The sequence below is a fragment of the Gadus chalcogrammus genome, chromosome 17 (genome assembly GCF_026213295.1).
Source record: "Gadus chalcogrammus isolate NIFS_2021 chromosome 17, NIFS_Gcha_1.0, whole genome shotgun sequence".
Lineage (NCBI taxonomy): Eukaryota > Metazoa > Chordata > Actinopteri > Gadiformes > Gadidae > Gadus > Gadus chalcogrammus.
In genome coordinates, this window is record NC_079428.1 from 13,062,935 (window position 1) to 13,134,247 (window position 71,313).

At 45.1% G+C, this 71,313-nt stretch overlaps 5 protein-coding genes across 7 annotated transcripts in view; 3 read left to right on the plus strand and 2 right to left on the minus strand.

Annotated features, from left to right (window-relative positions):
* Positions 1–7,065: 7,065 nt before the first annotated feature.
* On the minus strand, positions 7,066–16,054 carry LOC130370511 (arf-GAP with coiled-coil, ANK repeat and PH domain-containing protein 1-like). Its single transcript, XM_056576254.1, has 5 exons — positions 15,980–16,054; positions 9,034–9,245; positions 8,675–8,784; positions 7,384–7,494; positions 7,066–7,255 (listed from the first exon to the last, which is right to left on the minus strand). Exons 2-5 carry the CDS (start codon positions 9,121–9,123, stop codon positions 7,066–7,068), a joined length of 501 nt encoding a protein of 166 aa, XP_056432229.1. The 5' UTR covers positions 9,124–9,245; positions 15,980–16,054.
* Positions 16,055–17,214: 1,160 nt separating this feature from the next.
* LOC130406828 (uncharacterized) lies at positions 17,215–42,754 on the minus strand. The gene is made up of 6 exons (XM_056612487.1): positions 42,540–42,754; positions 18,329–18,459; positions 18,174–18,239; positions 18,002–18,096; positions 17,581–17,893; positions 17,215–17,495 (listed from the first exon to the last, which is right to left on the minus strand). The coding sequence occupies exons 4-6, from the start codon at positions 18,029–18,031 to the stop codon at positions 17,224–17,226; spliced, it is 615 nt and encodes a 204-aa protein (XP_056468462.1). The 5' UTR covers positions 18,032–18,096; positions 18,174–18,239; positions 18,329–18,459; positions 42,540–42,754; the 3' UTR covers positions 17,215–17,223.
* On the plus strand, positions 30,115–39,702 carry LOC130406829 (arginine/serine-rich coiled-coil protein 2-like). Of its 2 annotated transcripts, none has more exons than XM_056612488.1 (3): positions 30,115–30,167; positions 30,616–30,680; positions 38,677–39,702. In XM_056612488.1, the coding sequence occupies exons 2-3, from the start codon at positions 30,646–30,648 to the stop codon at positions 39,038–39,040; spliced, it is 399 nt and encodes a 132-aa protein (XP_056468463.1). In that variant the 5' UTR covers positions 30,115–30,167; positions 30,616–30,645; the 3' UTR covers positions 39,041–39,702. The 2 variants fall into 2 exon arrangements, with proteins under 2 accessions (XP_056468463.1, XP_056468464.1); XM_056612489.1 differs by having other exon boundaries at positions 30,118–30,151.
* A 12,882-nt stretch (positions 42,755–55,636) lies between the features above and the next one.
* Positions 55,637–71,313, plus strand: part of LOC130406824 (GTPase IMAP family member 9-like) — a 175,915-nt gene continuing 160,238 nt past the window's right edge. Inside the window, exons 1-2 of the mRNA XM_056612479.1 lie at positions 55,637–55,951; positions 63,197–66,942. Coding sequence (XP_056468454.1) covers positions 55,942–55,951; positions 63,197–63,987 — 801 coding nt within the window. The 5' untranslated portion in view covers positions 55,637–55,941 and the 3' untranslated portion in view covers positions 63,988–66,942. The remainder of the gene's footprint in view (positions 55,952–63,196; positions 66,943–71,313) is intronic.
* Positions 67,375–71,313, plus strand: part of LOC130406821 (uncharacterized) — a 4,018-nt gene continuing 79 nt past the window's right edge. Inside the window, exons 1-3 of one of the 2 annotated variants that reach the window (XM_056612474.1) lie at positions 67,375–68,139; positions 68,797–69,390; positions 69,522–71,313. The exon at positions 69,522–71,313 is cut by the window's right edge and continues 79 nt beyond it. In XM_056612474.1, coding sequence (XP_056468449.1) covers positions 67,786–68,139; positions 68,797–69,390; positions 69,522–69,719 — 1,146 coding nt within the window. In that variant the 5' untranslated portion in view covers positions 67,375–67,785 and the 3' untranslated portion in view covers positions 69,720–71,313. The remainder of the gene's footprint in view (positions 68,140–68,796; positions 69,391–69,521) is intronic. The other variant, XM_056612475.1, reaches the window with a different exon arrangement.

Below are 71,313 nucleotides of genomic sequence, written 5' to 3' on the forward strand. Positions count from 1 at the left end.
CGCAAGACTCCGACCCTCACTCTCAGACTCAGTCACTGAAAGACTCATCCACTGCTTCATCTCCACCCGTCTGGACTATTGTAATTCCATCCTCACAGGTCTCCCCTCCAAAACCATGGACCGACTGCAATATGTTCAGAACTCAGCTGCCAGGGTTTTAACTGGCACTAAGCCCTGGCAGCACATCACCCCCATCCTGATGCAACTCCACTGGTTACCTGTTAAGTCCCGGATCAAGTTTAAAATCCTCCTACTCACCTACAAGTCCCTGCATGCTCTGGCCCCCCGTTACCTCTCTGACCTCCTCCATCCCTACACCCCCCTGCGGTCCCTCAGGTCCTCTGCTAAGGACCAGCTGGAAACCCCCCGCACCAGACTCAAGACCTTTGGGGACAGGGCCTTCTGCGCCTCTGCCCCCACTCTGTGGAATCTGCTCCCCCTCCATATCCGCTGTGCCACTTCAGTGGAGTCCTTCAAAAAGCTCCTGAAGGCACACCTCTTCTTAGAGGCCTATGGCCTTTAACCTGCCCCCCCCCCCCTGTGTACACCTCTTGTTAAGCGACCTTGGGTACCTTGAAAGGCGCTATATAAATTGAATTTATTATTATTATTTATTATTATTATTATTATTATTATTATTATTATCCATAAAGTAGCATGCCATGGGACCTTTAATGGCCAGGTAATTTTCGGCTTTCAATACAGCCATCTCCCCTCTCAGAGAAGCTGCTAGGTCGGACATTTTCTCCTCAAGTTAATTGCATATTTCGGCTTTTTACCTGGGAGAGCTAAGAGTAGACAGATAGACAGACCGACGGAATTCTGAGTTTCCACTTGAGTCTTTAAAGAGCTCATGTCATGCCCCCAGGTGTGGGTGTGATTAGCTGGTGCAAGCCTTTTGGCACAGGGAAGGAATGTTTTTCATAGTAACACAAGTGGGCGCGTCCACCTAGATATATAAAGGATAGATGAGCAACATTTGCTACAGTCACAAGGGTTAGGCTGGTATAGACTGATCTATCTTGTGATGTCACTATGGAAATGGAAATTATTTCCATGTCATTATGGAAATAATTCCTTCCCTGTTCCAAACGGCTAGTACCAGCTAATCACACCCACACCTGGTGGCATGACATAAGCCCTTTTTAAAGTGTCAATGGCCGGGTCATTTTCGTCTTTCAATACAGCCATTTCCCCTCTCAGAGAAGCAGCTAGGTCGGAAATTTTCTCCTCGAATTTATTGGGTATTTCAGCTTTTACCCGGGAGAGCTCAGAGTACACAGACAGACAGACAGATCAACAGACTTTATATTAGGCCAAACATATTGCTGGCAGTGGCAGGGCCAGTTTCAACCCCTGCAACTTGAAAATGGTTCATACAGTTTACTGTAATATGCTGTGACACCCAAATTTCCTGTTGAGGATTAATAAGGAACATCAATCTTGAATGACGAAAGATTCCTTCCGGCATCTTGTGTTTGTATCTCAGGTTCCCCAACCTGTCGAAGACATGCTACATGAACGCTGTCCTGCAGAGCCTGTTGAGCCTTAACCTCTTCCATGACCTCCAACAAATGTCCTTGAGCCAGACCCTGTGTGGTTCTTGCGGATCACATCATTGTGCCTTGAAGACACTGCCCAGGTTAGACACACTGACCACATAATGAACTGATCCATTGACACATTGCTTGGATATTCTGGATAGAGTTATTTTAAATAAATTAACCAAACCAGTTTCACCATCTTAACACATCAACTGACAGTATAACACAGTCTTTTTTTTTTTTCAAAAAAATCCTATACCTTAACACCCCTCCGTCTCCGTCAACAACAAAAATATCTTTAATCTTTTCCTCTTTATGCTCCACTTCCCCCAGTGTCTTTATCTTCCATCTGAACCGGATTGAAAAAGACGAAAATGGCATAAAAGGGAAGTTGAATCATCCAGTGGTTCTTTGCAGAGAACTGGATCTTTCCGGTCTCCTGCCTGCCACACAGGTAAACATCTACATAGATTACATTTAACATTTATTGTGCATGTCATTCATGTTCATGTACATGAGGTTTAAGGACTACAAATATGGCCACTTTGCCATTTTCGCTAAGGCAATGACAGACCAAAGGTTTACCTGGGTAAATTAGAACATTAAGGCGTGGCTTATTTACAAGTCCGCCCACTTCCAATATAAACTTTTCTTACCGGTGTTCGAGAGATGCTTCTTGAACCACCTCCAGAACATAAGCTTGTTTACCTTGTCTTTGTTGTCATAAACCACTTGTTGAATACTTACCACTCTCCGAGTCATACCTAGCCCGAGACGACCATACCACAAAGGATCAAATTCGTTTTTCACCAAATTACATACGTTACATCGTCCGTGAACATGTTTGCTGCTGAGTCGTCTCAGATCAATAGTTGTGAAGACAACAACACCCATGGACCCACGCTGCTACAAGACGTTATCAAACCAAGACTTCTATTTATTTTCCTCATCTCCTTTTGATGAAGACAAGAGCGTACCCAAATACATATTTCAACTTTAACTTTAACTAAAATAAAATAAATGAATTTCTCTTTTCTCTTTAACATCTTGACACAACAGTCTCAACCATAAATCTCAACTCAACCAAAATTGAAAAAGCTCTCACTATTACCTGGCTTGAAGATATAGCATTTTTGTTGCTCTTACAACGTCACCGTCCTACCAAAAAGCGTCCCATATGCGGGGCGCTACTCTGGCCACGAGAGGCCGCTCGTGTGCAGAGTTAGGCTGCCATCTGGCGGCGTAATCAAATCCAACAGCTGACATGAACCATGAACCACCGGAAGCAAGCAACCTCGAAACGGACTAAAAGGAACATGCATTGCATTTTATTTGTTCGTCTGATAAACAGTACGTAATTTGTGTCTCTGAGGCATAGGCGACAGTAAAAAAAATAAAAAAGACAGAATAAAATAAATCAATAGGCTACCAAAAACACATTGTTAGAAGGCATTGTTTTGGTTGGTGTATCCAGGCCGTAGCTATGGCAAGTCATTCCAGACCTGTCATACATATCAAAGGCTGCTTTTCCACTTTGCTGGGACAGTCTCTTCGCAGCAGCTGACCTATGACTCAACGTGTGTGTGTGTGTGTGTGTGTGTGTGTGTGTGTGTGTGTGTGTGTGTGTGTGTGTGTGTGTGTGTGTGTGTGTGTGTGTGTTCGCTCTAGGATTTTGGATCGGCGCTGCGTCGCTTCAGCTTTTCTGGGTTGTTCGACGCCATGTGCGAGAAGTCCCGGAAGATGTCTTGGTACGTCGCGTCCCCTGTGGACCACAGGAGAGGGAGAGGAGAGGATGAGGAGGGGTGGGTGGGAGTGAGGGCTGATATCTCAACATTAAAGGTGACATATTATACCACCAGGTGTGAGTTTGAAGTGAGATTAGCCGTTACAAGCCGTTTTGGAAAATCTGCCTCTTCTGACATAACAAGTGGGCGTGTCCACCTGGATGTGAGCTGGAAAGATCAGTCTACCAGCCTACCCAGTGCACTGTAGCAAGCGTTGCTCATCTATCCGCCATGCTTCTAGGTCAGGGATGGGCAACAGTTTTATTCCAAGGGCCACAGTTACTTTGGCAAGGTCAACGCAGGGCCACACTTTAGACGATTGCAATTAAACATGGTGACACGATTAAATGGTACAAATTAATTCAATGCAAATTATGTATCAGGCTACTTTACAGTTGCCTCGACTTTGCCAGTCTATTTCAAGGCCTGACATTTATTTTTTGATAGGCCTATCTGACCTTGGCTACTCTAAGGTTACAATAACTGGATTTGCTTTCAAGGATTCATTTAGGCTGCTACACGACCCTGCATATTGTTCAACTGTCATTCATACCAGCTGTAACTCTTCAAGATAGATAACTATTAACAAAACTGCAAATGTATGTCTGCAGGATACATTAACATACAGACTTCAGGCAATCTTTTTGAGGCTATAGGGAGACCTTCATCACTGAATGAAAATTACATGCCTATCCAGCTGATTTCAGTTGTGACTATTCTTTTTTTGTCATTTTTTCAACTTCATCACACTTATGTTAGCTTGAGGGATGAGCAACATGGAATTCAACTTCTCTTTTTTGCTGCACTCATTTTGAAAAAAAAATTATCCAGTGAGCCATTGCCACAATGATTGACAGCGCCCCCCCCCCCCCGTCAGAAGTGCCCGGCATCAACTTGAAATTCAAGGAACGAAAAATAGCCCATAATGTAATGTCATACAAAATTGCGTGAGATACATTTTGTTTCAATTAAGTAGGCCTATCATAATGTTAGAAATATTTCCAGAAATGCTCTTTTTGTTCATTTTAAATATTCTGCGCTTAATTTTGATTGGGTAAAGCTATGTAGGCGGCCGCAGTGTGCGTTCAATCATAAGTTGTGTCCACAATCGCTGGAATTGAAAGCAATTCTGTTATGCGTGGTCGCCTGAATTTGATAGAAGCTTGTGACCGCCATGTTTCTCTTCTGCCAATTCATTCTCAACCGCACTCTTTACTTGTTGTGGAAGTACCAGATATGTCAGAGAAACCGACGCGGTCGTATAGGATTGATAATATCATCCGGAGGCGGACATAGCTTTTGGCCGTGTTCTATCAAATACTCTCATCTAGAAACCGCCGGCCCCCGGAGCTGAGCTCCTGCCGGACTTCAGCTCCGGCACCGGAGTCCGGCAGGGTCCTCACAGCCAGGGTCTCCTCCATGTCGCAGATCAGTCTCGACTTCAGGGAGTCAAACCCAGCGACATCGGTTGGATTGATTTTAATAGCAGGATCACGGGTCGGATAATGGCAGAGTGCCTTTCCTCCAAATTGCGAGCGCATCGCGGGGGCCGGATTGAAGCACTATGCGGGCCGGATTTGGCCCGCATAGTATGATCCCCATGTCTGATCTAGGTGGAATCGACCACCTATGTTGTCAGAAGAGGCAGACTTTCGAAACGGCTTGTAACGGCTAATCACACTCACACCTGGTGGTATAATATGTCACCCTTAAGAAAACACCCCGGCCCGAGGTCAAGCCCGGGTCACACCATGGTCACAGTGCTGCCTCTTAAGTGGCCGAATCCAATTCTATTGAACAGCAACCGCCTCGTCGCGGAATGTGAATCGGAATCACAAGCGGTGCAAGCGCGTCCATATGGGATCCTGATGGGGAGGCTACGCCTTCCTGATCTCGGTGCCACGGGAACGCCATTTGCAAAACGCAAGAGTTGGGACGAATGGATCGGACCGGGGCCAAGAAAACATCTGCACTGCGTGGGCGACGGGAAGGGAAAGGAACGCTCGTGAATACGCACAGACTCAACCAAAAGAACCGAGGTGAGACGGATGAGAGACTTCGACCATGTGATGCTCATGGTTCTGATGACACCGATTTTTGCTCGTTTTGTTCGTCCATTAATAACAAAACATGAACTCCTTCTCCCGTAACTAAAAGCACAGCTGTTCCCTGAAGGGCCACAGTTTCACGTGTCCCTTTCTGGGAATACATCCGCCTTCGTGCCATCTTGGTTCAGCTAGCGTTCAGAACCAAGATGGCACCAAGATGGCCATTAGGAGACGAGCCCGTATTGCTGACTTGACTAAAGGTCTGCAGCACTTTAGCGGCAAAGCAAAAAGGAAATAAACAATCGACACAACCAAACAAAGACGCACAGAAATGTAACGCATGCACACAACGTTGACATGCACATGCAACATTACCTCTTTGGGTACAGCAGGGGGCGCAATGCACAAGCGCTTGAGACCAGTCGGACATCTCAGCGGACAGTGGGACAAAGGCACAACGGGTGCAAGGACACACACACACACACACACACACACACACACACACACACACACACACACACACACACACACACACACACACACACACACACACACACACACACACACACACACACAATTAAAAAGCACAGCGACATGGTCCACTGACCAGCAGTAGGGAACATGTGTTCTTCTGAGACCAGACAAAAGCGAACACATTGTCGTTGTTTACCCAACGACAGAAATACTTTGTCCGAGTCAGGCACCTTCTTCAGCTCTGCACTGCTGTTTATGCATCACACATGCGTACATGCACACACACGCACAAAAAACAAACAAAAACAATTAATACAGGGCCACAATGGAAGAATGGATGTATAGCAAGGCAAGGAGAAGTTCATATGATACAACTCTGTTCAATACCAAACTAAAACGGAAGCCCTTCGCTTTGTTAAAAAACTTCAAAACAACAGAAACAAAGAGGCAGTGCTCAGCATGGTAAACAAATACAAACTGATTGATTGGTAATAGGTCCAATGGATCAACTACTAACAACCCAATCAGCTATTCACAGAATAGCGTTTTAAAGACAAATACGACAGCTTTTGTCATCCCAGTCATGGACACCATCATGGTCATCATCATCATCATCACGAAGGACTGACTGAGACCTTGTGCTAAAGATCACCAGGCATTAAGAAGAGGAATAAAATGTAAAAGCACCTTTAAAAAGCCATTCAAAACCCACTGAACAAAAATAAACTCTACTCTTATCTGAAAATTCTATTCTGTTTGTTCTTTCTGTGCAAACATTAAATATTGCGCCTTGTATATTATACAATGTACCCTTTATCTCTCTCCCTCCCTCTCTTTCATGGCTTCTACAAAACTTTGTTTGAGTGCTCATAGCTCAGGAGAAAGGCCTGCCGATTCCCTTGCAAATGTTGCATGGAAAAAGTAACATAAAAAACACCCCAAACAGAACATAATCGTACATTCATTCAATCTGGATCTGGATGCACCCTAACATCTTCCAAGCTAAAGACCAGCTCTGTAGTAGCTCTCGCTCACATTCACAGCACTTTCAGTTTGTAACGCGACACACTTGCACAAACGACACTCGTTTCTCACTCACGACAGACAACTGTACAACAACAACATTGCACCCTTTCCCTTCTGAGAACTTTAAAGTGTGGCGGCCGTCGCGGAGGCCGTTTGGGATTCAAAAACAGTCCTATAGTGGCCCCCCCATCAGTCGGCGCCCCCCAGAGCCCACCCGCTGATATGGTTCTTCAGGGCCTGCAGGTTCCGCCTGGTTGTCCCCGCCACGTGTCCCGCCCCCCCCCCAGAGCCCCCCCAGCCCTGCTCCCTGGAGTGACCTGATTGGCCGAACCCTCCCTCCGTCTCCCGCATCTCCTTGTACATCTTGGCGATGCGCAGCCTGCGGGGGGGGGGGGGGGAGAGGTACAGGACTCGGTTACAGCCTCACATATCAATGCTGTTACTCTGCGTCATTTGTCCTTTCAATGGGTCCCCGTGGTTTATAAAAGGGGTTCCCTCAGGACTCACAGGGTGACGATGTCGGCGTTGGCGTTCTCCACGGCGATGCCGATGGGGTCCTTCTGGTACTTGTCCTTGGCATTGTAGTCGGCGCCCCTCTTCAGGAACAGACACACCAGCCTGCCGGGGCGACACGCAGGGGTCAAAGGTCGCTCTTTGGGTTTGTGTGGGTGTACAAAAAAGAAAATGACCTTAAAAGATCTTGAATTGAGGTTGGAAATATGAATGCTTACCGTCCACCACCCACCTGAAAGAAATATCTACGTTGACAAGGCAATCTCGAAGAACGCCGAAGAGGTTCATGTAAATCACTGTCAGCTGAGTCAGTATCTATTAGCCAAATTGCACTTGCATTGGCAGTATTATGAATGTAATGAACTTGGTGTTGGGGGTGAAATTCCTGCCATGCATGCAAATCACAAGGATCTAGTGACGTGTTTTCCATCAGTTAGCAGTGGCTGTTCCGCCCTCATTTGTGTGTGTGTGTGTGTAGCAATGGACTGTTTTCTTCCCATAGGTGTCACAAAAAAGAACGAAACAGAGATCTTTGAGATTGCCACATTTATTTTCTGTCTGAGAAAATAAATGTTTACAAAGCTCTGTTCTTCATTATCTTCTTCATTTTTTGAGAAGTTGATTTTTAGCCTTGAAAAGAGACCAATTATCCTAGCTAGATGAGTAGGGTGTGGTTTCACTTCGTGTTTTCAGCTTTGATTATTAAGTGTGTTGTCGTTGTTTACAAAACAGTTTGTCGATTTAGCCTATGGCATCTAATTCTACTGTCTGTCTTCAATCCTGTGGGAAGAACGTAAATGGCTTTTTCCTGCAGTTTCTAAACTTACAATAAACATATATGCTCCCAAGAACTACTGAGCAATGAAACCCTAAATAATTACCGTAACATTAAACATTGTCATATATATAATTAAAATAAAAAAATAAATCAAATCCATTGTGTATTCTACTGCAATACTTAGTAATCTTATCTCAAACGGCGGTTCTAGCCTGAAGGTAAATTCTTGCTGACTTACGGGGGGTTTAAATGTGGGCTCACCTTGAGCTTGGAAAGCCAGTCTGTCGAGTGCTTACACGTGTTTGTCTTCATGGGTATCAATATATGAAAGTGTATTTGCTTTAATGTGTATTTCTATCCGTAGAATACGTCTGGTACGTCACATCACAGCTACACATGCATGTCTCTGTAAAAAGTACTGTATATCACAATAAGAAAAGCTATCTGTGTGTGTGTGTGTGTGTGTGTGTGTGTGTGTGTGTGTGTGTGTGTGTGTGTGTGTGTTACCCGGTGTGGCCCAGCACGGTGGCGTGGTGCAGGGGTCCTCTGCCGTGGGCGTCGGCCTGGTTGACACTCGCTCCGTTCTGCAGCAGGAACTCACACGCCGCCAGGGAGTTCTGGGGAGACGGGGCCGGTGAGCACGGGGCCAGTGGAGGTTTAGACATACACACATCACACTCACACACACTCGTATCACACACACACACACTCACACTCATTCATATTAACACACACAAACTCATATTCACACATTCATATAAACAAACACACACTCGTATTCCCGCCCACATACTCTTGTTCACTCACACTCATCAACTAACCCCCCTACACACACACACACACACACACACACACACCCCCCTCACCGCGGTCACGGCCTGCAGCAGGGGGCTGCGGGAGTCTTTGGCGGCGTTCAGCCAGTTGACGTCGGCGCCGTGGGCCAGGGCGTCCGCCATCACCAGGAAGTTGGGCCGGCCCGCCGAGCGGTACAGCAGAGCCCCGGGGTGCAGAGTGCTGAGGTCCTCCTCCTCCTCATCCTCCTCCTCCTCATCCTGCTGCTGCTGCTGGCCTTCCTCAGCTGATGATGGAGGAGGAGGAGGAGGAGGAGGAGGAGGAGGAGGAGGAGGAGGAGGAAATGAGGAGGATGGAGGAAGGAGGAGGAGAACAAGGAGGAAGGAGGAGGCGGTGGAGGAAGAAGAGCAGGAGCAAGAGAAGGAGGAAGGGATGGTGGTGGAGAACAAGGAGGAAGAGAAGGTGGTGCAGCAGAAGGAGGAGCAGGAGCAAGAGGAGGAGGAGGAAGGAGGAGGTGGTGGAGGTAGAAGAGGAAGAGGAGGTTGTAGTAGTGTAGATCATCTGTTGCACCTCATTGTTTATATATTTGTTGAAATACCTGTTGTTTTTTTATGAACACTTTAATACCACTTTTGTGTGTTTCTGTAGTCCTTAGATCAACCTCCCGATGCCATACAAAGTTAAATGTTAATTTGAGGAGGAGGGGTGGAGGAGGAGAGGGGGAGAGGAGGAGGTGGAGAGGATAGGGGGAGGAGGAGGAGGTGGGGGAGGAGGGGGAGAGGAGGAGGAGGAGGAGAGGATAGGGGGAGGAGGAGGAGGGGGAGAGGAGGAGGAGGAGAGGGGGGAGGAGGGGGAGAGGAGGAGGAGGAGAGGGGGGAGGACGAGGCAGAAGAGGAGGAGGAGGAGAGGGAGAGAGGAGGAGGTGGAGAAGGGGGTTGAAAGGGGGAGGAGAGGGGGAGAGGAAGAAGAGGAGGAGGAGGCTAATAACTTCTATACGCTCACCTATGACATCACATGAACCTAGCTGGTGTGTCCTCGCATGAACCGTGAGTTGTCCTCAAGTTAACTCTAGCTGAACCTTACATGATTATAAAAAGCAATACTTGCTTGTTTTAATCATAACGAGTAAGTTTAAAGTATAAAAAATAAATAAACTTCTAAGAAATGGCTATTAATTATATAAGACAATGTCCTGTCTATGAGAGAAAGTGCACCTCTTCACCAGGAGGTTGGCAGGAAATCACACAAACGGCATTTAGCCTGCTATTCAATGCCTTACAAATGTCAATGTTAATTTGTCTCCATTTCATTTGTCACGGTACACGGCACACACTTGATAACAAACCACTATGACTGTGAATTGATCCACAGATAAGACTGCAGAGAGGGTGTGTTCATGCAAAGACACACACACGTTTAGAGTCAATTCTTTTTGAGGCATTGTACCTTTTTGAGGTACGTGTTGAGGATGGCAGCTTCCTCATGCGTTACACTCGGAGAGAAATAGTTGGGACGGAGACGATGAACTCTTTAACCCTTGGGCATGGTTTATTTTTCTCATTAGCACTTATACATCTTCACGCTCAGCCGAGCTCATAAAGCATCTTCCAAATGTGCATCAGGTGACGGACCCTCATTAACCCTTGGAGACAGCCTGGCTGGTACATTTTTCACTCACAGGACAATCATCTATGACCTCATAAGGAAACTGTTACAAGATAGCATTAGCAATCAACGTAGTAGGCTACTACTCTATTATGCATTGGCAAAGAAAATGCAAGTGTCAACATTTATAAAAAATAAATAAACTTCTTAGAAAAGGCTATTAATTATATAAGGCAATGTCCTTTCTATGAGAGGAAGTGCCCCTCTTCGCCAGGAGGTGGCAGGAAATCACACAGACGGCATTTACTATCATGGAGAAAGAATATTTGCACCATGCATCTCTGCTCATCTGGTAAAAAGCTCGTCTTGGATGTATACTTAGGCTACCTGCCAGCCTGAAAGCCTCCACCAGACAGAAGAGGGGAAAGGGCACAAGGAAAAGGGTGGCTTCCTCTACTGTCATGCCAAAGAACTAGAGGGACTTCATTCTATGTGATGACAACCAAAGTGAATTGTTCACATTACTCACACATGAAGTGATTAACCTTCCTCTAGCAGAAGGCAAGGAACTATTGGCCAAAGGCAAGGGGGAGAGGAGGAGGAGGAGGAGACTGGGAGTAGGGGGAGGAGGAGAGGAGAATTGGAGGAGGAGGAGGAGAGGGGGAGAGGAGGAGGAGCAGGAGGAGAGGAGGGGTAGGAGAGGGAAGAGGGGGAGGAGGAGGGGGAGGAGGAGGGGGAGGAGAGGAGGAGCGGAGGAGGTGGAGAGGAAGAGAGGGAGAGGAGGAGGGGGGAGGGGGAGAGGGGGGGAGGAGGAGAGGGTGAGATGGGGAGAGGTGGGGTAATTTGGCAGTGGCCAACTTCTATACGCTCCCTTATGACATCACATGAACCTAGCTGGTGTGTCCTCGCATGAACCGTGAGTTGTCCTCAAGTAAACTCTAGCTGAGCCGTGAGTTGGCAATATCGTGAGAGAAAGTGTACCTCTTCACAAAGAGGTGGCAGGAAATCACACAGACGGCATTTAGCCTACTATTAAACCAGTGGGTTTGTCTCCATGTGTGTCTGCCTCTTTCAGTTTTTTACTGTATTTAAATTATATGCAATGAAAAATATGGATAATTGGTCCAAGCAGATAGGGAAGACCCCTGCCAGAATCCCTTGCAACATCCTGAACACTGCAACCTCCCCCGTAGTCGACTCGCTACAATGGTTTCTTTTGTTTTCTTCCGGTAAACAAGTTCATAAGGCCCGATTTTATCTGCAACGTAGCCTACTGCTCCTGCTCAGGACCGGATTAACAGGACCGTTATTTAGGGTTAGTTTGTTAGGTACATTTGTGCGTGTGTCTCTCTCTTACATGGGCGGGCGGGCGGGCGGGAAGGCGGGCGGGCGGGCGGGCAGTCTCTCTCTCTCTCCCCCTCCCTCTCCCTCTCCCTCTCCCTCTCCCTCTCCCTCTCCCTCTCTCTCTCCCTCTCTCTCTCTCTCTCTCTCTCTCTCTCTCTCTCTCTCTCTCTCTCCGACAGTAAGCCATCAATATTTCTGTCTTTCTTTCTCTGTGTGTGTGTTCATAAAAACACAATACATACACAACATACATGTGTGATGTGTGATCACGCTGATCAAGGTAACTTGCTGCCCACCTCTGGTAAAATAAAGGGGGAGATCCGGGTCGATTGAAACACGGGACGATTGAAACACAGCGATTTCCTCAAAAACAACGCAAGGCTTTCACGTCCCACCGTTCAAATGTTATCCCCCAAACCTGTTTTCAAGAGCGCCAACTAAAATCCTTCTTGCGGTCGTTCTTTTGTAATAAATAGTTGTGTTTTTTGTTTCATGCCATAATAATATGAATATACAACAGATGAATTGGTACTTAAACCTGTGTTAAAGTGTGCAATGTCAGAGTTTTGAAGTTTAGAGGTAAAAAAGGTTTAAGTGTCAGTAGTCGCTGTCGGGACGATTGAAACACTTGTTTCAAACGCAACAGGAGTCATGTTATCCGGTTGACATGGTAGTTTTTGTTTAAAATAAATAAAAGGATGTTCAACTGTGTATCCCTAAACATGAGACAGGGAAATAAGTAAATTTAATGTACATTTAGTCGTTCACAATAAGAAAGGTGGGTTTTAATCGAAATGTGCATCTTGTCAATTAGGCCTACGCACAATTACGCACGGGCCAGAAATATATTTTAACCTATTTATATTATGCGGAATTATATGACATTTTTGCAATGACGAGTACACTACTTTGTTGTCCAATATATTGCATAAAAACAAGAGTAAGTTCAATAGTTTATTTTTTAAATATGGTGTTTCATTCGTCCCGCATGTGTGTTTCAAACATCCCGACTAGCGGGACGTTTGAAACAGATGTCAACTTACTTTCAAAGTAAAAAAAACAGCTCGATCATCCAACACATGTATTCAATTACACTTGTAACTAAGATAAGACACATGTGAGTTGTTGATCACATGTTGAAATTATTTGTATTATGTGTGTAAAAAAAAACATATTCAGTATTCAGACAAATTCGTGCAATTAAAACAACAGCAAGAACAGCAAGTGAACTGATGTCAGTGGCGTGTGTGTGTGTGTGTGTGTGTGTGTGTGTGTGTGTGTGTGTGTGTGTGTGTGTGTGTGTGTGTGTGTGTGTGTGTGTGTGTGTGTGTGTGTGTGTGTGTGTGTGTGTGTGTGACAGACAAATTCATGAATGAATTCAATCATGTTTTAATTAAACCAGAGGGCAAAAGGCCATACACTGTTACCACACTGTTGTCTATGACTGGAGGAATGTCTTCACTTAATTTTAAAACACAATTGCTTATACAGCCACATAACTTTTAACCTGCATTGCACAAACATATTCATAGTGCCATTAATACAACAAGAACAGCATAGATCAGTGAACTGATGTCAGTGGTGTGCGTGTGTGTGTGTGTGTGTGTGTGTGTGTGTGTGTGTGTGTGTGTGTGTGTGTGTGTGTGTGTGTGTGTGTGTGTGTGTGTGTGTGTGTGTGTGTGTGTGTGTGTGTGTGTACAAAAGAGAAGTGAAGAGAATGGTATCTGATGAAACATTCCATTCCTTTCCACTGATGCGTCTTTGCAGTGTGGATCGCGGCACACCCCATGCTCGTGATAAGAGGTGCACAGCACACTGTTACGGTTGCGGATTGACGCCCCGCCCTCATGGGGTAAAATCCTCAGTTACACGATGCTTATGCAAATGATCATGTGTTTTCCCCGCGTGTGATTTGTTGACCATTAGTTAATTGTGTTCATTTTGATGTGCCTTTCCCCGGACGTGATTGGCTGCTGCACCGGAGGGCCGTGGATCCGAGAAGATAAACACGGGCGAGCTCAACATTCACGGCAGCTGGCCTTGGATATGCAGATTGCCATATTGGGTCTTGGAATGATTATTCGTTGTTTGATTGAGGCTCTAGATTGCTACACGGGAACTGGGCCAGAGTGTTTACTGGGACAGAAGCCCACCTATGTGGGATTCTGCCACTATTCCAACTACAAAACACAGCATTAATGAAAACAGTATTTTTAACCCTACATGATTAAACTAACCCAACTCCCGAAGTACCAGCCCACACATACAACACTTCCAGGGCCATATTCATTAAACTTTTTGGACTAATGACAAACGGGTCCGTCTATGTTATCCTCATCCACTTGCATAAGGACCGCACCCGCCCCGACCTGGCTAGCGTCCACCTGAATTTAAAATGGTTGGTCAAGCCGAGGCGCAGCCAGGACGGGCGCCGTGCTCAACAGTAGCTTGGCATTTTCAAATGCTGCTTCGCAGTCAGCAGACCATACATAAACTGGAAATTGTTGCAGCCCCTTCTCCCTTCCGACCAACTCTTTACCATACCGACCAACTCTTTACCATACCAACCAACTCTTTACCATACCAACCAACTATTTACCATACCGACCAACTCTTTACCATACCAACCAATTCTTTACCATACCAACCAACTCTTTACCATACCAACCAACTCATCTCCAAACCAACCAACTCATCTCCAAGCCAACCAACTCATCTCCATACCAACCAACACATCCCCATACAGCAGCTGTTCAAACGTCAGAGGATTGTTATCTAAAACTTGACTGGTTTCCAATGCAAAGAGCAGCCCCGCATCTACCTGAAACCCCCTTGCCCTAACTATTTCCAAGTCTAGTCTTCTGTGTGCCCACATGCAATTGAGTTGCCGAAGCAACCCCAGCGCGTTCGACACACGAAAAACAACAAACAAAAATAAAAAGGCAAAGAAACAAACGGCGTTAAGCGCCCTTCAGCTGCGCAGGGGTTCACGATAGCTCGGTAGGTCTAACCTACCATCCCCCACCCAGTTACCAAGTACACCTGTTCCCCCCCCCCCAATCAAGCGCTGCCTGCACAGCACGGTCTCCTTGACTTTTTAGATTAGACTTTAGATTTTATTGTCCCCAAGGGGAAATTTTTCTTCACTTCACAGTACATTGCATATGTGGGCCGCACGCCGACAGACAATAAACAGAAACAAATAAACATCTACACAGATCTGCATAAACATCTACACAGAGTAGGACTGGGGGTGATTTATCTTGGCCTTTTATTGAGTGCTGCTATGGCTGCAGGCACCAGGCTTTTGCCGTAGCGAGCCCTCCTGCACAACAGGGACCTATACCTGCGTGCAGAGGGCATGACAGTGAAGTGGCAGTTGAGTGGGTGTGTGTTGTCCTGTGCTATTACGGATGCAATGCTTGAGATGGCCTTTATATTGAGCTCTGAGAGTGTGGGTGTGGGGAGACCAATTAATTTGGCAGCTATATTTGTGACACGTATAAGTTTGGCCCGGTTTTTGACAGTAAGCATGTTAAAGAAGCAGGTGGAACAGTAGAGCAGAATGGGTTGGACAATACTTTGATATAACAGAAGGAGGAGATGGGGGGCAACATAGAGTCCTTTGAGTTTGCGGATGGCATACAGTCTTTGGTGGCTCCTTTTTTGAATGCCCGTTGTGTGCTGGTAGAAATTGAGTTTATTGTCCAGAGTGAGTCCAAGGTATTTAAAGCTGTCAACTGTTTCTACTGTGTCATTGTTGATGAGAGTGGGGGGCTGGGGAGATGGGTTACCTATTGTTATTTATTTTGTTTTGGCTACATTGAGATGGAGGAAGTTATGTGAGCACCATTGGGTGAATTGAGTGACAGTGTTGTGGTAAACTGATACAGAGTTATTGTCTGATAGGAGGGCGAGAATGGCAGTGTCATCAGAGTATTTGAGGAAGGTGTTGGTGTGGGAGGGGCTGGTGCAGTCGTTGGTGTACAGGGTGTAGAGGAAAGGGCTAAGCACGTAGCCCTGAGGGGCTCCTGTGTTGGAGATGAGTGAGGGTGATGTGGTTGTGCCTACCCGAACAGCTTGCCGTCTGTCACTGAGGAAGTTGTGCAGGAGATGGATCAGGATGGGTGGAGTGTTGAAGTGGTGAAGCTTCTGGATGAGCAGGTGTCTCTGGATGGTGTTGAAGGCGGAGCTGAAGTCCACGAATAGAATTTGCAGCCACAACACCTGCAAAGATGCAAGAACCCAAATGGCCTCTCTCCTCCACAGCAAACCAACATACAAAATCTCGGCCAAATCTAATCACAAGGCTGCCGAACAAAACACCAAAACAATCTCACCTAAATGCATGAATCAAAATGGCCAAACCAATTCCAATCAACCCAACCAACCAACCAACCAATGCGTGGGTCTCCCCAATTCAGATAACCGAGCTGCGCAGGTACTTTACACCTGCCAGCAAGAATCTTTAATTTCAATTGAGCACTGCACATCCACACTATTCCCACTACAATAGCCAATAGTGGGAATCAAAATGACAAACTGCTACATACCAATTTCCAGGTTCCAAAATCCCGGACGAGCCCCCATATGTAACATGCTTGGCTCTGGCATGAACATAAACTGGGGAGGCCACACGCAGGGTCAAGGAATAACAATTAATTATTAAATAAGATTGAACAGAAACTAAGGTAAAGTTAATGGGACGTGATGTAAGTCAGTAATATGTGATGTAACCAAAAGTGTGGTGTGTGAGATCAGTGGTGGTGTGTGAACACACACACACACACACACACACACACACACACACACACACACACACACACACACACACACACACACACACACACACACACACACACACACACACACACTCATTAACTCAAACACGCTCATATAGATTAGTTATTCTCAGTCGCTTTGGTACATTTCTCGAATGATCCTCAACATTTGCAAAACAGTAAATGCATTTCTCAAAACAATTCGTACAAATAGCCAAACACCAAGGATTACCTGCAAAAGCCAGTCTTTTGCTCACAATCCTTAGTTCATCTCTCAAAAGAAAATATCTGTGCCAACAAACATGTCAGTACCATCAGAATGACAAGTCCTTTTGTCATTGTGTATGGATAAGACAGGCTTGCCAATATTACAGTGTACTCTGGAGGGATGTTCTGATGTGAACTATGGCTAAAGTTTTGAAGACAATTATTGTAAATTGTAAGTTACACCTTAGTGTATGTGGGAGATTGATTGCAAGAGACTGGACAAGATTCACATTTATTCACAAGATTCTTTTGTCTTAGCTTGATGAGTCACCCTGATAGACAAAAGAGGCCAAGTTGGAAATGTGAAATAAAAACTGATCCTATCGAGGCATCGACCTCACGCACGCCGAGGGGCTCCTGGAGGAGAGCTCTGTGATGCTCGAGGAGACGGATCTCCTCTGGCTCCTCCTCCTCCTCGAAGCCCTCACCGCCGCCGCCGTCGTCCTCTTCCTGCTCATCGGTCCCATCCGGAGCATTGGGATCGGGCTGCAGCACACTGCCCGACTGGGAGTACAGGACCTCTACCCCCAAGAGTTCCCCTGCAGAGAGAGAGAGACACACACACACATTAGCAGACGCCACATGACGGCCGCAGCAAACACTCTGTCGCTAATCTCTATGTACCTGTGTACTCCCTCGGCTGGGTGAAGTCGTCGAGCAGGTGGACCCCGTTGACCTCACGAGCCAGCTGGTTGAAGCTGTGCTGCAGCCGGGCGCTGTAGCACCGCAGCGTCGCTCGCGGTCCCCCCTCGACTGCCGCCCTGCCGTGGTTCTCGTTCCTCGTGTAGAGGAGCCGGGCGTCTGGCGGGTACCACCACAGTCGGGGCGGTGTGACGAGGACCACCTTCCCACTGCTGGGGTCTCGGCGGAACAGAGCCCGGCCCACCCACTGCTGCTGCCCTTCAGGCAGCGTCTGCCTCCAGCTGAGGGGAAGCAGCTGAAACACACACGGCAGACACACACAGTTAGCGGGTGTGAATGTGCAACAGACAGGCACACATAAACACACGCATCATATACACACACACACACACATAATACATACCTCTTTTCCGGTGGCAGGCCTCTGGGCCATCGGTCCTGGCCCTGGTGCTGGTCCTTCCAGTGGGACAGCGGCTGGTGGGGCGTCCCTGGACCTGCCTGACAACACATGTCAGCATCAAGGCGGTGCATTACACGTGCGTCACAGGTGTACTCACATCAAAACGTATACTCACTAGGAGGGTCGACCTCGTCGGAAGCGGCGAGCAGTTGGGCGTCGGTTGGATCCGAGTAGGAGACGCCTGCAAAGAACAACAATGAGACGACAACATGAACTGATGAAGCACTGGTGTGTGGTTAATACAGGCTGTTTTGTAGACGGTGCAGTTACCCGGCTGTGAGAGGGCATGAACTGGCTCCGTTGCTGCCTTGGGCTCTGCGTCCCGGGCCAGCACATATTTCTGCAGGGCCTCCGTATTAGACCCAGCTCCCACCTTCTGCTTCCTGAGCCACGCCACAAAGCTGTAGCAGAGCAAAGGAGAAAAAAAAACACAAAATGAACACACACACAAAATGGGTGGGAACAGCCCGGCATTGGAGGCAAGGGCGTCCTTGTTCACCATGAGGCGTACCCCACCGCATGTCCCAGCAGCCACTGGAAGGTTTGGCCGCGGTACTGGCCAAACTGCAACTCGCTCTCAGCCAGCAAAAATGCGTCCGAGATGTCCCCCTTCTGCAGGGCTCTGGCCCTCGCCCAATCTGAAGGCTCTACTTAACCACTGCCCCTACTCACTTCCACCAATGCAAAGCGAACAGAACGCTTTGCATAGGGGGGAGTAGGGGAGGGCGTAGCCTAACTAGCTTGTGAAACTTCTTTTGTCCTGTCGAGTTTCTCAGTTATTGGAACTCAAATGTGGAACAATTTACCAACTATAATAAAAACACAAACTGAGTTTAAAACATTTAACAGACAACTGAAACACTGGCTGAAGGAAAACCAAAAATGTAATCATGACAACACACAATAGATAACACACATACATGCACACACAGCATATATAGGTCACACTCATCATATTGTTTCTTCTCTCTGCACAAGGTTGAGGTTGCAAATTAGCTATCTAGCTACAAACCTTTTATGCATTCACATCTGCAAGTTGTGTCATGGCCTTGCCATGTCATGTTTGTAATAATGTGCACTGCTTTGTCCCTGCTAAATAAACTACACACAAACAAAAAACTACCCAGAGAAACGCAACTCAAATTCAATGTGAACATATATGAGGCTTTAATTAAATCCCGGACGATTTTGAAATTCCGCCACACATTTTTTAAAAGTGTGTCAAAAAGAGGGCATGTCCGAGCAAAAGAGGACGTCTGGTTACCCTACGTACGGGAAACCCATTTGATTCCTACCTGTAACACTGTTAAATAGCGGCCCAAATTGGTCGGCGCTATCCTGGTCATTTCTCTGCGTGAGAAATGCAAAGTGTGGCGTGTGAGCGTGTGCATGGGGTGAATTGCGTGTGTCTCACGCCAAATGAGTGAAACTTGAGAGCCCTGTTACCGATATTATCCCGGGTATTGACAGTCGCAGTTCAGTAGCGGTTAAAGTGGCACAATTCAGATGTTAATTTCCATCCCTGACACACACACTCACACAAGGACGGATTATGAGTCAGCGTGCGAAGAGAAAAAAACACGGACAGCTCACAGATGATCATATTGTTGATTGTAAAACAATTAACATGATCGTGACTTTGAACCACATGCGACAGTACAGCCAAGAAAGTCTATATTCTGGGTTGATAAGAGATGAGAGGCAGCTGAGTGCAAACAGGTGAGGAGAGCAAGTCTTCACTTGCAGGGGCCGGTGGAAAAACACTGGGAGGCTGCTTGTGGTTGTGTGTTTGGACGGATGAGTCAGCGGGCGACGAGAAAAGCACACAGACAGCACACAGATGATTATATTGTTGATTGTGGAACACAATAAACATGATCTTGACTTTGAACCAAATGGAACAGTGCAGCCAATGGTTAACTTTCACTTAATCCACACAAATTTCCTGCTTCATGGCTGGTGATCATTTTCCATTTTGGTATTCAAAAACTTCTCTGGCTCTAAGTTAAGGCTTCCATAGCTGTCTGCTTTATTTCCCGGGCCAGCACATATTTCTGCAGGGCCTCCATCTTAGACCCAGCTCCCACCTTCTGCTTCCTGAGTCACGCCACAAAGCTGTAGCAGAGCAAAGGAAAAAAAAAACACAAAATGAACACACACACAAAATGGGTGGGAACAGCCCGGCATTGGAGGCAAGGGCGTCCTTGTTCACCATGAGGCGTACCCCACCGCATGTCCCAGCAGCCACTGGAAGGTTTGGCCGCGGTACTGGCCAAACTGCAACTCGCTCTCAGCCAGCAAAAATGCGTCCGAGATGTCCCCCTTCTGCAGGGCTCTGGCCCTCGCCCAATCTGAAGGCTCTACTTAACCACTGCCCCTACTCACTTCCACCAATGCAAAGCGAACAGAACGCTTTGCATAGGGGGGAGTAGGGGAGGGCGTAGCCTAACTAGCTTGTGAAACTTCTTTTGTCCTGTCGAGTTTCTCAGTTATTGGAACTCAAATGTGGAACAATTTACCAACTATAATAAAAACACAAACTGAGTTTAAAACATTTAACAGACAACTGAAACACTGGCTGAAGGAAAACCAAAAATGTAATCATGACAACACACAATAGATAACACACATACATGCACACACAGCATATATAGGTCACACTCATCATATTGTTTCTTCTCTCTGCACAAGGTTGAGGTTGCAAATTAGCTATCTAGCTACAAACCTTTTATGCATTCACATCTGCAAGTTGTGTCATGGCCTTGCCATGTCATGTTTGTAATAATGTGCACTGCTTTGTCCCTGCTAAATAAACTACACACAAACAAAAAACTACCCAGAGAAACGCAACTCAAATTCAATGTGAACATATATGAGGCTTTAATTAAATCCCGGACGATTTTGAAATTCCGCCACACATTTTTTAAAAGTGTGTCAAAAAGAGGGCATGTCCGAGCAAAAGAGGACGTCTGGTTACCCTACGTACGGGAAACCCATTTGATTCCTACCTGTAACACTGTTAAATAGCGGCCCAAATTGGTCGGCGCTATCCTGGTCATTTCTCTGCGTGAGAAATGCAAAGTGTGGCGTGTGAGCGTGTGCATGGGGTGAATTGCGTGTGTCTCACGCCAAATGAGTGAAACTTGAGAGCCCTGTTACCGATATTATCCCGGGTATTGACAGTCGCAGTTCAGTAGCGGTTAAAGTGGCACAATTCAGATGTTAATTTCCATCCCTGACACACACACTCACACAAGGACGGATTATGAGTCAGCGTGCGAAGAGAAAAAAACACGGACAGCTCACAGATGATCATATTGTTGATTGTAAAACAATTAACATGATCGTGACTTTGAACCACATGCGACAGTACAGCCAAGAAAGTCTATATTCTGGGTTGATAAGAGATGAGAGGCAGCTGAGTGCAAACAGGTGAGGAGAGCAAGTCTTCACTTGCAGGGGCCGGTGGAAAAACACTGGGAGGCTGCTTGTGGTTGTGTGTTTGGACGGATGAGTCAGCGGGCGACGAGAAAAGCACACAGACAGCACACAGATGATTATATTGTTGATTGTGGAACACAATAAACATGATCTTGACTTTGAACCAAATGGAACAGTGCAGCCAATGGTTAACTTTCACTTAATCCACACAAATTTCCTGCTTCATGGCTGGTGATCATTTTCCATTTTGGTATTCAAAAACTTCTCTGGCTCTAAGTTAAGGCTTCCATAGCTGTCTGCTTTATTTCCCGGGCCAGCACATATTTCTGCAGGGCCTCCATCTTAGACCCAGCTCCCACCTTCTGCTTCCTGAGTCACGCCACAAAGCTGTAGCAGAGCAAAGGAAAAAAAAAACACAAAATGAACACACACACAAAATGGGTGGGAACAGCCCGGCATTGGAGGCAAGGGCGTCCTTGTTCACCATGAGGGTCGACTTGCTGGTCGACCTCCCTCTCTCTCCTTGTGGTGGGACGCCAAGATGGTGACGGCGTACCCCACCGCATGTCCCAGCAGCCACTGGAAGGTTTGGCCGCGGTACTGGCCATATTGCAACTCGTTCTCAGCCAGCAAAAATTTGTGCGAGATGTCCCCCTTCTGCAGGGCTCTGGCCAGGGACGTGGGAAGTCAGTCCGAGTGGGGGGTGCTGAGAGAGAGTCTATATAATGACGTCATAATAAATGCTACGCAACATCCAATGTTTACAGAGACGAGATGACGGGTGACGTCACATTCAGGGCTCCGCTCTGATAAACACACTTCTGGTGTGTAAAAAGACTCACTCTGCCAACTAGCCACTGTTATTCACAAACCTTAGCAAGTAAACAATGTGGAAATTAGAGTCAACTCGGCTGATACTGTGCTGAATTTCACACACTAACAACATGCCGACAAGCTGTTGCGGTCCGGGATTATACACAGCGTTATAAGGATTCAGAAAGTTATTTCTAAAGGTTTACAAAGGAAAGTGACAATAAAAGAAAGCCTTCATTTTCATCCAGAGTTACGAGTTGTCTGATATGAGGAAATTGACGATTTCTCCGTCAAGTGAACCGTCCGTCTTTGCTCTTTTTTGCCAACCAGTTTACGTGCGGGATTCCAGAATCAAAACGATAACATTCAACGTGTCTATTAATATGGCCAGCAACATTTTACACCAGTTTTAGAATGTTTTGCACTACAACAGATGTTGAACACCAACATGCTTATGTAAAATCAGCATGTAGGCTACCATATTCAGCTATGGACAGATCACATACGGAATGAAGGGAATTGGATGTCCGGCTGGTGTTTTGATCACGAAGTTCTGCCTTCTTGGGGCCCAAAAAATCTGAAACTTCGTTGCACTTGTAACAAGGTTGACTTTTCGAATTTTCCCGTTGCGCACATTGCATTGTTCTGCGTTGTGCGTCATAGCCTACGTCAGCCTACACAGACAATGTCCTAAATAAAATTAAGATTCTCCAACAATCACATGGTGAAGACATTGAGGGGGTCACACACTGCACTACGACTACCGACTACCTGAACTTCTGTAGGGACATTGCTGTTCTCACGAGAACTGTATGCTGCTTTCCAAACAACAAGTCTTGGATAACCAGCGATTTCACGGCCCTTCTCAATAGGAAAAAGAGGGTGTTTAATGAGGGGGACCTGGCAAAGCTGAAGCACGTACAAGGGGAACTTCAAGTCAAGCTGATAGAGGCCAGGGAGGAATACAGAAGAAAGGTAGAGAGGATGTTGCAACAGAACAACGTGCGAGAAGTGTGGGATACGATGAAGACGATGACTGGTATGAAGAAGAGCAGCAGCTGTGTGGAGGGAGATCTGGACAGGGCCAATGAGCTGAAGCAGTTTTACAACAGGTTTGACTATTCAGCACCAGCGGCCTATGCCTCAACCACTCCAGAGGTTGCTACTGCCTGCGTGCCTGTCCAACCCACACCTCCCGCCTCTCACACACACTCTGCCATGCTTACCCCCGCCATCAAAGGCATCACCCCTCCCCCACAAGGCAACCAAGGAGAGAGAGTAAAAGGGATAAGGAGAGAGAGAGAGAGAGAGAGAGAGAGAGAGAGAGAGAGAGAGAGAGAGAGAGAGAGTGTGAGTGAGTGAGTGAGTGAGTGAGTGAGTGAGTGAGTGAGTGAGTGTGTGTGTGTGTGCGAGGGAACATGGAAAATGTGCTCTATCACAACCAAAAAGGATCAACTATACACACTTACTGAAGGCTATGAACACACACATCCATATAATAAAGCACATAACAAAAATTAACACACACATACCCACACAGACACAGGGAGAGTGAGTTCACAAATGATTGTACCTACGCACATAATACTGTCACAATCCTACTGTTTGGTAATGTTAAGCTGGTGGGTAACTGGTTGTCATGGAAACTGGGGCAGAGGCTCCCTTGATTGGCCATGATTATGGTCACCTGAAGGATCCACAATGGCGGATAGAAGCAATATGGTGTCTGAATAAATAGCATGGTGCCCAGACTTGGTTGCACTCAGAAACGAACCTAAGACGTAAACCCTATTCGCCCTCATACAAGGACCGTACCAGGATTAAGGATTCCCATCGGGAACATGCCCACCCCTTTGTCGTGTATGTTTGTCAAGTGTTCGTCTATGTTATATGTCAAACAATAACTGAACGGGACCGGCTACCGTCGGGGCATCCAAGCGTTATGGGATTATTCCAGGTAAAATAAAGGTAAAATAGACATTTCTAAAATATCCCTCAACAAGAGAGAGAGAAGGACCAGAGCTCGCCAGGGACCCAGGTGAGTCACTGCTCACATGGCCAGAAGCAATTTGCCTGCCAGCTGTGGTTTTTTACCACTTATGTCTCTACTCTTGCCTTGACAGATCCCTTTTTTCAATGTACGTGACAAAACACGAGAAGCAAACATAAACATCATTATCCATTATTATTAATTTCATCAACACACACACGCACACACACACACACACACACACACACACACACACACACACACACACACACACACACACACACACACACACACACACACACACACACACACACACACACACACACACACACACACACACACATACAAGCTTTTTGGTATTAGGGGCAGCGAGGGGAAAAATAAACTAACAAAATCTACTGCTAAAGGCCCGCGACATTGCTTTTCGATCCGGCAACGTAGAAGCCTACAACACATCCAGGGCTAACCTGAAAAGGGGAATACGGATCGCCCAACAAAGCCACAAACTTTGGATTGAGGAACATTTCAAGAACTACGATCCCCAACGTATGTGGCAAGAGATACAGGCCATCACAGATTAAAGAAGAGTAAACCCAACCCCCTTTTACCACCACTACCTCCTTTGCTGACAAGCTTAATAACTTCTATGCCCGCTTCGACCATGACTGTCCCAGATGGCATCCCTGGTCGGGTGTGGAGAACATGCGCTGAGCAACTGTCTGGAGCCTTGACCGACATATTCAACCTGTCACTGGCCCAGGCTATTGTTCCCATGTGCCTCAAGACCACCACCTTCACCACCTCAAGACCACCACCTTCACCCCCTTGCCCAAGCAATCTAAACCAGAGTACCTGAACGAGCGATCGTTAGTACTGACCCATCTCCTCACCAAGTGCCTTGAGAAATTAATCTTAGCCCACCTCAAGCCCATCTCGATATTAGCAATTCCTATGCTAGGTTGCTATTCATCGACTTCAGCTCAGCTCAGGACAACAGACGGTGAGGTTTAACAACCTCTCCTCCACTACACTTCCTCTAATCACTGGTTTGCCACAAGGGTGTGTGCTTAGCCCATTACTGTACACCCTCTTCACCCATGATTGCTCCCCCAACAATAACTCCACCATAAAATTTGCAGACGACACTACAATGCTCGGCTTGATCAGGAACAATGATGAATCAGCCTACAGGGAGGAAGTCCAGCACCTGACAGCATGGTGCGCAAATAACAACCTTGCGCTCAACGCCACCAAAACCAACGATCTCATTGCTGACTTCCGGAAAGCAAAGGCAAGCATCCACACACTCATTCACATCAACGGGGCTGAAGTAGAGCGGGTCACCAGCTTCAAGTTCCTGGGTGTCCACATTTCATAAGACCTCTCCTGGTCACTCAACACCTCAACTCTGATAAAGAAAGCTAACACTTCTTCTTCCTCAGAAAACTGAAAAAAGCAGGACTCTCCCTTTAGATCCTCTGGAGCGCACCGTTGAGAGCATCCTCACCCAGTGCTTCACGGTGTGGTATGGGAACTGCACAATGGCTGACAGGAAAGCCCTACAGCGAGTGGTCAATCATTGGCACATCACCCCCTGCCATCGCTGACCTTCATCCCTCCCGGTGTCTGCGGCGTGCAGACAACATCATCAAGGACCAAACACACCACAGGTACATACTGTTCTCTATACTCTTCTCTATACCTACCCCTGCCCCTGCCCATGCCCCTGCCCTGCCCCGCCCCCCACTCCTAATGAACATGGACTATGGACTATCAGACTACCTCTGAACACTATGCACTTTATTATGCACTTCAACAATGCAATTTCAGTCTGCCGCACTTTGAGTCTGCCTTGTGTATGAAAAGTGCTACATAAATAAAGTTGCCTTGCCTTGCCTTTACTTTATATGATCATACTGCTTCTATTTATGATATGGATTGTCTGATTCCTCATAACTCTATGAACTTTAGTATTGGACTTGCATTCTGTATCTTATGTATTTTTTAATTTAAGCACTGCCATAAGGTAAAGCACTTTTTGATGATGCACGATTGGTTAGATGTAAGCTGCATTTTGATGTACTGGTTCTCCTTACTTGTGCAATGACAATAAAGTTGAATATAATCTTAGAATCTAATCTAATCTAAACCATACATACTGAATACTGAATCACAGGGTCAGTCCCTGCCCTGTCACTGCAAGCTTATACAGCCCTTAGTACATTAATGTGGACTTTCTATTTAGTATATTTTATTTTCCATAGTATTCATGAGGATCTCTTTTTTATAATCCTGTTTATGTTGTATGTGTATGTTATTTGAGATGTCTTTAAGCTACTGGGATCTTGAATTTCCCCTTGGGGATCAATAAAGTATCTATCATCATGATTCATCATCATCATCCTCATCATCATCATTTGCTTTGCGAGAGCACCGAGTGGCTTCTAAAACCGCTTCCCAAATAACGGATTGGGTTGGGATTAAAGAACCAATGCTTGCTCGACAACGCACGCACGCCATCCCTTTCGTACATATCCAACACCTGTCCAGGGTGGACAGGTGCAAAGAGTTTGCGTTGCAAATCTTTCCTTGGTGACCTGGAGGAATGCACGACATATTTATCATGCAGAACAGCTCTGTTGGTGTGTGTCTCCAAGAAGGCACTGTGGAAGATGGCTGTCTCATTGGTGAGTATTAGGTACAACATGTTTAAAATACTTTTGCTGGGTTATGTAGAGTTATTTAAAAATATATCATCATTAGGTGTTCATGGTCCCCGCAGGAACAGCCTTATAACCGTGCCCATCATTCTGGCACAAGGAGTCACTTTACATCAGGGGTCACCAACACAGTGCCCGCGGGCACCAGGGCGCCCGCTAGGACCATATGAGGCGCCCACAAGCCTGTCGTAAAAATAACACAACTCACCATTCTTGAACAACTCTTTCCCACCTTTTTTAAGTCATTGTTGATAATTATTGTGAGAAATCATTAACATGATCAGAGTCTTCACACAGATGAGTATGATTAATCATTAATATAAATATATAACTAAAGGCAAACTGAGCAAATTTGTTATTTCAGAAGAGTTTATCAAATTAGGTGCCCTTCGTATGACTCAGTACCCATGAAGTAGCTCTCAGGTTCAAAAAGGTTGGTGACCCCTGCTTTACATCCTTTAAAACATTGTATGAATTTGTCGTTCACGCACACGCACACAGGCACACAGGCACACACACACACACACACACACACACACACACACACACACACACACACACACACACACACACACACACACACACACACACACACACACACAAACAGTGAGAGTAAATGGTTACTCTTTTGCAGTTTTAATAAAAGTCTTTTTTCCAACATGTCCCTCTGTATGTACTTAAAGGTTGCATAGGTGATTTGCTTTTTTGGCCATTTTTGCAAAATTACTTGAAATCCTTATCATAACCCGCTTACAGCCACTGAGTTAGAAGTACTGACATGAAAATTAAACTTGTCAATCATCTGTGGAACGTGCAGGGCTCGAAAAACTCCAGCCAATCATATCCATTGCCACCGAGTTTCATTGGACAGTAAGTACGTCAATCAAACGGTCGTACTGCACTCCCCCTCCCCCCCTCCCCCGCGCCCCGCGCGCGACCCCTTCGTGCAGTACTCGTGACCCAGAGCTCGTGACCCAGAGCAAGCTCCTGTTTGTTGTTATCCTGCGGTATCTACTGGAACTAGTTAATCCACATTTGGACCTAGCAGTAGAAGACAATTTCCATGGCAGACAAGACGCCACAATCCCCACCACCACCACCACCACCAGCAAAGAGAAGGAAAACTCTTTTTCAGAGAGTAATTGATAATAAAAACGCTGAAAGAGAAAAACTGAAATCAAGAATAATCCTAGGCGCTGCTTTTGAACGTTGGCGGCAACTGAAGGACGAGAAGGGTCTAAACCGATGCTTGTGTGGCGGTTGACCTAGTTTCAAAGTTTATACCGTTTATACTCGGTAATACCGGTGTTGAGACGAGTGTAGGCTATTACTCGGTGTGAAAATGTCCACACCGCGGCAACCCTAGTGAAAACCAGGACTTCCAATACAATTATATGAAACAAACATACATTTTCTAAAAATAGTATTGATTTATGTGACCGTTTAATGTTTATAACATCTGGTGCAACCATAGCCGCGAGAACGTATTCTCAGCAGGGGGTGCTGGAAAAAAAAACCCGGCCTGCACTAGACTCGCAACTCGTCACATTGATAAAAAAGATATATAGCAGCGCAGCTCAATTACACCAGTGCATGCGCGCACAGTTGAAAATCGATCGTTGCGTTCACTTCCTTCACACCATGGTTCACATCCAGCTGCTCACAGAACAAGTTTAGCGCACCACCGCTACCCTCACACTTTTTCATATAACCTTTTTTCAGCACTAGGACATATGAGCATTAAATAAATGCTGCGTCTCAACATGCCTTGGACAGCAGCGAGGATGACTCGCTTTGCCACGGGCCGAAACAGTTCGGAGCGACCACAGCCAGAGCGAACACAGCGGGGCAGAGGAGTGTCAGGAAGTCTTTGGTGTACACATCAGTACGGCCTATTTGCACTACTGTTTAGTGGCAATGCAGTGTTTTATTCTATGCCTTTTTATTTTCGTATATTATTTCAATTAATACAATTTATTTATTCATGAAATCAAGATCTGGGCTTCAAATATTTTTTCCAAATATAGGTCGTATTACAATGGGGTTTGTGTTTATATTCGGACCAATACGGTACAGCGGATGCTCACATGACGTTAAGCATTTCCTGGTGCATAATGTGACGCTTCAGAACCTAAAATCCCGTTTCTCCCCGTTGATACGACAACACATAACCGGCGTTTTCAGAAATCTCCACTTTGGTTTTTAGAAATGATCGTTTTCTGTGATAAGACAGGGCCTCGGACAGGGGGTGTTGCAGCACCCCCAAAACCCCTACTTCCCGCGGTACTGGGTGCAATTTACAGCTGAATGTAGTGCCATGTTGTTAAACGAAAACCTACGCTAGCCTGGCTCGCTCTCGCGCATCTCTGTTCGCGCTCGTGCATGATTGCGCGTCCAGGTACTTGGAATGGGTGGAGTCAGAGTCAGCGTTGAAGGGGAGGGGGTAGGACCATTTGAGTTGTGTATTTTCAAAATCTGCTGGCGTTTCGCAAATCGCGTACCCAACCTTTAATTATTTGTAATGAGTGTATTGTATAGGTTGGGTTGCGTTTCTAGGCTTCAATTTTTCGCGTCAATGTCTCACCCGATTTGCTGCGGTTTCATCTTCCTTCAAATCTTCCATAAGAGCAGCATTTTCCAATACTCCACTAGCTATTTCGCACCGATTAGTTTTTACCTTTTAATCAATATGAATAAATTAATAAATCCATCGATCAATAGGATTTTTTTAGAACGTAAATCCCAATTAATTAATTACAGTTCTGGTATGAAGGGTTAGAGGGGATCAAATATGAAGTGGATTGACCAATGGAGTGGATCAATAATGAAATTACTTTTAATCAGAGCAGAGGTTATGCTTTGTTGAGGATGGGGCAGTATAGAGGTGACCCTTGATTTCAGTGGGTCAGAAACTGGCGTAAGAACACACCCTGAATTTATAAGGTTTTTTTTTATAGATATTTTGATATAGGCCTAGAATAATTTAGATCTAGCCTAAAGGGCGTAACTTCACGTAGCGTCGGCCCTCTTGACTTTCTAGCCTATTCATCCTCTCTACTCTTCCTATCAGGCTCTCTTTATCTGCCTGCTTTCAACGAGAGAAGAGGTCTCTCTGGAATCATCTCGAAGGTGCGGGTGTTCTTTGGTAATCGAGTTTGAGACATATTTCGTTCCAGATCATTTTACTCTCCGTTTGATTTTTATTTATAAATGAAATAGAGACTTTTTAAAGTTTATTGGTAGAGCAAACCTTACCTGCGCGAACAACCAACGATTATATTGCGAGCACTAGCCTACTCTGCTAATGTAATGTGATCTATATTTCATTTCATATCATTTAAGTGTCATTTCGATTTTTATGCGTAAATTAATGAGGGAAATTGAAGAGTTTGTTGGGAGAGCACCTTACCTGGGAGCGCGTATAGGCCTACAATTGTCGAGCACTCTTTACCGTGTTATGCTATTCCGAATTAACCTGCATGAACATAATGATTCAGTGGCAAGTCAGTAGCTTAGGCTACACTATAAACGTAATAGATAGCTTACGATTGTGATTTTCCAACCATCTTTTATTTATTTTCCATTTAAAATAGGAAGGGAGTAGAAAGCCTATCGTCTAAGCGATGACAACCATGAAAACCCCAGGACCAAGCAAGAGGTAAGATAATCAAAAGCATTTAAACGAATGTTTAGCAATTGTATTTGGGACATTGTTTTATGCCAGAAATGTAATGAGGATAATCCCCGCGGCTCCCGATCCGCATAGGCAGCCGCAGGCCCCTACGGCTCTTAGCTTGGTTTCATTCGTTTTTTGTTTGCTTTTTATATAGGGCCTAGGCCTTTCATGTCACGCAAATGCGCGTTTGACGTGAATTTTAAATTAAATGAAGTTATCATTATCGTCCCTTTTTGGGGCGATCCTTTCTCCCAACATTTTGGATAAAGATAGAACAGTCCTATTTAGGCCTATAGATATGAATATTGGCCGAGGCCCAAAAAAGTTTGGAAATGGGTTAGCAAAAGAAGGATTCCGACCTGAGATCAGATCATGTAGGCCTAACCTAATCCGATTTTACATTTGGTATCAAACCTGCCCTTTGGGTTTTTCAAAACTTTGAACTCGGTTTGGCATCGATTTGATCCAAAAATCAGGATTATCCTGATCCCATCGGAAGGGTGGATTCTGTTGGTTATCCTGAAATTTGGTGAAAATCGCTTTGACATTGAGGATTAGAAAAAAAAACTTTATTTTACCGTTATTATCAATCTAAAATAATCCACGGCCAAATATGGAGCTTTTTAAAAACTCGAACGTGGGATTTTGCTGGGGCATGTGCCCTAAAAGGGGTCTAGCAACGCCCAATATGTAGGCCTATCTATGTTTTATAAACGAATAGCCTTGCTCACACCTTACAGCCTAACGGTTTTTGACGATTGAGAATTCTTTGGCAACAAACAACGCTATGAAGGGGGAAAACATTACCTTCAACAAATTACTCACACAAACAGATACGTTTAAGAAGCAGGCTATAAAACATGTTACGATTAAAAAGATATTTTATCATAGGCTATGCAAAAAACTGTCTTTAGGCCTAAGCCTACACACCACAGGAATTACACCAACATCATCATATTGCAGCACAGCCTGAACATAGAAATTAATTAAACTCTATCCAAAACACAGGATAAAGATATCATGAACAGACTCCATCGAAATGCATTGGACGATCTATGTGACATGTGAAGAAATACACTCCTCGATGTCAAATGACTTAATTAATGACAAAGCTGAAGAAGCCCTGCAGCAATACACAATATAACAACGTAAGCTACAACCAGTAATTCCTAAATGCACATGTCTAACATATATGTAATCAGGAACTTAACCAACCTTGACAACAACCATTATAGTAATAAAGAATGATAATGGACTTATATTAAGTTAACTAACAGCTTTATATCCAACCTCTGTAACAGGAACGTAATGCTGGCAAACACAATAAGGCCGACTCCTAACTGAGCCGGTCAGCGGTCTTTGATCAAATACTATCCCCTGGTGGCCGGCGGTAAACTCTGCAATATGTATCAGTTCAGCAACATCAATTCAGTCTGGCGCATGTCAGCCAAGAAATCACGAAATCCCATTAGCCTACCTCATTAAAAACCCTCCCTCTGGCTTTGCGCTGCGCAAACTCATTCACAATATCATTAAAAGTCCAACGACTTGGTCAGCTCACCCTCAATAGCCATGAGAGAAAGCGAGGAGAGGCGTTCTTGTTTCATCTTCGTCCTTAATTTTTTATTAATCCGACCCAGGAGCGGGAATGTGAGTGAGAGCAGTGTGAGGAATAGCCGTAGAGCAACATACACATTCGGAAACAAAGATTGCAGGCCACAATCCATAACGACCCATGGTGTTACATGATTATGGGGCACTATACATCAGAGGCCCATACATCTGTCCTGTATGTTCGCGCTGCATCGTCGGAAACAGCGGCTACTGCACAGCAGACTGATGAAGCAGATAGGGCCTTTTTCGATATTAGGGATGAATAACATGTATAACCTGTGGTTCAGGGGCCCTATTAAGACGTATGATACATCAAACCCAATGCTATTTGATTGAGAGGTCCCTTTCAGATACCAAGAATGACTAACATAACCCGTATTTCTGGGCCCTATATGTAGGGTTGCCAACTTTCAGAAATTAAAATAAGGGACGCCCACCACGGGCCCGACTCCTGTGGGGCGGGGCGCCCGCAGCCGCAGCAGTGGTATGTTTTATTTTGTGCTGGTGTTTTTAGTAAAGGGTTGATCAAGAAAGGAATTAGTCATACTTAAAGCTTGAAATGCTTTATTACCACATAACATTCTTTTATAAAGTGCAGTCAATTAAATCTTGAATGAAATCTCTTTGTGTGGCGTGTGCAGCAATGAACTTTTAAAATATAAACTAAATAAACTGAGAACTTCATGTCATTTCTCATGAGCTCTGTGGAGCACCTGTTCCGGCAGTCACTCCATTTGTTGGCCATTCTGGAGAAGATCCTTTCCACACATCCAGTGGATGCTGGGATGCTCAGGATGTGTCTGGTGATAGACAACATGTTTGGCAGGTCAGCTACTCGAAAGAGAGCCACCCACCTGGCAGCCACACCTTTGGACTTCCATTCATCTTCAGCATCTTCTTTGAGCCTCTTCAGAATGGGTTTTGCTGTGGAGCATTCATCATAAAGTTCATCAATGTTGACTTTATGGATGAGGTTGAGCTTGGTGGTCACCCTCTCAATGTCAGTAAAGGTCATGGTGCCATGGTGCAGAGAGAGAGGTTGCAGTGAGAACAACCAGTAGTGTTCCGAAAAGTTGAACCATTTCTCAACATATGAGAGTGCTGTGTTGAGGAATGCAGTAAAATCTGCCCTTGCCATGTCAGCATCAAGTGGACGGAGATGCTGCATCTTCAATTTAGTTAAGTAGCCATAGAACTGTTAATCTCGTCTCTGTGTGAGCTTTTGCTTGAAGTTTTCCATGATGGAATATAACTCAACCCAGTTGGTTTCATCACTCTCCAGCTTCTTTACAACTTCCTCAAAGAGAGAGAGGATATTATTGCAGAAAAGAAGGTAAACCTCCACAATGTCTCCATCTTCCTCAGTTGAGTCCTCACTGAACTTTAACAATGCTCAAAGTTGTTTGGGACACTCCTCCCCCCAGGTTGATGAAGTACGATTTCAGTGCAATCCAGGTTTGCATTAGCCGGGTGATGGCTGGATTAAGGGAGAGCCACCTGGTTGTGACATGTTGCAGAATTTCCTGGAACTCAACATCACAAAACCTACAAAACTCTTTGAGTGATTCTCTTCTTTTGGCAGATGTGGAAAAGAAGGCATACGACATTTTCCACATCTACAGTGAGCTGGTCAAGAGCATGCTTCACTGTGTTGTGCAAAATATGGGCATGGCAGTTTCCTTGCAGCAGATCTTTTTGTTACTTCTTCAAGTTGGTGAAGACAGAGTTGTGAATTCCATAATTCACATTTGTGTTGTCTGCAGTGCACTAAATGCTGTCACATGATCCAACGATAAGCCAAATTTGTCAAGCGACTGCTCTGTGAGAGCTACAATCCCAGCAGCGGACTCATCTGCATTTTCAATGAAATCCAGCATTTTGTTGGTGACCCCGCATTCTGGACTGAAGTATTGAACAGCAAGGGGGAACATCTTCCTGTTTCCTTTATTTGATGCATCTGTCTGAATGGAAAATGGGAGGGGTTTATCTGATGTTAGGGCCTTGAGAACATCAGCCACTGCCTTTGGAGCAAGGACATCTTTAACCACCGACTCTGCCATTGTTGTCCCTATACATTTTTTTTTTTTAATTTTTGAATCCAGGAGAATCTTTTGATTCAGTTTATGTGCACAGTCAACACTGTTGTAGCTGAGGTTGTGTCTTACTGTGTGGTACACCTGTGTCACCTCAGCTGCGGTAATATAGAGAGGAGGAGTGGGATGACATATTGTTGATCAAATTGAACATTTGTCTGCTGCCTGTCTTGTCACTCGAAAAGAAGTCAGGTCATCCAAACAGTTAATCGACACTAATAATATAATTGATGTAATGATCACTGAACACTGCATTCCTCAAAAATATAAAAATTGTGACACAGAATACACAGAAAGCTCTACAAACATTTTTAATCTAGGAAATGTATGTATATTAAAGAATAAAGGTTTTCTTTTAACAAATGTATTTATTTATTTATTAACTGTTAATCCATTAGTATGATTTGTTCTTTAAATGGCCATATATAATATTTATATACTTCTGTATATTAAATAAATGGTCGGTCATTCGACTTTTAAAACTCAACATCCTAAACAATCAATCAAACCACAACAGTTTACTAAAATAGGCTCTGCCCATGCACTGCGATGTTCTGGCAAAAGCACAACCAGATAGGAAATCAATCACAACATAATGTACCCTACCGTATCAACCTCAGGAGATGATTGGGGTATGAAGAACTGTGACACTGACGCTTGGGTCTTCTGTGATCTTTCGTGTCTGCAGTGTTGCTCTCCTGTTGCATGCTGTCTGATGTCAGACAGCCCACCGTGCGCCACTGAAAACACTCGCCGACATATTTTACAACTTGCCTTGTAAACATCTCCACTGACGCTGTCCAGTCAAGGATGTGCGTCTTCCCACTCACGTCCGTACTTCTGCAAGCGTTTACGCTTTTGAGGACGTGGTGGAGTATCGGGTGTAGTGGACATTTTTAAAAGGCGCGGGTTTTGTGAGCAGCGCCGGTGTGTGGTGTCTGTCGCTAGGCAACCGTGACCACCACACGCATGCGCAGACACACAGATGACCGGAGCGGGTCTTGCGTAGATCCCGCCGCGACAATTTTGCTGACCGTAGTATTCCCTGTGTTTTGTTTTGATCATTATTGTTAGATTTAGTATTTGTGTGTGTGACAGACATGTGTATTGGACATTTATGGAAATACGGAACAAATTGCGTCCCGTATTGGTTCAATACGGGACGCAACATTTAATTGCCAAATAAGGGACGATTCCGTATTTTACGGGACGGTTGGCAACCCTACCTATATGGCATATTGCCGTTATCCATCCTTGGATAGTAGTTGGATACAACTACGAGGCTACTGCTCAGCAGATTGATGAAGCAGATAGAGGGGGGCGTGACATTTATACCCAACGTTATTGTAATGGATCGGGAGAGGACCCAAATGCAGCACACATAGGCAGGCAGATAGTTGGTAATGTCTTTTATTTACAGAAAGGAGCAGATAGGAGACAGGTAGGGCGCAGGCAGGATCCGCTGTCGGGGGCGGAAGGCGGGGTCGATCAACCGGACGGCAATGGCAGGAAGTGACATAGTAGAAGGGATTGAGGAGGAGGATTGAGGTGGAGGAGGAGGAGGAGGTGGTGGAGGAGGAGGAGGTGGAGGAGGTGGAGATACAAACCATGAAAAATTGGAGAAAGTACTACCTAGGAGAGGTAAAAAGATAAAAAGAGTAACAGTAATTCGAATGATGATTTTTTGGGTTCGGGTGAAGAAAGTCGTGGTAGCGTAAACGTAACTGTCCGTCCACACCAGAAGCGAATTGAGCGACCAAATCGCCGGAAGTCATTCACTTTCTATGGGCAAGAGCGACCAGAGCGACCAAAGCGACCAACGCTACCAGCGGCCAAAGTTGAGCGACCAGAGCGTCAAAAAGAAGTTGAAAACTTTTTAACTTTATGCAAATGACTATTATTCGCTTCAGCGACCAAACACTGACAGCCAATCGGAATTTAGACGCTCTTCGCTTGCGTGGATCCCAGGGAACATCGGCAGGCACTTTGGTTCCTACCTACCTTTATTCACTCACTGAACAAAATCTCGGCTGAAGTATTGATCGCGGCTGTAACTGGGCACCCGGTGTTGTACGAACCCACCCTTTTTCAGTTCAGAGATCGAAACGCCATAGTGGTTTGGATATCAAGTGATGATAAGCGGGAGTATTTATAGGCTACATCTAGAACGTTCGTATTTAAGCGGGAATCATTATAATTGGCTCTACATGCCACAAATCTAACCAACCAATCGCGTGTAGCATGCTTTAAACAAAACCAAAAAAGTATTTGAAATTGTCACATAAACAAACTAATCGACAAGACCAGGGATAAATGACAAGGGATATATCTCTTGTCTTTTATCCCTCTATTCCCCACTATTCACGGAGCCTGAGGTGAATAATTTTTAATTAAATAGTCTAGATAGATAGATAGTCAAGTCTTTATTAATACCAAACGACACAAATCGTCGGGAATCCATTTAGGTGGTTCGTCCCACACAGGGCAGTAGCCTAAAATACCACACAGAACAAGTCTGACTGGATAATACACACAATACATCACATTAAAACTAGACACGCGTTGATAGATAGATAGAAAGGCCTAGATAGATAGATAGATAGATAGATATGTTCCATTATTTGCCTTGCGGAGCCAACCAGTCCTGTGCACGTATGCAAATTAGCCATGTGTCCCAACGTCTATTTGTTTTGAATGCGAATGAGTGCAGATCATGATTTGCAGATCCAGATCAGTGAAACATATTTTAACTACTACAGCACGCAGGGTTTTTTGTTCTCGGTTGTAATTAGCCTACATTTTTTTTTTTATATTGGGGGGAATCACTGTCCTACTTGTTGTCGAAGCACTTTATCGAACAAGCAAAACCGTCTCGGCAATATGGCCAAGGTGTATGGGAGAGTTCACTATTTGATGTGGCTGTCTGTAGGGCCTACTAAACGCATACGGCTCCTTTAAATGCGTCTGCATAATTGAATTGTACGTCATGAGCGACTTGAGCGACCAAAGCGAACAGAAAAATTCGCAGCGAAACTTTGTGAGCGACCAGAGCGTCTTTGACGCTTTGGTCGCTCCTGGTGTGGACGTACAGTAAGACGACAGGAAGAACTGATGGTAAAACTTCAGTTTGATTCTCCATGTTCCTTTAACCCACTGAAGCTGTCTAAAGCGTTGCATGACGCTGTAGGAACTGTGTCAGTTAAACCACTAAAAGATGGAAGTTTAATTATTCATGTGTTGATTACAGACAGCAAGATCTTTTGGTTAAAATGACAACTTTGGAGGGGAATAAAGTGACGTGTGTTTTGTGGGAGAGGAAAAGACTAGCACAAGTAGTGAAAGGGGTCTCAACTGAACTGACTACGGATGATATTATGAGAAATGTAACAGGACCTAGGGTGGAAAGGATAAAGAGGTTGATGTACAGCAAAGATGGTGTTAAGAGAGTTTATCCATATTACTGTCCACGAGAGAGGAAATACTACCAACAAGAATTAGAGTAGGCTTTATGAGCTACCAAGTGCGTGCATACTGTGGCAACCCAGCCTTTGCCAATCAACTTGATGCAGAGCACCTGAGGGCCAGTGGGAAAGCAGACCTTAAGGCCACGTTTATACGTAGCAGGGTATATATAGAAACAAATATTTCCCCCCCTCCGTTTTCAAAAATAACATTGTGCACACAACATCGTTTTTTCAAAAAAGTTGTCGTTTACATCAAAACGCATAAATATGCCGTCGAGCGACATTATAACTATGCCAAACCTATGGGCGGCAGTGTAGGGAGAAGGATAAAGCCATGCAAGCCAATCAGAATCCTCAGAATCAACAACAACTAATAACACGAGCGTCTTCCTGTAACAAACAAACTGTAAACATAGGGCGCTCATATGACGTTAAGCATTTCCTGGCGCATAATGTGACGTTTCAGAACCTAAAACCCAGTTTCTACCCGTTGACACGACAACACGTAACCGGTGTTTTCAGAAATCTCCACTTTGATCGTTTTCGGTGCCAAAAACGGCGTTTTCGTGTAAATGAGAGGCCAAACCGTGTGAAAATATCTGCGTTTTCCCTTCGTGTAAACGGGGCCTAAATAGCCTGCTCCAAGGTGCATTCAGGGCTCTCTTAGCTTGGGTGTTAGGAGAGACCAGCAGTTGTGGCTGTGGTGGTTCCACCAAGCGGAACCAGGCTGTGGTCCTTGTTTTGTATTATTAGAAGTGCCTTTGTGGCTTAAGAACTTAAGAGAATTAGGCCTATGTGCTGTTTCAGGTGGTGGTTCGCTCTCCGTGCCGGGTTGCCACATTTGGTGGAGAATGCGGGCAACTTGACCGTGCTACGGACAATCATTGGGAGTGATCGACGACGCAGCCAGAAACGAGGACACGAGAGACGAGGCCGCCAGAGACGAGGCCGCGTGAGTCGAGGCCGCAAGAGACGAGGCCGCGTGAGTCGAGGCCGCCAGAGACGAGGCCGCGTGAGTCGAGGCCGCCAGAGACGAGGCCGCGTGAGTCGAGGCCGCCAGAGACGACGCCGCAAAACGAGCCACGCTGGCAGCAGAAGCCGCCACGCTACCCGCAGGACCGTCGCTCCTCCGAGAGGCCTCCCGAGGCTTCATCAAAGGGTGGAGGAGTGAGGCGACCCGGCCCTTGCCAATCAACTTGATGCAGAGCACCTGAGGGCCAGAGGGAGAGCAGACCTTAAATAGCCTGCTAAAATGTGCATTCAGGGCTCTCTTGGCTTGGGTGTGAGAAAAACCTGTGTTTCTATGTTCTTTTAAGCAAGAGATCCTTGTTTTGTATTAAAAGTGCCTTTGGCTTAAGAAATTAAGAGAATCGTGTGCTGTTTGAGGTGGCGGTTCGCTCACCGTGCCGGGTTGCCACAATACATCCCACCACTTCGATGCTTTAAATGTCACAAATTTGGGCATTAAGCAGCAATATGTAGAGGGAAAGCAAGATGTGGCAAATGTGAAGGGGAGGATCATGAATACGATAAATGTAAGGAAGGTGCCCGGGTTAACTGTGGTGATTTTGGAGGTGAGCATAGGGCTACCTATAAAGGGTGTTAGGCTCATGAACCCGCAGCAGAGGTTCAAAGAATTAAAGTGGAGGAAAAGGTTACATATGCGGAAGCAATTAAACAAGTTAATGCCTGAAAAGATATGGTGAAACAACAAGGAGTTGGCCCTGGAATACCTGTACAGAAAAAAAAAAGTTAATGTATTCGACATTTTTTGTATGTGTACACAATATTTAGTTTTTCAGGAAGACTAAATATGCTGATCAGACATAAAACCGTGCTTTGAAAGCATGAAATGAGGCAGCCAGTAGCCTTCCTCTGCCACACTGGAGGGAGCGTATGTGTGAGCCCACAGGGTACAGGATGCTTCCGTCTTTTACGCAGTGTCAAGTGCACTACATCAGTTTGTGACACGAGGTTATTAGACGATAGAAAAAGCTTCCTGAGCACAAATCTTTCAATCGCCAAATTCGGGTAAAGACTACCCGATTAGGCGAGTGTACATTTTGAGCTCCTCTAAGCAATGTTGTGCATCGCTCAAAAAATAAAATAAAATGAAAAATGAAGTAGACCTATTTCCTCATTAGCAACCTGTCGCACAAGTGCGAGTAGACTTGGATTTATCTTTGCACGTAATACATTTTAATAGCAAATTCTATCAAAACTGTCGCACTGTACAGCCCTGTTAACGGCATCTTCTGTTCCGACTATAAACATTGTGACTGCACTAACTCACCATACATAGAACAGTGGCGCCCTCTACTGTTAAAGGCCTGTATATATCACAATTGCGTTCATATATTTTTAAATCTGACTCTGAAAAAGTCAGTGCCTCACCAGCCACGAACCTCACCGCACGTCTCTGAACTCATGGAACAGAGACAGAATTAGATCTTACAATAGTATCTGATCAGATGGGGTAAGTCAGTGGGAGGTTAATGGAAGTTGTCTTGGCAGTGACCCATTATATTATTTGGTTAAGTATTAGGAATCAAAGTGGAGGATAATTGGTTTCCAAGGTGGAAAATGAGAAAGGCAAACTGGGGGCTATAAAACCTGAAGGCAAGCGGTAACGTGAAGGAAATAAGGTCAGATAATATAAACACATATGGTGTTTTCCCACGATGTAAACATAGTATTTGAGTTCCAGAAAACATGTTTTTGAAGCTGTTTCCTGGAAATAGCTTTTAGGGGGGGAAAAATCTCGGCTACTACCGCTATTCCCCTATTTCAGTCCCTTCAGCGCTGTTTCTGGTGTCTGTAGCTTTAAATGAGCTGACAGACTCATTGACAGCTCATTGACAGCTCATTGACCAATGAGCTGTCAGACTGAACCACAGCATGGAGGAGAAGGGGTTGTTGCCGTTTGCAGACTCCTGGAGCTCTATATCTGTATAATATAGGCTAACCTAACCTAATAATATTAAATATGGGTATTTATATAATATTATATCTAATATCACGTCCAAAAGCTATGTGCGCCTCGGATGATATTATGAATCATAAAGACTGCGTCTGACGTCTCTATACTTCCACAACAAGTAAGACCTTTATTAGTGGGTGATATCTCGGCCATGGTTGAGAAGAATTGGGGGAAAAGAACTTTGGCCTTGACTCTCTGAAGTCCATGAACCGCGACATGGAGGAGAAAGGGATTTCACTCCGGCAGCTGAGAGCTGCCGACTGTTGTAAATGCAGTATTATATTATCCAAGATTTTTCTTTAAGATTCTGTGACCTTTATTTTCTTAGTTACTATGCTGTTGTATGTCTAAGCCAATAGATGGCAGTGTGAGCTAAATAATGCAGTTCTCAACAACTATAGTGATGAAAGGAAAAAAGACGGTTTGGATGAAGGAATAATCAAATGGATGTGAACTGTAATAACAAATTTGAGGTATATTACATTTCCTTTGGGTAATTTTTGCTTATAAATTACCATAATCCCCCCCGGTTTTTTGTATTTACACATACTGAAAGAGATTGGTTTTCAAGGTAAACTGGTATATGGAAAACGGATAGGGTCTACTAAAAATGTGAAGAGAAAGTAAAATGTGAACTTCAAAAAAAATATTGCTTTAATGATATCGGAGTATTGTATCAACATACATTTTATAAAACATTTTTATAATCTCATAGTACAAGAACATGTTGTAGGCCTACTTGTTGATTATCTCACGTTGTTATGGCAATGAAAACGCCCTCAGCTGAGCCTACTGCCAGCCCTAACCCTAATGTTATAACACAGCTGGAAATCGTATATTTTCTGATAAAGACTAGCTAGCCTCTTTGACCATGAACCTATTAAAGTCTTTGACAGACAAAACAGCAGAAACTATGTTAGGTGCGCTCGTGCTGCATTTTTGGTTTTGTCAAACAGGAGACGCCCACCAACAAATCAGAGGTAAGAGATTCCTGCAGGAAGGTTGCGTTCGATTTCACTAGCACGTTTGAGCCTGTTCATTGGTGTGCACAGCATCGATCCTCTCATTGCTTGTGTAAAAAAATATAGGCCTATAGAAGATTTGAGGACGAAACGATAGGGTGGGCTAGTTTCGGGTTGGCTGAGCATAGGCGCTTCGGTGAGGCTGTGATGAAGTTCACTGTTTATTGGACCTTGTCTAGACAGTTACGAACATCCCTGACCATAGTTCATCGCGTTTGTAGCCTACACTCAGACGTGAAATCATTATTGCATGTGGGGGTCTTCATTCATAAAAAAATAAAAACATTCGGGAGTATGCAAATTATTCTATAGAGGTCTAGACTCCATGCGCATCCCCGCCTTCTCCAGTGAACCAAGAACGGACGAACGGGGGATTTTTACCCCTCGGTTTTACACAGGAAACTCGAGATAAAACGGTGAAATCGCCAGGCGTGAAATGAATTGCCCACCCCATAGAGGCAGGGCCACCTCGGATGCCCAGCTAAGTGTCTCACCTTTTGCTTCATAGAGATTAGACCGAACCTTTACTAAATAAAGTGAGTTAAAAGCGATCCTGATTCAGTCACCTTTTCAAAAGAACATGACACAACCACACCCACACCCACACACTAGAATAATTCGAGAAGTGTCTTGAATTAAGTTAAGAGTCAAGTTAAAATATTGTTTACCTCCGAAGTGCTGTTCCTCTGCCTCACCAGGGTCGGTAAAGACTGATTATTTCCCGTTGTATGTAATCCTCATTTTAGATAGGTAGAGAAGCTTCAGCCCAAGCCCGTGCATTAAGGCGGCCTTGGTCTTTAGGGCTCGTTCTGTCACTGCGGGTTTCGGTTAAGTCCGCATTTGTTATGACAAGACACTTCATGCCAACAGGTGTGTGTGTGTGTGTGATTAGCTGGTATAGCCCGTTTGGTACAGCCAGGGAAGGAATGATTTCCCTCTCTCTCTATTTACCTTCCTGTTTCACCTCCTGTTTCAATATAATCACACCCACAACTGGTGGCATGACCTGAGCCTTTTTTAAAGTGTTAATGGTCGGGTCATTTTCGGCATCAATAAAGCCATCTCCCCTCTCAGAGAAGCTGCTAGGTCAAAAATGTTCACCTTGAATTCATTGCATATTTCGGCTTTTACCCGGGAGAGTAGACAGACGTCATAATATGCCAAACATATTGCTGGCAGGGCCAGTTTCAACCCCTACAAATAAACTGCGGTCAAGCCAGCCGACTCATTAAGATCGGCGGTCAAGCCAGCCGACTCAGTTTTTTGCCGTATTGTATATACTAGCCATTACGGACGGTAATAGCGTCTCAGAACTAGTTTCAAATAAAAGCATTCGTCGGGTACATACAAAAAGACAGTCAATAAAAGCACATACTATCAAAGGAAGTTTACGGCCGTTGTGGTATTTACTTTCAAAATAAAAGCCAACCAAAGTTTCCAATATGAGACATATTACGTATGATTTTGGATTCAATTTAAAAGAAAATGCCCTGTTATTTCAGGCTCATTTCACATCAGAGTTATAGTTCAAGACCCCATGGGGTCACACAAGAAGTTCAGAACATTCTGATGTGGAGTTTCAAAATAAAAGCCAACCAAAGTTTCAAAGTTGAAATAACAGGGCATTTTCTTTTAAATTGAATCCAAAATCATACGTAATATGTCTCATATTTTGTGGGATTTTATTTTGAAACTACGCATCAGAATGTCCTGAAAAATCTTGGGTGAACCCTGTGGGGTCTTGAACTATCGCCCTGCAGTGAGCCTGGAATAACAGGGCATTTTCTTTTAAATCGTATCCAAAATCATATGTGATACGTCTCATATTGGAATGTTTGGTGGGCTTTTATTTTGAAATTAAATACCACAACGGCCGTACACTTCCTTTGATAGTATTTGCTTTTATTGACTGTCTTTTTGTATGTACCCGACGAATGCTTTTATTTGAAACTAGTTCTGAGACGCTGTTACCGTAATGGCTAGTATATACAGGTACGGCAAAAAACTGAGTCGGCTGGCTTGACCGCCGATCTTGATGAGTCGGCTGGCTTGACCGCAGTACAAATAAACCCCTACAACTTAAAAACGGTTCATACAGTTTGCCGTAATATGCTGGGACACACACAATTCTTGTAGAGGATTAATAAGGAACATCAATCTTGAATTACGAAAGATTGCTTTGTGTCTCAGGTTCCCCAACCTGTCGAAGACATGCTACATGAACGCGGTCCTGCAGAGCCTGTTGAGCCTAAGGCCGATATATGCTCTGTTTTAGACGTAACGCGTAAGCACGTAAGATACATAACTCCCCCTTGCGCGGTAAAATATCCCCCCTGAAGGCCGATTTAGGGTCGTTTTAGACGCAGAGACGTAAGCACGTAATTTACACAAGGGACTTGTTTTAGACACGTTTTGATTTACGGTTCCTTTAAGGTTCCTTAAGGATTGCGCGTGTTGCAAGGGGATTCTCCGCCAGAACAGTAGGGGGAGCAACGAACGAATCTGTGGGCGTGGAAGTGGAAATCGCTGGCTTGTTTATATTTATGCACTTCCAGTATTTTCGACGAGAGTAGCAGTAGCTAAGTTTAGGTTAGCGGTCTTTTTCCACACTCTGAACGATGTTAAGGTTGAGTCGAAGACAGTTGAGGGAGACTCCTGAAAGGATGTGGTTAGCTGGCCAATCACAGTCTTTGCGAGCTGCGTGGGGCCGTAGTGTTTTAGTCGCATAGTCAGGAATTTTGGGCGACGCACTTAAGCACGTAAAGGCCGATATATGCTCTGTTTTAGACGTAACGCGTAAGCACGTAAGATACATAACCCCTCCTTGCTCGGTAAAATATCCCCCCTGAAGGCCGATTTAGGGTCGTTTTAGACGCAGAGACGTAAGCACGTAATTTACACAAGGGACTTGTTTTAGACAAGTTTTGATTTACGGTTCCTTTAAGGTTCCTTAAGGATTGCGCGTGTTGCAAGGGGATTCTCCGCCAGAACAGTAGGGGGAGCAACGAACGAATCTGTGGGCGTGGAAGTGGAAATCGCTGGCTTGTTTATATTTATGCACTTCCAGTATTTTCGACGAGAGTAGCAGTAGCTAAGTTTAGGTTAGCGGTCTTTTTCCACACTCTGAACGATGTTAAGGTTGTTTCGAAGACAGTTGAGGGAGCTGGAGCTGATAAGCATTGAAAAGCAAAGGATGTGGTTAGCTGGCCAATCACAGTCTTTGCGAGCTGCGTAGGGCCGTAGTGTTTTAGTCGCATAGTCGGGAATTTTGGGCGACGCACTTAAGCACGTAAGGGGGGATATTTTACCGTGCAAGGGGGGGTTATGTATCTTACGTGCTTACGCGTTACGTCTAAAACAGAGCATATATCGGCCTTTATGTGCTTAAGTGCGTCGCCCAAAATTCCTGACTATGCGACTAAAACACTACGGCCCTACGCAGCTCGCAAAGACTGTGATTGGCCAGCTAACCACATCCTTTCAGGAGTCTCCCTCAACTGTCTTCGACTCAACCTTAACATCGTTCAGAGTGTGGAAAAAGACCGCTAACCTATACTTAGCTACTGCTACTCTCGTTGAAAATACTGGAAGTGCATAAATATAAACAAGCCAGCGATTTCCACTTCCACGCCCACAGATTTGTTCGTTGCTCCCCCTACTGTTCTGGCGGAGAATCCCCTTGCAACACGCGCAATCCTTAAGGAACCTTAAAGGAACCGTAAATCAAAACTTGTCTAAAACAAGTCCCTTGTGTAAATTACGTGCTTACGTCTCTGCGTCTAAAACGACCCTAAATCGGCCTTTAACCTCTTCATGGTCCGTGACCTCCAACACAAGTCCTTGAGCTTGGTTCCTTCAGGCCACCTGATCAGGTACGGATTCCACACACACACAAACACCACACCAGTGATGCCAGTAACGCGTTAATTAGTAACGCGTTACTGGCCTCGGACCACTTTTTTCAGTTACGAGTAATCTAAAGCATTACTATTTCCAAACCAGTAATCAGATTAAAGTTACTCATCAAAGACACTGTGCGTTACAATTTTTTTACCGGATCGCCGATTTGATTGGGAGCGATGGAGTGGTGTGTGTGTGTGTGTGTGTGTCTGTCTGTCTGTCTGCCTGTTTGTGTGAGAGTGCGTGTGAAGCGTATGTCTCTGTTACGGTTGCGGACCGACGCCCCGCCCTCATGGGTAAAACCCTCCGTTTGTCGATGGCCATGCAAATTACCATGTGTTTTTCCATGCATGTGATTTGTTTACATTTATGTTAGTTTTGATGTGCCTTTCCCCGGACGTGATTGGTTGCTGCATCAGCCCAGGTAAGCGGAGGATCCAGGAAGACAAAAAGAAGAAATTGTTGAGGGGGGGGGGGGCAAAAAGTTAGTTTTGGCAAAACCGGTTGTAATTTTTTATTTTGAGGCGGCAGGGGGTGTTTTCGCAGCTAAACGTAAATATTAAAGTAATCTAACATAGTTACTTTTAAAATCAAGCAATCAGTAAGTAACTTACTATTTTAAGGAGTAACTAGTAATTGCTTTGAGAGACTGGTAAAGGCCCACCTAACATCCACCCTCCCCACTATGGATCCATACCAATTTGCCTACCGCCCCAAGCGCTCCACTGATGACGCCATAGCAACAGCACTCCACCTCTGCCTGGCTCATCTGGAGAACAAAAACAGTCACGCGCGGATGCTGTTCATAGACTTCAGCTCTGCGTTCAACACCGTCATCCCCCAACATCTGGTGGACAAGCTGAGTACAATAGGCATCAGCACTTCACTGTGCAACTGGCTGCTGGACTTTCTTACAAACAGAACGCAGACAGTCAGAGTCGGAAACAACTCCTCAGCGACCACCATCATAAACACGGGGGTGCCGCAAGGATGTGTGCTATCCCCCCTGCTGTTCACGCTGATGACCCACGACTGCTGTGCCAAATTTGAAACGAATCACATCACCCTCACCTCCCACTCTTGTGAAGCGACCTTGAGTATCCTGAAAGGCGCAATATAAAATCAATTTTTATTATTTATTATTATTATTATTATTATTATCCATAAAGTAGCATGCCATGGGACCTTTAATGGCCAGGTCATTTTCGGCTTTCAATACAGCCATCTCCCCTCTCAGAGAAGCTGCTAGGTCTGACATTTTCTCCTCGAGTTAATTGCATATTTCGGCTTTTTACCCGGGAGAGCGATGAGTAGACAGACCGACGGAATTATGAGTTTCCACTTGAGTTCTTCAAGAGCTCATGTCATAGCCCCAGGCGTGGGTGTGATTAGCTGGTGCAAGCCTTTTGGCACAGGGAAGGAATGATTTTCATAGTGACACAAGTGGACGCGTCCACCCAGATATATGAAGGATAGATGAGCAACATTTGCTACAGTCACAAGGTGTAGGCTGGTAGACTGATCTATCCAGTGTACATCTAGGTGGACACACCCGCTTGTGATGTCACTATGGAAATGGAAATTATTTCCATGTCATTATGGAAATAATTCCTTCCCTGTTCCAAACGGCTTGTACCAGCCCACACCTGGTGGCATTACATAAGCCCTTTTTAAAGTGTCAATGGCCGGGTCATTTTCGTCTTTCAATACAGCCATCTCCCCTCTCAGAGAAGCAGCTAGGTCGGAAATGTTCTCCTCAAACTTATTGCATATTTGAGCTTATACCCGGGAGAGCTCAGAGTACACAGACAGACAGACCGACAGACTTCATAATAGGCCAAACATATTGCTGGCAGGGCCAGTTTCAACCCCTGCAAATAAACCCCTGCAACTTGAAAATGGTTCATACAGTTTACTGTAATATGCTGTGACACCCAAAATTCCGAGGATTAATAAGGAACATCAATCTTGTATGACGAAAGATTCCTTCCGGCATCTTGTGTTTGTATCTCAGGTTCCCCAACCTGTCGAAGACATGCTAAATGAACGCTGTCCTGCAGAGCCTGTTGAGCCTTAACCTCTTTCATGACCTCCAACAAAAGTCCTTGAGCTTGATTCCTTCAGACCACCTGATCAGGTACGGATACCTCCACCAAACACACACATAAACACACACATGCATGCACACAAATGTACAAATAAACAAGTTTATGCACAGACAGGCATAAACACTCACAAACAATATTAAACATGATTTTTTTGGTATTTACTTTGTTTTTTACAGTATATTATAATTTTCACAGAACAGGACATACAGATAAAGGACCTCCCATATTGACAATAAGAAATAAGAAAAAATAAATAGTTGGCCCATTGCCAACATACCATTTTTATTTAAAAAAAATCAACCTTATGATTATACATTTTTCATTTATATTCAGGTTCATTATCTCCCTAATTTTTCTATTCTACGTCTCCAGATATTTTATGGCAGTCAGTGAGTCCCATTATCAGAATCAGAATCAGAATCTCTTTATTGTCATTGCACAAAGTGCAACGAAATTGGGGTAGAGGCTCTCAAAATAAGTGCTTTTTAAAACAAAAACTAAATGAGAAAATGGTTATTTTTTAAAAAATAAATATAGAATGTTAAAGAACTCAAACAAATACATATAAACTTTTAAATGTCAGCCAATTTTAAAGGTCAAATTGGTATGATAATGCAATAATTTATAATTCTGCATTATTTAGAGAAATAACAGCTCTGGGGTAGAAACTGTTTTTAAGCCTATTTGTTCTTGATCTGATTGCCCTGTAGCGCCTCCCAGAGGGCAACAGTTCAAACAGGTTATGGCCTGGGTGGGATGAGTCTCTCAGGATGCTATGAGCTCTCCTGAGGCAGTGTCTATTGTAGACATCCTCAAGAGAGAGAAGAGGACATCCAATGACTTGTTGTGCCGTTTTTATGACCCTCTGGAGCGCTTTCCTCTCAGCTGCAGTGCAACTGGCAAACCACAGCGAGATGCCGTAGCTTAGGACAGTCTCAATGGTGCAGCGATAAAAGGTCATCAGCATTTTCTCCTGAAGATTGTTCTCCCTGAGGATCCTTAGGAAATACAGTCTCTTCTTTGCCTTTTTCATAAGCGCCTTGGTATTTATTGTCCAGGTCAGGTCCTGCTGAATGTGCATGCCCAGGAACCTGAATTCCGAGACTCTCCACGCTCTCCCCGTTCATATTGATGGGCTGAATGTCCGGCTTATTCCTCCTATGATCAATGATCAGCTCTTTGGTCTTTGAGGTGTTGAGGATGAGGTTGTTCTCCGCACACCATGTAGACAGTCTTTGGATCTCCTCCCTATATGCAGTCTCATCCCCACCTGAGATGAGCCCCACCACTGTTGTATCATCCGCAAACCTAATGATGGTATTGCTGGGGTGGCTGGGGATGCAGTCATTGGTGTAGAGAGTGTATAGTAGGGGGCTCAGCACGCAGCCCTGTGGGGAGCCGGTGCTGATGCTAAGTGCAGAAGAAAGATGGGCACCTACTCTAACTCTCTGGGAGCGCTCTGTCAGAAAGTCTTTGATCCAATAACAGATTGGTTGTGAAAGACCCAAGTCCATTAGTTTGGTGAGAAGTCTGTTTGGTATGATGATATTGAAAGCAGAGCTGAAGTCTATGAAGAGCAGCCTGGCGTAGCTCCCCTGATGTTCCACGTGTTGCAGCGTGGTGTGGAGCGCGGTGGCTATGGCGTCCTCTGTAGACCTGTTTGCTCTGTATGCGAACTGGTTGGGGTCAGAAGTAATTGGCAGGCTCTTTGTGATGTGGCTCTGGACATGTTTCTCGAAACATTTCATGATGACTGGTGTAAGGGCCACCGGCCGGTAGTCGTTGAGGCTGCTGACAGTAGTCTTTTTAGTAGAGGAATGATTGTGGAGGACTTCAGGCAAGGTGGGATCTTGCACTGGGACAGGGACTGGTTGAATATATCAGTGAAGACATCAGCCAGTTGGTCAGCGCAGTCTCTCAGCACTCTCCCCGTCACACCATCCGGTCCAGCAGCTTTCCTAGGATTCACTGCCCGTAGTGTGCGCCTCACCTCATGTGCCTGCACTGTGAAGATGTCGTTGCTGGGGGCTGGTGGATGTGATGGAGCCACCTCCAATGTCTCAGCCTCGAAGCGGGCAAAGAAGCAGTTTTAGTTCCTCAGATAGCATCACCGTTGGTTACTGTAAGTTTGCTTCCCTTTAGTTTGTGATGTGTTGACCCCCTGCCACACCTGCCGTGAGTTGTTGCTGCTGAAGTGGTCCTCTTATATGTTGTCTTGGCCTCCCTGATGCCTCTCTTCAGGCAGGTTCTGGCAGCGCTGTAATGTACCACATCTCCAGACCTGAAGGCGGTGTCCCACTCCTTCAGCAGGGTCTGGGCATCTTTTGTCATCCAGTGTTTTTGGTTTTGATACACCCGGATGCGCCTGTCCACAGTGACAGTGTCAACACAGGTGTACTCTTCCAAGTCCTGATTTTTTAAAATGGCCCAGTTGGTATTTCCAAAACAGTCCTGCAGCTGCTGTCGGCATCATCAGGCCAGGTTTTAACAGTCCTTGTTACTGGGGGGGCTTTTTTCCTAATTGTGGGGTATGATGGAATCAGAAGCAGGGACATGTGATCAGATGTTCCCAGGTGAGGTAGCTGTTTAGTAACAATGCTTGATATTTGAGTAGGCTTTGTCCAGAGTGTTTCCTCCCCTGGTAGCACAGTTTATGTGCTGATTTGGGAAGCACTACTTTCAGATCAGCATGATTAAAGTCGCCTGCTATGAGATGCACTGCCTCTGGATGAGTGTTTTGCTGAAGGCTATTGGCGTCGTACAGCTGACTGAGGGCGGAGTTAGCATTTGCATTCGGTGCTATGTAAACAATTGTAACCATGACAACAGTAAACTCCCGTGGAAGATACTTGGGCCTGCATTTGATGGTCAAATACTCCAAGTCAGGGGAGCAATGGCCATCGATTGTAGTAACGTTGGTGCACCAATGGTTGTTCACATAAATGCATAAACCCCCTCCTCTGTTCTTACCGGAGTGAACCTGTTATTTCGATAGCCGTGTCCGGTATGGATGAGTGAAGCCAGGTCTCCGTTATCAGCAGAATGCAACAGTCCTGGATTATTTTGTTTGCTGCAATCTGTAGTGTTAGTTCATCCATTTTATTTGCGATTGATCTGGCATTAGAGAGGAAGATGCTGGGAAGCGGCAGTGTGTGTTGTCGTCATTTTAGCCGCAAGAGAACGCCAGCCGGCAGCCTCTTTTTTGCCTTCTCTCTCTACGCCGCCTCCGCTTCCTACTTGCAGGGATAACAATCCAAGGAGCGCCCGGCGTCCTTGCGACACATTCCGGTATGCCGTTGGAGTGAATAAAGTCCTTATTTACGGCCTGTTCGGCCCGAAATCCAATGCTGATTAGATCCTGACGACTGTACACAGGATTTGCCCAGCTGACGTTACAATTGAAAAAATGAGGGCAATGAAACAAACAAAATGTTAATTCTGACAAACTTGAAGAAGAAGGTGGCTGAACGCGAACCAGAATTCAAGGACAACAAGCCCAAAGTGAGCATTCTTCATTTCATCGACAAACCTTCATCAACAACCAACTTTTACCGATATTTGTCTTGCTTATGTTGAATGAATGTAATGTTTGTGGATGCTAATGTGTCTTGTATTTTGTTTCTTATAAAGAGTGCTTCCGTATTCCTCTTCTGTGTTCTGAAGCACTTGGGGTTTCCAGTATCTAAACACTGTGACTTCACCCTACAAAGGTAGAAGTAAGAGAAATCTTTGGCGTCCGCCTCTGGTGACTTAACATGTCTTCATCTGCTGTACTCATCAAAGAGGACAAACCGTATTTGTATTCCCTTACTGTACCGACAGCGATATATTGTTTCACCTTCTTCTGACAAGTACTTATTGTTAGTTGCTTTGGATAAAAACTAAATGCCCGATGTAAATGTAAATGTATTCATGTCGCAATTATTGACATTTATATAAAAAGAGTACTTTTATATCATACTATACTATTCCCCCGTTTCCAGCGAGCGGTGCGGTTAGATGCGGTGCAGTTAGTTGCGGCTTGCGTTTCCCGCCGACAATACCCTTATGATGGGCGGGGTTTAAGCCGGATGGCGATAGCAGCGGCAGCTACGTAAGCATTGTGACATCATAGCAGCGCGACACAGTGTAGCCTGCTAATAAATTCAATGAAAAAGAAGAACGCAACGCATTAAACAAAGAGCAACAATGGAGGCTGTCCAAAAAGGAGTGCTTTTCATTTTCATCAATCAACAAAGCTTTCGCCGTTGTCCAGAAATACCTTGCATGTTTGTTTGTTTTCATCCCCCTGTCGCACAGAAGTGCCGATTCTGTCGACGGCGTGTGTAGCGCCACCTTTTCGACCGCTTATGCCGCATTTCCACTGCAGGTTGCGGTACGGTTCGGTTCGCCTCAGTCCGGTAGGGAGGGGGCGGTATAGCCCAGCTCAGTTCCGAGGTTGCGTTTCCACCGCCCTCAGTACCCTTTATGGTAGGCCGGATGTCGATCGCCGCGGCAGCCACATAAACATCGTGACATCATAGCAGCGCGACACAGTGTAGCCTGCTCAATAAAAACAATGGAAAAGTTGAAAGCGACACATTAAACCAAGAGCTACAATGGAAGTCGTCCAGCAACAGTTCCTGGCCTTTTTGCTTTTCATATGGCAGTTAATCAACTGTACTGAGACGCCCTTTCAGGCGTCTCAGTACCCCAACGGAGGAGTACTGAAGACGTGGGCCAAACGAGTACGGCTCAGTCCAGGTCACGCCCACTTTTGGCGGTGGAAACACAATCCGTACCGCACCTTTGCGAACCGAACCGTACCGCACCCTCCAGTGGAAACGCGGCAGTACCCCAACAGCACCCCAACGGAGGAGTACCGAAAATAGTGTGACGACTCCTACGGGGGTCGCGCCGGGTATTCTGGGGATCCGAGATGCCGGTTGGGGAAAAGGGGTTTTATTGCCTTTTGTCAACCTGTTATTAGGTTAAGTGGGGTTAAACGGGTTTGGGGTCTTTATTGTTTGTGTGTTGTTTGTTGTGTCTAGTGTTGCCACCACCGTTAATGAGACTTGCATGTCTGTTGGTTGGGTGTGCGGTGCGCTGTGTGTTGTGGGTGTGTGTTAAAATAAAGGCAGCTCTCGTTGTCGTGCAGTGTATGGGGCACGAGAGTTGCATCACCGCTTAACCTGGGCTCCCGTCTCGTCCTTCCCGCACTGCTCGCCACATTGGTGTCAGAGGTGGAATGTGGCCTGCGCAAGCGCAGAGGGACTTGAGCTTCACGGTCGAGCCCATGGACAATGACGCACCCTGCGCTATGGGAGCGCAGCGCCCCCCTATGGCCACGACCGGAAGTGATAAACAGTACGTATTTTGTGTCGCTGAGGCATAGGCGACAGTAAAAAAAAGACAGAATAAAATAAATCAATACCAAAAACACATTGTTAGAAGGAATTGTTTTGGTTGGTGTATCCAGGCCGTATATGGCAAGTCATTCCAGACCTGTCTTACATATCAAATGCTGCTTTTCCACTTTGCTGGGACCTCTCTTCGCAGCAGCTGACCTATGACTCAACGTGTGTGTGTGTGTGTGTGTGTGTGTGTGTGTGTGTGTGTGTGTGTGTGTGTGTGTGTGTGTGTGTGTGTGTGTGTGTGTGTGTGTGTGTGTGTGTGTGTGTGTGTGTGTGTGTGTGTGTGTGTGTGCGTGCGTGCGTGTGTGTTCGCTCTAGGATTTTGGATCGGCGCTGCGTCGCTTCAGCTTCTCTGGGTTGTTCGACGCCATGTGCGAGAAGTCCCGGAAGATGTCTTGGTACGTCGCGTCCCCTGCGGACCTCAGGAGAGGGAGAGGAGAGGATGAGGAGGGGAGGGTGGGAGTGAGCGCTCATGTCTCAACATTAAAGGTGAAATATTATCCCACCAGGTGTGAGTTTGAATTGTGATTAGCCGTTACAAGCTGTTTTGCCTCTTCTGACATCGCAAGTGGGCGTGTCCACCTGGATGTGTGCTGGAAAGATCAGTCTACCAGCCACTGTAGCAAGCGTTGCTCATCTATCCGCCATGCTTCTAGGTCAGGGATGGGCAACAGTTTTAGTCCAAGGGCCACAGTTACTTTGGCAAAGTCAGCGGAGGGCCATTAGACGATTGCAATTAAACATAGTGACACGATTAAATGGTACAAATTAATTCAATGCAAATTATGTATCAGGCTACTTTACAGTTGCCTCGACTTTGCCCGTCTATTTCAAGGCCTGACATTTATTTTTTGCTAGGCCTATCTGATCTCGGCTACTCTAAGGTTACAATAACTGGAATTTGCTTTCAAGGATTCATTTACTACACAACACTGCATATTGTTCAACTGTCTCTCATACCAGCTGTAGCTCTCCAAGATAGATGACTATTAACAAAACTGCAAATGTATGTCTGCAGGATACATTAACATACAGACTTAAGGCAATCTAATTGAGGGTTTAGGGAGACCTTCATCACTGAATGAAAAATACATCCAGCTGATTTCAGTAGTGATTATTATTTTTTTGTCATTTTTTCAACTTTATCACACTTATGTTAGCTTGAGAGATATAAAAGAGCAACGTGGAAGTCAACTTTTCTCTTATTTGCTGCACTAATTTTGACAAACTGTTTATGTCGTAGGCCAGTGCCACAATGATTGACAGCTGGCCCACCCTATCAGAAGTGTCCGGCATTAACTTGAAATTAAAGGAATGAAAGGAGCTGAGCTCCTGCCGGACTCCGGCGCAGGACTTTAGCTCCGGCACCGGAGTCCGGCAGGTCCTCACAGGGTCTCCTCCATGTCGCAGATCAGTCTCGACTTCAGGGAGTCAAACCCAGCGATACCTTTTCAGTTTAACAAATTGGGTTGTTGGTTTTCAATTTAGTTGATACTGAAGACAACTGGCATATGCCACGTCAGCTGCATTTCTCTTCCACCATCTGCTATGTGAGTGACAGTATGTTGCATTTGGTTCAAAAGGATTTTATCATTTTTTTGGTTTTACAGGGATAAGAGGTTAAAAACACTTAACGTTCGCTATAATATATATTATATATATATTCCTGAGATCACGTTATGGCGAAAATCATATTATTATTAGCACTTTGTTTTGACAAAAAAACATGCTGCCTATTTTTTGTTGTAATTACAGTGTATGCAGAAACAGCCACATTCATGCAGTGCAATGTTTTACTTTTATTTTTTCAAAGTTCAACTGACCATTGTGTCCTCAATATCAATATTTCATTCAGTTGTGTCGTTTTTCCTGTAATACAATACAAATACAACAATTGGAACAGTAAGTTACAATGGTCAACGTCACTCTGACCTCTGACTACTACGTGGAGGAGGAGGTCTTGTGGTAAAGGTGTTAAAAGAAAAGGTCTCTTTAGCAGCGAACGTATGAAATCCACTGGAACAAATAAAAGACGCTTCCTTTGGGTTCAGCCTTTGATCCAGATCACAGAAAGCAACTCTGTCATGCAAGTAGGCCTAATATCCAACATCATATACCTAGTTTTGTTTATTTTACGAAACAAAAACAAATATTGAAGAAAATATTTCGATAGAACTGCCTTTACAGAAATATGAAATGTGATCTAATAAATATGTTTCATCTTTATTAAAGTGGTAAAAACGTATTTATAACCATTCAAAAGAATAAAGATTATTAGAAAATAATGTCTAATTGTTTCTAGTCCAACAGACACGCACACAAACACAAACATTCCCTGCGTGAAAAGAAAATAAGCCTACGTTCAAAAACTAATCTGCGCATGTCCATGACATTCATACTGAAACTGAAACAATTCTTGTGTGTCGTTTACGGAAACATCTTTGAGTGAAACTACCTCGTGTCCATTACATGTGAACTAAGTTGTTTAGATGCAGTAGACTACGCTAACTGCTGTAACCTGCTCTCTCTTTTTTACTCACTTTCTTGAAGAAAGAAATTTTAGCTTGACCTGAAACTGCGCAAACCTCTTCATTTCTTCGGCTGGAGATGTCCGGTACAACAGATAAACGACGATAGGAAAGAATAATATTGAGAAAAAAATATTCAATATGGAGTCAGGTAGGTGGACTTATCTTCAGAAGCTCAGTAACTAAATGAATCGTACATTATTGCTGACATGAACATTTAGACAAGGTCCCGTTGGTTGGGGGCTATTTCTTTCCACCCATAGATATAGGCCTATTGCCTCCTAACCTTAACCTTAGTGGAAAAGGTCATCAGGGGCCTCTACGGGTTGTCAAATCTCCTAACCATTATGCCTCCTTTCCCCTTTGTGGAAATCGCCATCGGGTCAAGGAGAGATGAAAATGTGCACTTCTTTCGAAGACAGGAAAATGCACCAATTTTTAAAATGAATTCGATTACACTTTTCCTAACCGACGTCATTGCGTGACGGCGAGTATTGCTGACCTCTAGCGTTCCTAGAGTGATACTATATCTTTCCGAAGATGGAGAAAAACAAGCGCTCTTTCAATCCATGCGCGGGTCAAGGAGATGAAAATGTGCTTCCTTTCAAGGAAAATACAGCATTGTTTAAAATTGCCCCTATAGGCTACTATAGGGGGCTCATATATATTTTTATCATTACCACAAACACATGTCTGTCATAAAAACGTGTGTGTGTGTGTGTGGGGGGGGGGGGGGGGGGGGGTGTATGTAGAATTCTAGAGATACTAGGCTATTCATACTAGGCTCTGTATTCTGCCGACCACTCTAGAACTTGTTCGTCGTTGTTCTGTCAAAGGCAAATTTATTTTTATAGCACAGTATCAGACTCAGTAGTAATTCAAAGTGTTTTAAAACACACACACACATATATATATATATATATATATATATATATATATATATATATATATATATATATATATATATATATATATATATATATATATATATATATAAATAGTGGCGGCTGGTGGTTTTTAAAGTGAGGGAGGAAGGACTGCGCGCTTGGTTGCCATTGGCCTGCTTGCAATGTTGGTGTATGGTGGCATAAGAATGTGAGACTCAAGTTGTTTCAGGGTGTTTTGGTGAACTACAAAATAGCAGGGAGGGAGTTATGTGAACACAATTTATACAAAGCCACCAGTGGCATCACTGTAATTTGAGAAGGAAAGGATGCAAAGCATATTAGTCAAATCAGGCCTACTGTTGATTTGTAAAAGTAAATAAAACAATCTGAGCCTATTATTGCCCTCACTGACTGAAGTTATTTAGCTATGTTTATTTTCAGTTACAATTGCTTGTAATGCTACCAGTAAGTCATGCGTACCTAGCAAACCATGTAGCACTCACAACACTGACGTTGCCATTACTTCTGGTGACCTTGATTTTGGGAAGTGGTCTACCTCTTTCTTTGGTCGCTAACTTAGCACTGTATCTGAATGAATGGAATGCTTTTTGTAAGACGTTAACAATGTCCTCCGTTTCCAATGTTTCCATTGTGCATTTAGGATCTCGCTATCGCAGATTTCACTTGCTCTGCGTCTCTCAGACTGAGCACCGCGGCAATGCAGTCAGAACGAGTTTGTTATTGACAGCGTTGCCAGATTGGGCAGATTTCCCGCCCAATGATCATTTTTCCAGCCTAACATGGTTAAAAGTAGCCCAATTGGGTGGGAAATCAGACCAATCTGGCAACACTGCTCAACATCCAGGGATCCTGCTTATTGGTTCATAGCGCAGACGGATAGATTTTTGCGCGAATCAGACCCCTTAAGGTCCCACCCACTCAGAGGAGGATTTTCCTCCTCTCTCCCATTGAAACCCATGTTATCCACCGGCCGCCAGTACTTTCGGTAAAATGAATGGGAGTGAACGGCAGCGGAGGGAGGACCTTCCTCCCTGAAGTAATTGTCAATAGGCGATAGGGGGTGCTAATGTCCCTTTACCCAGGGAAACTAACATTATATATTCAAAGGCAATAAAGTAGTCATATTTAAGGGCATTAATTCATTACAATAGTCTGGGCAATCTAAATTTTTTATTCTCAACAATGTTAGGGAGGATGTTCCTCCCTCTCCTCAATGGAGAAGCCTCCACACACACACATATATATATATATATATATATATATATATATATATATATATATATATATATATATATATATATATATATATATATATATATATATATATACACATATACATATATATATATACATATACACATACATATATATATATATATATATATATATATATATAGTGGCAACCCTGATCGTCGGCGGCTGAGATTCCCGAAGGAGACGGACCAAATAGGGTGTGGGTCAACGGTTTTTATTGCGTATAACCACTTAAAAAAGGTAAAACAAAAGACAACGAAAGTTCTTCCACTTATGGGGTAAAAAGGGTGAGGTATCTCCAGGTCTGGTCCGTCGGTGAGGTCAGCATGGCTCCCGCTCCCGGCTTCTCCCGCGACTGTCGCTCCCTCTCAGCACGAGCCACATGGCTGAGAGAGCCCCGAATGAGTGGAGAAGCGGCTATTTAAGCTGCTTCTCCACCGGTTCCTCAGGTGCTCCTCATCTTCTTAATTGGCAACGGCCGGGTTGCCACACTCCTCCACCCTTTGTTGGAGCCTCGGGTGGCCTTTCGGAGCTGGGGCGGTCCGGCGCGTAGCATGGCTAATTCTGCTGCCGGCGTCTCTTGCGGCAGCGGCGTCTCTTGTGGCGGCGGCGTCTCTTGTGGCGGCGGCGTCTCTTGTGGCGGCGGCGTCTCTTGTGGCGGCGGCGTCTCTTGCGGCAGCGGTGGCGGCGTCTCTTGCGGCAGCGGTGATGGCGTCTCTTGCTGCGGCGTCGCCGTCTCTTGCTGCGGCAGCGGCGGCTCTTGCGGCAGCGGCGGCTCTTGCGGCAGCGGCGGCTCTTGCGGCAGCGGCGGCTCTTGCGGCAGCGGCGGCTCTTGCGGCAGCGGCGGCTCTTGCGGCAGCGGCGGCTCTGGCTCTGGCGGCGACTCTTGCGGCAGTGGCGGCGGCGTCTCTTGCGGCAGCGGCGGCGGCGTCTCTTGCGGCAGCGGCGGCGGCGTCTCTTGCGGCAGCGGCGGCGGCGACTCTTGCGGCAGCGGCGGCGGCGACTCTTGCGGCAGCGGCGGCGGCGACTCTTGCGGCAGCGGCGGCGGCGTCTCTTGCGGCAGCGGCGGCGGCGACTCTTGCGGCAGCGGCGGTGGCGACTCTTGCGGCAGCGGCGGCGGCGACTCTTGCGGCAGCGGCGGCGGCGACTCTTGCGGCAGCGGCGGCGGCGACTCTTGCGGCAGCGGCGGCATCTCCGGCGGCGGCATCTCTGGCGGCGGCATCTCTGGCGGCGGCATCTCTGGCGGCGGCGGCGGCGTCGTCTCTGGCGGCGTTGTCTCTTGTGGCAGCGGCGTCTCTGGCGGCGGCGGCGGCCGCCCGGCGCGGCCTCGTCCCCCGCGGCCTTGTCTCCCGCAGCCTCGTCTCGGGCTGCAACGTAAAACCTGGGATGAATCAACGGTCCCCTCCTTCGTGGGTGGAATCCCGTCACCCACGAGGACCGGTCTCTCCGTGCAGGAGCTCCAGGGCTGGGAGAGCCCCGAATGAGTGGAGAAGCGGGCTATTTAAGCCCTGCTTCTCCCCTTTTTCCTCAGGTGCTCTGAATCTCCTTAATTGGCCTGGGCCGGGTTGCCACACTCCTCCACCCTTTGCTGAAGCCTCGGTTGGCCTTTCGGAGGTGGCAGCGGTCCGGCGAGTAGCATGGCTGCTTCTGCTGCCGGCGTGGCTTTTTTCGCGGCCTCGTCTCCCGCGACCTCGTCTCCCGCGACCTCGTCTCCCGCGGCCTCGTCTCCCGCGGCCTCGTCTCGGGCTGCGTCTCGTCTCTGGCGGCGTGTCGTCTCTGGCGGCGTGTCGTCTCTGGCGGCGTGTCGTCTCTGGCGGCATCGTCTCTGGCGGCATCGTCTCTGCTGCGTCGGCTCCGGCTGCGTCGGCTCCGGCTGCGTCGGCTCCGGCTGCGTCGGCCCCGGCTGCGTCGGCTCCGGCTGCGTGATGGTCTGGTTTGGGGGTGGCTTGAGGTGGGCGCTCCCACCCAAAATGGCCTGTAGCTCGGTCGAGTTGCCCGCATCCTCCACCACTGTGGCAACCCCGATCGTCGGCGGCTGAGATTCCCGAAGGAGACGGACCAAATAGGGTGTGGGTCAACGGTTTTTATTGCGTATAACCACTTAAAAAAGGTAAAACAAAAGACAACGAAAGTTCTTCCATTTATGGGGTAAAAAGGGTGAGGGATCTCCGGGTCCGGTCCGTCGGTGAGGTCAGCATGGCTCCCGCTCCCGGCTTCTCCCGCTCCCGGCTTCTCCCGCTCCCGGCTTCTCCCGCTCCCGGCTTCTCCCGCGACCGTCGCTCCCTCTCAGCACGAGCCACATGGCTGAGAGAGCCCCGAATGAGTGGAGAAGCAGGCTATTTAAGCTGCTTCTCCACCGGTTCCTCAGGTGCTCCTCATCTTCTTAATTGGCAACAGCCGGGTTGCCACAATATATATATAAATATAAATAAACAAAAAGAAAGAAAATATTTATTATTATTATTCAAGAAAAAACAGAATAAAACAAAACAAAACAAGATTAATTGAAAGCAATAGAAATAAATGTGACCACAAAATGTGAATAATAAATGTGTGTCTGGTTGTGAGTGTGAGTGCATGATATGCGTAGGCTGAATCGCAATCGCGTCAAGAAAAATCTGATTGGCCAATACACATTGAAGATAATTTAAATAATTTTAAAATTATTAAAATGATTGCTCTCGAAAGAATTATCCCTCTTTGAAGCTTCCACTCGTTGTTTGCCTGCACAAGATGGCGGTATTGTTGACGCATGATTAGAAGCCGAAGGCGATATCTAGTCAGTATATATATATATATATATATTAGGGCTGGGAATCGATCCGAATTTCCTGGATCGATCCGATTCCGATTCATAAGGTCACGATCCGATTCGATCCACGATTCGATCCGATTCGATTCGATATCGATCTTTTTACAGACATAATGCAAATAAATACTGTCCCATAGACAAACAGCTCCATGTGTTTGTGATTGTATCTGTGTACGTGTAAGAGGGACACAGAGAGAAGAGTCAAGAATCAAGTATTTATTTTAGACAAAAATCCAAGTATTATTTGAATTTTAAGTAACATATCCATGGCAGAATTAAAACAATGACCAGAACTAAAAAACAATGACCAAATAAAATATAAATGAATTACAATTAAGTGGCCCTCTATATTAGAAAACTACAAGAACCCCTGTACCCAGTCTTTGACAACCAGAGACTTGTGAAATGCCATACGAAGCCGATTTTTTGGGTGAAACCGCATAATGCTACGGCCACACCAAACGCGTGTAACGTGTCTAACTTGACGCTTGATCATTGTGTGTCACAAAAATGGTTCAACGCGCTGGATTTAGGAGTCCGAGGTAGGAAACCCAAACGCCGCCGTGTTTGGGTGCATGATAGAGTTTAGATCGGGTTAGATTAAATAATCTCGGATATAAATAACAATAATCGGGTTAAATAACTTCACATGGTGTGTCTAGTGTGTTTCCAGCATTCGTAGTGTTGATCAGCAGATAGTCCGCCAAGACGTTGAGGTTGCTTAGCAACCAGAGACGCTGTCCATGCAAGTGAATGGAGCGTTCCCTCTTCGTCATAACTATCAAACCAAACATCCTTTACATTCAACGAGCGAACATTATGAAAGTAAAATGCACATTTCTTGCTAAAAATGTTTACATAAACGCATTTAATGGCGTAACTATGTTACTATTTCCACCCAGAATAAAGAAAGATGTCGGCCGTATGCTTCTGTGCAAGCGTCACTACTCTCTGCCAGTGACGTCGGGTCAAGCTCCACGCTGATTTGTTCCATTAGTAGATGAAACAAGGAGGTGTCCGATAGGCAGAGATGATCAGCGGGAGTGGCCGCCAGCGAAGCTGTGCATGGTGGGAGTTGTTGTCTTCAATCCACAAGCGCCAAAAAGTCACTTTCTGCCTTTTCTCGGTCAAGACGGCACCAAATTAGAATTTTATTTTATTATTCGACTACATATAGGACCCAATTTCAATACATATTCATGCCTCCACCGGTGAAATGCTCCTTTAAGTTTCGGTTTCGTTTAGCCGGCACTCACTTTTTATAGTGCGCCTTGCGCGTCAAAGAAAATAGTGCCTTTAGTCACCTGGAAAAGATCGATCCAGACATTTTTGGATCGATATCGTGCTTTTTGAGCGTGAATTGATATCGGATCGCGGATCGATTTTTTGAACACAGCCCTAATATATATATATATATATATATATATATACACAGCCTATGTCTATGCTTTCCACCAACAAGACAGACATTTTTCAGGATTCGGTACCAGAATAAACTCATGAATCCAAAATGTACATGACACATATCGCACAGGTTTTTCGGTACCTTTATGTTGATCAATTAATTATAAAAAATGTATAATTAATGCCGGACACTTCTGATAGGGTGGGCCAGCTGTCAATCATTGTGGCACTGGCTCACGACATAAACAGTTATTGTATTTATGAATGAACTTATAAATACCATAAATGATTGCGCTTATAAATTCAATTTTATTTTCTTAAAATCAATAACTGCTACACAACCATTTGTCCATGTGATTTATTTCCATTTGCACAGCATTGTAGTAGGCCTACAGAAAAGTCAGGTACATAGACCTTGTTGTTGGGATGTATGAAAAAGCATAAATTAGGCTTTTCAATTCCATAAAGTTCAGCCTAAAGTAATCAAAACATGAGGCCAATAAGAACATGTCCATACATCCAAAACGTTGATTGATACATTTATTAAGCATTTAACTATAAAGCGGTCTATTTAAGATATATGTGCCCATTACTGGCAGCTTCCAGCAGTTATTTGTTGGCAAGGAATTACCTGTAAATCTGCGTGCACTCTTTTGCAATATTTACACATATCTGCAGTTCTGCTTTGACGTCAACCTGGCGGTTTCTTTCGTTCTTCCACGCTGAGGTCATCATAGAGATCCGCCTCCTATAATACATCTATAAATCAATGCATTTTTCTAATCACATAGCCAAAACAAGGTCTCAAGGTTTTTGATAAAAGTTGCCCAGTGGCCGGATGTTGTATTCCGATACTAGACCTATTGAATTATAAACTGAACATATCTCAAACTGGGAATATACCATATGATATCATTATTATGCATTGTGTTAGATAACTCACCCAAAGATTTAAAAAGTAATTTGTGGACAAGACGGTGCAATTTAATGGGCAGCTTGTGCAATGTTCCACCCACAGGAGCAACGGGACCGTGTCCAGACATGGGACAGAAGGTCCCAGAAGAAGAGCTGAGAATGATCCTGATTGGAAAGGTTGGATCTGGGAAGAGCGCCTCAGGGAACACCATCCTGGGCCGGAGTCAGTTCCCGTCTAAGTTAAGCGGAAGCTCTGTTACCAAGGTCTGCCAGCTGGGGACCAAGAACCATGTCTACTCTGTGAAGGAGAAGGCGGGGAAAAGGAAGAAGGTGGTGGTGGTGGACATGCCAGGTTTTGGAGACACACACCTGACCAAGGAGCAGATCATCACGGAGGTCAGCAAATGCTTGGCCCTGACGGCCCCCGGCCCACACGCCTTCCTCTTGGTGGTCCAGGTGGGACGCTTCCCAGAGGGGGAGAACCTGGCAGTCAATATGATGGCTGATGTATTTGGTGAAGCGGCACTCCGCAACCAAACGGTGGTGCTGTTCACCAGGGGAGATGACCTGGAGGAGTCGATGGAGCAGTACCTGGCCTTCGCACCTGCTAGGCTTGAGGATTTGATCCGCAAGTGTGGAGGCAGGTACCACGTATTCAACAACCGTATAAAAGATGTGAATCAAGTTGATGAGCTACTGAGTAAGGTGGAGAAGGTTATGGATGACAACGGTGGAATGTATTACACCAAATCCAAGAAGAAGTGGGATATGAGGAAGGTGGTGGGGAAGGTGGTGGGGAAGGTGGGGGGGAAGGTGGTGGTGGTGTTGGGGGTCACGGTGGTGGCCGCTTGTGTGCTGGCTTTAGTACTTTGGTGGTATTTGTCCCCCCACTAACCGCTAGCGCTACGAAAAGTGCTATATGCAGTCCATTTACATTTACATTTAACCGTGGGGGGGATCACTAGACTGGGTAGCCCCGCCCATTCTGCCGGCATTCGCACTGCACAAGGGTCTGAGAAGGGCAATACATTTCTTTCTGCTTCCGATACGTTTTAATGGCAGCCAATCCCCTAGCTTGCTTCTCCCCCGCGCCGCGCTATTGGCTGGTTTAACACAATGACGACATGGAAGTGGCGGCAAGCTGCCAATTGCGTACAGAGTCAGTTGAACTAGGCCCGATGATCACGCATCTTCAGCTGAAGAAAATTGCAGCAGCTTCCCCAGACCAACGTGCAATCTACGAGTCTGGCAATAGCCAGGCCACAGAGGTATTGCTAGAGAAGTTGGGGGAAATAATCGAATTGCCATTATTTTGAACAATATTGCGATTAAGATTTAATTGGCCATTTTTTAATTTATGAAGTTCCTTATGTCCTATTGTACTGTTCTGTATTATTCACTAAAAAAAACATAAATCATTCTTTAGTATGACCAACACAATATTTGAAGCAGTCAATCTGCTCTTTCCTTTAGGCCAGGCCGATGTGTTGAGGTGGATTGATGTTAAAACATCTTTATTTACTATTAAATAGTAAAATATAAATAAATATAAATCTTACTGATCTCCAGTCAGTAACGGTAACAAAGCACAATATATATAGTTGTGTATAGAAAATAAAGGTATTTGGATTCATTTTAGACCTAACGTCATGAGGGTTGTGGGTTTTACAGTTTATTTAATTTTGCATAAAACTGGCTTCATAAATGTTTTTATTGTCGTGATTTGTTCACTGGAAAATAATAAATGAAGGATGTATTGATTTCACAGTCATATAAATGACTTGCATATTTTAAATCAATAAACAAATGATTTCCTGTATAGCCTACTGATCATTTTGACAAAAACATTTTACATAAGAATTTAGAGTGAACTGGGACTCTATTAATATTTACAACTAGGTTTATCATTAAATTGTAGGCATTGTCAGATAATTTTTCAAAAATTTAGAAACATTTTCTATCGAGATCAATAACTTGAATAGGCCTATATGAGAATATTATATTACATAAATGTAATATAAGAATACTTGACAATACAGTATGTCATTGATATTCTGCCGCCCTCGCCCACACACACACACAATTTCAATTTAACTAATGTTGTTCTCACAGCCTGGCTCGGCAGTACGTTGACATGCAGGCCTTAACAAGAGAGACTGGCTTCAGACATCCACCCACACGAACTTCCGCTGCAGACTTCCACGCACAGAAACATCCACCAGCACACCGGAAATCGGAAAATAAAAGTTGGGCGTTACCAGAGAATGTCTAATATGAGGAGAATGGGCACTCGCTGGTTAGTTCCGTGCCGTTTCTCAAAGTACGCGTCCTACGCATGGGTGGATTACTGCACGGGCACACCGGGCACATGCCCAGGGGCCCAAGGGCTCAGGGGGGCCCTTGGGCCCCCCTGAGCCGCCCCACAAGTTACTAACAGTGGGGTCCAGGGCCCCACAAGTTACTAACAGTGGGGCCCAGGGCCCCAGCGTTAGTAACTTTTAATGTTGCATTGTCGAAGCAATCAGTAGAGAAATACAAAAATTCAAGCGAAAACAGAAATAGTAGGCCTATTACTACTGAGTAAATAAATTAATAAAAAAGATCAGGGGCACTATTTCAGTTTGTGAATTTGAGACCGGTCACGAACAAGTCACTGTCATTTAAACATGGAGCAACGGCGAACTCTAAGTGGAGCGTTGAAGCAATGAATTTATTCAGTTCAGATCATTTAACAAGCCTGGAGATGATGCAACCCCAAAACTCTGCAATCTATGTTTCCAAATGTGTTATGGATGGGCGTGAGGAATCGATTACTCGAGTAGGCCTACTCCTCGTTACAAATGAACTCGGTTGGTGGACAGGCAAACTCGAGTTTGCATATACACACACAAACAAAGTTTTCTGAAGCAAATGTAGGCCTATCAATTTTCTATCGGCGCTGTCATGCCAAATTTGTACCGGCTGCCAAATTTGTACCGGGCGCGTCATCCATACGTAATCCACTCCAAATCTGCCTGGCAACAGATGATCGCTTCGTCCGTTGCCTGGCAACGAACGATCGCGTCGAATGACGTGAACATTCGCAAACCTTCTATCTAGCGATCCGTTATCTGTATTGTGCTATTTCGTCCTTGACCTGCTTTAAACACTCAGTTTACTTGCTAAATTTGATTAAACAATTAAATACAATACAAATATAAAGTAAAAACAAGTGTTATCTGTAATGATATCAACATCAGTTATTAGACCATCACACGGAGCATGCGCAGTTGGATTGGCGCGCTGCATGTTGATGTCTGTTCCAAGATACATTGTGTGTTTATTAAGGAACCCAACAAAACATTACATTATCTAGCGATCCGTTAACTGTATTATGTTATTTAGTCTTTGGCAACATGAGCGTGAATGTTTTTTGAAACCTGCCCGGCAACGGACGACGCGATCATCTGCTGCCATGCAGGTTTGGAATGGATTACGTATGGATGACGCGCCCGGTACAAATTTGGCATGACAGCGCCACTAACGCATGACGTGGGCACAAAGAAAATTAAATGCATCCATTTCCATGGCGCGTTCCGTGCCGTGTGCAGGCACGCCAGAATTCAAAAAGTTAAGAGATGGCGGTTAAAGCAAACCGCAGCGAAGAATTGAAATACTTTAAAGAAATAGGAGATCATAAGGTGAAATGTTAAATATGCCAAGCGAAATCGAGCTACCAGAAAGTACTATGCGGCAACATATGCTCCTGAAACACAACGGTGAGTTCGGGAAAGCAGACCCGCAGCAACGGTGAAAGTGAAAGTGTGTCGGCTATTTTCACCGCCGCAAGACGCAGCTGTAATCCCGGGCGTGTAGAGAAGATCACAACGCTGAGTATTTCCATAGTCCATTTGCTGCCGTTTTATTTGCAGCTTTAAATTATTTGCAATGGTTAGGCTACTTGTTTCATTTTTTTTAAACTGTTACAGGCCTTGGTTCGACGTGATTTAAATTGTGAGACGCATATTTATTTTTGTAAGGAAAATGTGTTTTGAACGTTTGCAAAAATAAATAATGAATACTCTGATAACTCTGACTGTTTTGATGGAGAATAAGCATTACATGTTTGGTTGGTAATATTGCCGTTCATCATCAGGCCTATTCCTGCTGCAGATGCGTTGCATTCTAAAAATAGATTTGACTTAACGAGTAGTCGATTGATCCTCGAGGAATTCCTTCGATCACTCGAGTTTGGAATTTACTACTCGTGCCCATCCCTGTAGCGCTACGGCTTTTTCTGACTCTGCCCGTCAGTAATTGCGAAGGGGAGCGGTCATTCTCTCTTCTGTCCAGGATAAAAAATGGGCCGAGGACGAAAATGTCACAAAAACGCCTCAAGGCACTTTCTCTCATGATAATTGAGAGCGACCTTACCAATGCACTGGACTTTGATGATATCGTGGAGGATTTCGCACGGAACAGAGCCCGGAAAAAATGCATTTCATAGGTGAAATACTTTACTGTCAATCAAGGGTGGACTGGCCATCTGGCATACCGGGCATCGTCCCGGTGGGCCGTTGACCCAATGTGGGCCGGTCCGGTCCGCTATGTTTTCTTTTTTCCTCTTTCTCTAAATTCCCACCAATTGGGCCGGCCAATTGAGCTCCTGCGTCACGTGACTTTTGGTTGTCGGACGCCATTTTGGCAGTAAACATGACGACCAGCGCCAGCAGCCTTCAAGAGTTCCTACCGAGCGAGTATACGTGCCATTTTAGTTTAGATGAAATTCGTTTTTATACTGGAAAATTACATAGATTAAATATAAGTGACCCATATAACGCTCCTGGGGTGCTTTTCAAGAGCATAACATCCAACGAAGATTATTTACCTGACTTGCGCTACGCTGACATCCACAGCTATCTGGTAAATTTCCCCTCAGTCTACACTGGGGACTCCCTCAGAGCTTACAAAGGCTTGGATGCTTATAAATGGTGTCAGTCCGGCTTTGTAACTCAACTTCGACTGTGGAGTCTTGCATCCAAAGACTTCGGTATCATCACTGCAAGGGTAACGCCTCGTGCCCACTGCACCGTCAGTCAACGGACGTGGGAAGGCGTGGCTGACGGATGGGGGAGTAGTCTTTGCAGATGCATCCGTCAGCCAATCAAATCGGTTCGCCGGGTTCTTCCCGCTTCTTCCTGCTTGTTGCGAGGCAAGATGACCCGCTTTCCCGCTTTCCAGTATCGTCAGAGCCCGAGACGCGTCACAGTGCTTACATTTGCATACGCGATCTGATTGGATGACGGAACCGTCGCTGCCGAAAAAGTTGAAAAATGTTCAACTTTCTGACGGTGGCGAACGCTCCAACTGAACGGACGGATCCACAATGCATTGCGCGTCCGTCCCCATTCAAAGTCAATGGGCAACGGACAACTGACGGAGGTAGTGGGCACGGGGCGTAAGTATTAAATTATCCCAGTTTGATAGACAGTGTCACGTTAGCATTGTTTGTTTATTAGCTTGACTAGGTACGGCAGTGTCACGTTAGCATTGTTTGTTTATTAGCTTGACTAGGTACGGCAGTGTCACGTTAGCATGTTTGTTTATTATCTTGGGTAGCTACTGCAATGCATCTGTAACTTGCTAGTTTGTGTTTTTGAACGTACCCAACCTAAGTGGCTGTCATTTTCAACTTTAATTTTTATTTTTGAATTTCATACATAGGTTAATCACTCCCAACGGCTGAATGACAGTCAACTGAAGCCATGGGTGGTGGTGAGGAACGACGGTGTAGTGATGGGAGCCCACTGTAACTGCACAGCAGGACTTGGGGAGAGTTGTTCTCATGTGTCAGCTGTGCTCTTCAGACTGTGGGAAAAAAACAATGCAAGGCATGAGGAGATCAGCTGCACGTCCAAAAAATGCAAGTGGACCTCTCCCAGTGAGGATGCTGGGAAGAATGTGGAGTACCAACAGGGAAAGGACATCATATTCAACAGTAGTCAACAAAATAAAAAGGGGAATTCCACCAAGGGTACATCTGCGCCCCCATCTTTCCCACCCCTGACTGCTGCTGAGCAAGCGCAGTTCTACCAAAACCTCTCTCAGTGCCGGACTCAAGATGGGAAGTCCTGCAGACCTGCTGTTCTGTCAGTTGTTCCCGGGTATGCCACAACCTATGTACCAAAGGCTGTCAAGCTTGATTTACCTGAACCCCTTACCAGTTTGTACGACAAGAAGGCAAGAGACCTGAGCCTGGCTGAATTACAAGAGAGTGCAGAAGGAATATTTGATGACTTGACTGTCACTGAACAACAGGTAGAGAACATATTCTTTTTACTATTGACTGAAATCTAAGATCTACCATGTTATGTGCACATGTGCTGTGTGTGCTGCTAATTTGCAATGTAAATGAGTAACTGAGTAACTGGATTGCATGTTTTCTTCAGAGTGATATTGTAGAGGAGGAGACGCAAGCCCAGTCCAAGTCCAGAATTTGGTTTGATCAGAGGAGTGGTAGGGTGACAGGATCTACCTTCAGAGCAGCAACAAGAACAGACCCCAGAAAGCCAGCAGTGTCTCTCATAAGACAGATATGTGACCCAAAGTCTCATGTTTTCAGCAGTGAGGCTACCAGGTATTCATGAGCATAGAGAAGTTGTGAGGTGAATGAACAGAGAGGGTAAATGCAGTAAGGGGGCAGGGAAGTAGTAATGTGGGGGGCATTACTATTGTCCAAACCTAATATTTACATTCTTTCTTCAGTTGGGGATGCAAGAATGAAGAACGAGCCAGAAAATACTACGAAATGCAACATCGTCCATCACACAGAGATGTCCTGATTAGACCAGCCGGATTTAAAATATCAACTCTCCACCCATTTATTGGGGCCTCACCGGATGGGTATGTTTCCTGCAGCTGCTGTGGTACAGGGGTTATAGAAATTAAGTGTCCATTTTCAGCAAAGGACCTTTCTATCAGTGAAGCTGTACAGTCTGTTGGACACTTTTGCCTGGAACAAGATTCCCAAGGAAAAATTAAAGTTAAGCGAGACCATGCATACTTCCACCAAGTCCAGATGCAGCTATTTGTTACGAAATGTGATTACTGTGATTTTATTCTGTGGACGGAAAAAGATGATTCACTCTTTGTGGAACGCATTACATTCGACTCAGAATTCTTCCAAAAAGAACTTGAACTTGCTCGTACCTTCTTTATAAAATGTATAATCCCAGAGTTGTTAGGCAAATGGTTTTCTGCACCAAAACAAGCAACTGCAAACACCAATCCCCAGCAACAGTGGTGCTACTGCCGCGCACCTGCGGCAGGGAACATGCTTGTTTGTGCCTCAGGGTTCTGTGCCGTGGAGAAGTTCCACCAAACCTGCCTTCGGATGAAAAGGGTACCGAAACAGTGGGTGTGTCCAAGCTGTAGGAAACTAATCAATGCCCAAAAAAAAAAAACTTAATTACTTAGTCTTACTTAATTACACAATGTGTGAATATGAACTAGCTGATGCAATGTAAATATTTAATTGGTTAATAAAAACTTTTAAGCCAATGTTGTTCTCTTCTGTGTCTGACTGTCTGTAGTAGTATCTGTAGCGATCATAAAACATGGATAGATCATTCAAATCTAGTGAGTGAGAAAAGTAGTCACAACAAACAAGTGAGAAGCAATCAAAAAGGTTTATTTTCTGTTGGCACACAAATTCATCACTCAAAGGGCACCACAGAATCTGGTACATTTGTTAGTCCACAACATACACTCACAATTTTATCAAGATAAGTAACATCATTTTCTGTCTCTATATCTGTGAAAGTTATTGGCACAGTGTTTTGTAAGATAGTATATTTCTGACGAAGTACTCCTATGACTCTTTCAATGTGAATTCTTAAAGAGGCTAGAGATCTTGTATTCTCTATGTCAACAGGATCTAACTGTACTTTCCCACGAGTAAATGCTGGAATTTTTTATTCAGCCTGACACCTTTCAACAGACTCTTTCACCAGAAACCCCCTGTCTGCCAAAACAACATCTCCTGGGAGAATATTGGGTAAAAAATTACTGTGTTCTGTAATGAACTTATCACTGGTGCGACCTCCCCATCCAGTAGAAATGAAAGAAATTGTACCTTGAGGGCAAATGGCAATTAAATATTTCATGGTGTGATGTGATTTGTATTTTGAGTAACACTGTGCACTGGATCGCAATCTACTTGGTTTTATTTCAAAACAATCT

Bases quoted from the DNA above. Each gene is read 5' to 3' on its own strand.
- LOC130370511 (XM_056576254.1), bottom strand. From the start codon at position 9,123: ATGGCGGACGCCCTGGCCCACGGCGCCGACGTCAACTGGCTGAACGCC. The intron at 8,785-9,033 runs GTGAGGGGGGTG...CCGTCTCCCCAG, and splicing joins TGCTGCAGGCCGTGACCGCG to AACTCCCTGGCGGCGTGTGA. The intron at 7,256-7,383 runs GTGAGTCCTGAG...CCCCCCCCGCAG, and splicing joins AACGCCGACATCGTCACCCT to GCTGCGCATCGCCAAGATGT.
- LOC130406828 (XM_056612487.1), bottom strand. From the start codon at position 18,031: ATGGCCCAGAGGCCTGCCACCGGAAAAGAG. The intron at 17,894-18,001 runs GTATGTATTATG...TGTGTGTTTCAG, and splicing joins GGCCTGCCACCGGAAAAGAG to CTGCTTCCCCTCAGCTGGAG. The intron at 17,496-17,580 runs GTACATAGAGAT...CTCTCTCTGCAG, and splicing joins CCAGCCGAGGGAGTACACAG to GGGAACTCTTGGGGGTAGAG.
- LOC130406829 (XM_056612488.1), top strand. From the start codon at position 30,646: ATGACAACCATGAAAACCCCAGGACCAAGCAAGAG. The intron at 30,681-38,676 runs GTAAGATAATCA...GTGCTGTTTCAG, and splicing joins ACCCCAGGACCAAGCAAGAG to GTGGTGGTTCGCTCTCCGTG.